Consider the following 72,089-nt stretch of genomic DNA (forward strand, 5'->3'; position numbering starts at 1 on the left):
GTCTGGGCAATTTAAATCTATGGATATGATTGTAGGGAGGCTGGTAGACGGAGGAAGAGTTGCATGATTGGTGATGTGATGGGTCACCATGACTGTGAAGTTAGGAGCAAATATAGAGGACATTGGGGGATACGGAGTTTAGATAGGGATTCCTGCACCTTGCGGTTGTTCTGGGTAAGAATGATGTCTGTTTTGGATTGTAGGAATTCTTAGGAGGGATGATTGGATGAAGGTGGGGCCTTGCTGCCCCCGCCAGTCATTTCCCTTCATCTGGGTATCGGAGGGCGTTCCAGGTTATTCGTTATTCGTCATATGCACCAGCTAGTGCTTTTTTCCTCGGACTCCCATCCCAAACTACAGCGAGAAACTGTGGGGGAGGCCGTTGTATTTTTGCACCCTGCACCTTGCAGTTGTTCTGGTGATATCATGAATCGGGAGGAAACCTTTAAAAAGTTGGTCCGGGTCCTTTTCCGGTTTCTGAAAACGAAGCACCATCTTGCTGAGACGGAAAGGGACCCCGGTCCAAGGTCACTTAACAGGGCCGCAACATGGCTGGAACAGCTGGTGAGACCGGCACAGGCAACTGAGGGTACGACCCAAATGCTGTGGGGCAATGCCAGGACCTGGCTGGGTACCAGCCGACAAATCCTGGCTAACCATTATGAAGAGACCTTGAGAGGCCTCCATAGGAAGCTGAGCACTCTGGACCTCTCAGAGGCGGAAAGAGCCTGGGAGGTGGCCAAACGGTGGCTAAGAAGAAACCTACCTCATGCGCGGGAGGGGGTGGTGCAGCGCGCCGAGGCAGAAATTCGGGCTCTGGTGGTGGCCAGGAGAGGTCCGGCTGAGGCCGGGGGCACCGGGATGGAGGTGACCACGGCGGGAGAGAGTGAGGCCGAAGCGGCACAAAGGGAGAAACTGAGAGAAGAATTGAGGATAGAATTGAGACGGGAACTCCGGGCCGAGATTGTAGACCAAGTGCGGTCTGAGGTTAGAGGCGAATTGCTGGGAGCACAGACTCCATTGCCCCAGCGTTTAAGGAAGCAGCAGACGCTTTCCAAGCGGAGTGATGGGGACAGTACTGAAACTCAGGGGACGGGGAACCCAGTGCAGGCCCAAAGGGAACCCAGCCCAAGGGGAAATTTACCCCAAATAGAGACTGGAACGGTTGTTCAGGAACCACAGACTGGGGATGCTGGGACGAAGAGAGACCCAAAGGCGGGCGGAGGAAGAATTGGACTGGGAAGCTCTGTTGAGCGACTCGTGGGAAGAGGGGGATGGAGAACCGGGGGACAAGAGGAAGGGAGATAATGAGTTGCCCGGCCCTAGTAAGGGGGGGCAAATAATAGAGCTGAGAGGTTGTCAAGCGACCTGGGCAAGGCCGAAGGTGTGGCGGTCCAGACAGGGGGGCCGAAGTAGAGCCTGCATATGACAATAGACCACCAGGGTAACAAGGCAAGGTACCTGAACCCCATGAGGCCTATTTTGATCCTGGGTGATTCAAATGTCGGCAGGATCGCAGAATTGGGGGACAACCAGGTACAATTGGTATCCTACCCGGGGGCTCAGTGGTCCAATATCTTGTGGATGCTACAGCACCACACGCCTACGTCTCCTGACACTCAGGTGGTCATCATATCGGTTGGGATAAATGACAGGGGGGCTAGGGCGTGCTTATCCCTCCGCAAGATGGTCATGGGGACCCTGTCCGCGGCGAAGCGCTTCCCCAACACCAGAGTGCGGGCACCGATGATCAATTTCTCGGCCGGGCTCCCGAAAGCCCAACGAGATATACTCAGGTCTCTCAACAATTACATTCAGGAGACTGGGGTTTCTCTCCCTCCTCTGCCAGGGTCAGAGTTCAGGGTCGAGCGGGACCTGACGCACTGGATGTCGGCCATGGCAAAGCATTGGCTTGATTTCTTAAACTATGGAGGAGCCCACCAACACCATGCGGACGGTACAGTAGTTAACCTCTCTAAAATAATTCAGCTAAGTAAGGGGGAACTCTGTTTGTAACAGAAGGGGGTGTCATTTAATCCTAGCACTAGACTAAGTGAATTTAATATGCCGGAACTACAGGTGCAGGCCTCCAGCTATCACAGGCGACTGAGGTTGGCGGCCTGCTTCGGGGTAGAGACGGAGGACCGGCAGCCGGAACTCCCATTTAAACCCCCGTCCGTCTGGGAGCCGCCGCCGGATCAGGTCCCCAGGATGGCTTGGGACATTATCAAGCAGGACAATTTGTTTTTATCTTCTCTACCGGGAAGGCACACGGTGCCTAACAGCAATCTGTCCAGGGGGGAGGAGGAGGCCCTGGACAGACTATGTAATGATTTTTCAATTGTAATTAAACCTGCTGACAAAGGAGCTGTTGTGGTTGTCATGGATAGAGCACAATATGTCAAGGAAGCGTTGAGACAGTTAGGGGACACGGAATATTATCAAAAGCTTGACGTACCGATTTATCTCAATTCGATCCCAGTGAATCGGGGTCTGTTAGACAACCTAGTGGCTCAGCACTACCTGGAGCCGGGGCAAAGAGATTATCTAGTGGGGGTGGAGGTCCCTAGACCCAGGCCTTTCTATCTTTTGCCGAAAATTCACAAACCTAGGGATAAATGGCTTTTGAGGATATGCCACCGGGTAGGCCTATTGTGGCGGATTGTGGGAGCGAGAGTTATCAGTTGGCGGAATACATAGATTACTATCTCAATCCGTTGTCCATTAGACACAGTAGCTATATAAAAGATACCTGGGATTTCGTGGCAAAAATTAAAGCCTTGGTAATCAAGCGGCCGGTATGGTTCTTTTCCATGGATGTCACGAGCGTTTACACCAATATAGAGACCGAGAAAGGGTTGAATGCAGTTAGAGCCTGCTTTCATAAATACCCAAGCATCGATAGACCAGAAGACACACTCATTGACCTATTGCGTCTGAGTCTAACCAAAAACGATTTTGAGTTCAATGGGGAATTTTACCTGCAGGTTAAGGGTACGGCAATGGACAAGAAGTTTGCGCCAGCGTATGCCGACATATACATGGCACAATGGGAAAATGAGGCCTTGGCAAAGTGCCCTCTTAAACCGCTCCAGTATTTTAGATACTTGGATGACATCTGGGGACTATGGGGACACTCGGAGCCGGAATTTCACGACTTCGTGGATAGACTGAACAGCCATCACAAGTCGATTAAGCTAACCTTTACCCTATCGGAACGCCAGATTGATTACCTAGATGTGACCGTGTTTAAAGGTCCGAATTTCCAGGACACCGGTAAACTTGACCTCAAGGTTTTCTTTAAAAGCATGGATACACATGCGCTCTTACACAAACACAGTTATCATCCCAAACACACTTTCCGGGGTATAGTTAAAAGCCAATTCATTAGATTCAATAGAATTTGTACCCGGCGGGAGGACGAGGTGGCGGCAAGGAAGGTTCTTTTTAAGGCCTTACGGCCAAGAGGGTATTCCAGATCCTTTTTGAGGAATATGAGGCGCCAGGTACAGGCAGAGAAGGAGGGTAGTCCACAACGGCCGGATCAACACAAACGAATCGTACCTTTTGTGGTTCATTAATCTACCTACCATGGAAGTGTCGCCCGAAAGATAAAACGCATATTCCATGACAAGGCAGATGAGACCTGGTTTGGGGAAGCCTTTATACCGCTGGTAGCCTATAGCAGGGGCAAAAATCTTAGAGATTTCCTAGTCATCAGCAAACTTCAGCCGGCAAGGATTAAGAATAGGACCAGGGAACAACTACCTGCTAGCCTTCAAACCGGGCAGCAGGGTGTCTTTTGCCGGATCCCACGGAATGTTCCTCTAAACAGAAGCAACTGTGTTTACTTAATTACCTGCAGAAAATGTGGGATGAGGTATGTGGGGGAGACTAGCACATCCATAAATACCAGGATGAATGCACATAGGTATACCGTCAGAACTGAGAAAAAGATCAAGGGTCATATCACATCCCACTTTGTTAGGCACGGAGTACAGAACATCAGAGTGACCGGGTTGGAGCATGGGGTTGATTGGAGTAAAGAGATAGGCTAAAGAAGGAGTGGGCCTGGATTAAGAAGTTACGGACTCCGTTCCCGAGAGGACTTAACGTGAGACTACAGAAAATGAAGATAGATAAACACAAAAAAAAAATGTTTACACCAAAGACAGCATCTCACTGGTCGAAGGGTAAGTTCACATTCTACCAATTATGTGTATATGTGTATGTTTCCCCAGAGGAGGTGAATCCGTGTGAGCGTATCAGAGGCGGTTTTTAGTCAGATACACTAAAAAGACTACACGGTGGCAAAACTTCCATTGGGGGCTGTGGTCTGTTGGGTCCAAGTGTATATGCTCAGAAAAGTGGCCCACTCGGGAAAGCCCCATACCGGTTAAGTGGAGTGGCAGTAAGAGAAAGGACCTACATATCCTCCATGAGAACACTGGGTCCTGACCACAGCTCCTCCGAACGGGAGCACCGGTTTCATGCCGGCTGATTTGTTTTGATTTAATTTGTTTAGATTTACCCAGTGTCAAGCTGGTCACTCACATATATATGCATCTCACTGGCTGGGTACTGCATCTCACGGATATGTCTCCTCCTGTATATTTATGTTTAGTTTTACCACTGGATAGTCTCTGTGAATATAGGCGTGGGGGGATATATTGGCATCTCACTGGTAGCTGATTGGGGATTATAAAACCCAGGTAGTTGTTTGGCTTACTTGAAAGGGGCAGAGGGTGAACGCCACACTCTCTCACATCAAGCTCGATCACCTAAGGTCAGGACACTAGATGGCCTCAGGAAATTCTGAGGATCTAACACCCAAAGACCAAGATAGTTGGGTGACCGGAACACGCAATACAAGTAAACCTGGTTCGAGGGAGCATAGAGTAACCGTTTTTTTTATATATATATCTCTCTCACATCGAACTCTTACCCTAAGGTCAGGACTTTAGATGGTCGGACACCTAATGTCAGGAAACCCGGATGGCCTTACACCTAATGTCATGAAACCCAGATGGCCTAACACCTAAGGTCCCAACACTCGGTTCACCAAAACACATTATGTAGGTAGACCCAGTTTGATGAGGCATAGGGAAACGATATTCCTTCATTCTATTTCACACATCAAGCTCTAACACCTAAAGACAGGACTTTAAATGGTGAGACACCTAATGTCATGAAACCCCAAGGCCCTAACACCTAGTGTTAGGAAAACCAGAAGTCACGACACCTTATGTACGAATTCAATAGAACAGCAACGGATATAACATGTCTTGCACTATATAGGACGATATAACGATTATTCAGAAAAAGTGGATCGTGCAGTCGTTTTAATCGTTCACGATCAAATATCGTCATATCGCACACCCCTACTGTGAAAGCATTTTTTATGTTTAAGAGTTAATAAGGCTACTGCAGAAAAAAATACTCTAAAGATTTATATGTAGGCTATTTTTAATGTGATGTGTTTATTAAATTATTACATACTAATTTAAAGAAACCTTATGCAATGTTTATGTCGGGGTTATTTAGGATGACTGCTAGGCTAGTATACACGTACATGAGGACGTGGATGATGAACTATTAGCTAGGCAGTCGAAAACTTTGCATTTCTCTGTCTGCACATAATGCACTTTTGAAAGATGTTTTGCCAGATTGCTTGTGTTTCCGCTCTTACAAGCAAAAGTCTTGTTGCACCGAGCATTGTCTGTCTGCATTCACTCGAGTAAAATGTAACCAGACTTTAGACCGTTTGATTCTCTCCGCCATCGTCACTCTATTAAGCGCAAGCTCTGTGTACTGTGCGAATAAAGAAAATGCAGGTAAATGTCTTTAATATTATCGCAAATTAGAAATGGTTGGTCAGTTAAAATATGCTAGGTAACGTTTATTTAGCAATAAGAAATAGGAAATGTTTTTCTGAATTTCACCAGTACCGACAGCAGAACCGTTAACGTCAGAGCTTATCGATACTTCGGTCTTTTATAATTTAGCTCCGAGACCGATAAAGTACCGGGTTTCGGTACCCATCCCTAACTTAGACATGTTCTGAAAAAATAGAAAATAAATAGTTACAACACATGTATGCATAATCCATAAATCACACCGTTATGCATGCACGAGCTGTTATAACAACGAGTGGATGCGTCACAAAATGCACCGTGCACAAAGCAGTCCATGATGCATAAACAAACTGTAATAACAACAACATGTATATTGGGTCACAGAATGCACCGTGCACAAAGCTCCCCGTGAGGCTGCAGCAGTAGGTGATGCATGAACGCACTGTAATAACAACAACATGTATATGCATCACAAACACAGAGCAGTCCGTGATGCATGCACGTATTGTAATCACAACAACGCACGTATGCGCACAGAAGGCATCATGCACAAAGCATCCCTTGAGGCTGCAGCAGTCCGTGATTCATGAACATGCCGTTACGACAACACGTGTATGATGTGCAGAAAGCACTTGGCATTCTTGCTGGAATCTGGATCCATTTTCTAGTGTGAATGAATACAACTTACTGGAATTTGGATACATTTTCTAGTGTGAATTAACACAACTTACTCCAAGGACATTATCTGCAGGAAGTGCTGCTCAGTATTCATCGGTTCATCAACACTAGACTTTGTTCTTGTGTTTACAGAGGAAAAACTACTGCAAAGATGACTTCTACCTGCCCACTGTGGCACCGAAACTAAGAGCAGCTCTCACAACACCTCCGCGTTACCCACAAGGTCCTCACAGTGAAGGAGAGGAAACTGATTCTTTCACTGGAATCGGGCCGTGTTTCATACAGGGAGGGAACCTGTGGGATCCCGTGATGTGGGAAAAACCTCATCTGGACAGTCACATTCTTGGTCACAAGGAGCTGTCCAAGGGGGCACATCGTGACACGATCAGGGACTTTAAGAGGCTTAAGGTCAGTGAACAGCTTGCCGCCCTCCACGCCACCTGCCCAGCGATCCCGATGGCCACCTTTTTGGATATAGATGAAATCCAGAACTTCTCTGACAACCGAGAGGTAGAGCAAAGTGACCAGGAGGAAGATCAGATGTGCTCAGAGGAAAAATGCCAGCGCGCCCGGGACAAGCTCCCGAAAAACAATAATGAGCTTGACAAACTGAATGACATCCTGGCCGCCACACTGAAGGAGGTGACAAGGAGATACAAGAGGTTTTAGAGGAGGACAGAGGGGAAATCCACTCTGGGGAACATGCTGTTCCTTAACGACACCTCGAAGATCAGGCAGTGGAGGGACAAACTGGGGGCATCAAGGATTACGGAGACGACCATCCACCACTACCTCAAAAACGTGGCTCAGTTTCTTGATTACGTGTCCAAGAGCCCCCCAGCCACCTGCTGCCTAAGGCCGTCCTGGTGGGCATTCGAAGAGAGGTGCGCACCCTAATCAAGAAGATGAGGAGAAAGGTGGTTACACACGCCGCAAAAAGGGTAGGAAGGTCATCCCGGCCATTTTGGGTGAGTTGATCTTTCACTTTTTTCAAGCTTTAGACTTCTTGCATTTCATCCTCTAATGACTCTGTCTGTTCTTTCTTTGCAGAGGAGTTAAAGACATAGCCCACGTCAAGAGACCAGTGGAGGTTTTACAGGCAACTTACCGCCTACCTCGCCACCATGCAGGGGCGTGTATCAAAACCTGATGGGGGAAGAGGGGGCCAGTACCCGTAAAACCGACCCGGCTGAGAACTTTCTAATCAACATGAGTATCTCATTTTCTCATTCTCACACACCTCACTTACTCAATTATTGCCTTCTCTTTTACAGATCGCAACCCACAAGATGAACCAGACCTTCGGGGCAGCCCAGCTGTCCCTTACATGAGGAATATGGGTGGATGGAGGCCTTCCTCAATATAAGAGAAACGCTGGTCGGAGGATCAAACTCTCCTTTTTTTGCACCTCCGAGCCCAACCCTGTAAAAATTTAAATGCACATTTTCAGGCGGCATGGGTGGAGATGGGGTTGCCGGGAACCCCTAACTTTACAGACGCCAGGACATCTATAGCGACATACGTCAGTATAAATTCATATAAACACTAGACCTTTCGGGATCAGATGGGTCTCTTCATAACTTATTTCTTTCTGTCTTCTTCCAGGCTAAGAATGCACAAACCCCCGATGACTTTGCCCTTGCCAAGTCTCATCTGCAATTTAACAAGAATTAATTAATCTTCAATCGATTAGAACATTGTATGGCACATCAAGATGATGAATTGATACTCACCCAGTAATAGCGCAGGGTTTATCATGTCTGCCAATAAGCGTTGGAAGTCAAAGAAGCTCTCGACTTCTACGTTTTCTAGCTTCCCAAAGCCGAGAGCCTCCTCCACCGCCGGTGCCTCTTCCACAAGCACAACACCTCATCAATGAGTGCACCAGTTTAGACCTGTTAGAAATAAAGTGTAAGTTTGAATAAATATAGCAGACTCATGTGACTTTTGTCTTTGTCTTATTGAATTTAAAGTTATTTAATCAGTGCTGTGAAATGCATTTTTCTAAGATGTATTTGTGAACCTGTGAGGAAGGTAATACATTGCAAGTCTAGAGGGTCTAATCCTGTGCTTATTCTAGAGCTCCACACATTCCTCAAAGTCTACCTACTGAATAGTTTGGAAGCAGAACTGCAGCAGGTACTGGTGTTCATTGCTGCCATTAAAGTGCTAAAACACTTTTACAGATCAATTAAATGTCATACCCCTTCTGCCACACATGGATTTCTGGTTGAAACAGATAACATACATTGGAACCCTCTGACGGCCAGATCCATTTTGACACACTGGGTGGAACATTTTATCTTATAGAGATCAAAAGGTGAAATTGTAGCTAATCCTACCAAGGGGGGCTGAAACATACATTTTATGTTTTTGTGATTGAAAAAATAAGAGGCAGAAGCAGGGCAAGATAGTGCCAATGATTCTGATGGTCCAAGTTACCACGGAGGTGAAGAGCAAGATATCCCTAAATGCTGGACATCGAACGTTCAGGGATAAAAAAAAACAATATCCGTAGCTAATATGCCAAAGCAGAAAACTTGGCTGCCTAACCTGCCAGAAAAATAAAGTAGTTAGGCCTAGTGCAGGTGGGAGCCAGATGCATATTGCTGATGAGTGGTCCAAAGTTAAAACTGGTCCAACTGGCCAGATGCGTGTCGTGTTCATTATACCGAAAAAGAAATACAGGAACTCTGCTCCATTTTCAAGCTTGATAATTGTGAGACAAAATTCAGAGAGGAATGAGGGAATATATTGATGTGGTCAAAGTCAAAACTGTAGATGAAATGAATCCACCAGCACCAGAAGAGCTAAAACCCTTCCTTCAAGCAGTGAACACACTGGTCATCTCCACAGCAGAGTATGAAGTGGGTTCAGTAAGATGAACATTTTAACCACAACTAGAAGCACCCTAGAGATACAAAGTATGTCAGACTTGCTTTTCATCAAGTCTATTGGACCTCCACTAAAAAAAGTTCAAACCAGATGTTTAGGTCAAGTCTGCTTCAAAAACATTGCTTGGCTAATGATCTGAAAGCAAGAGCCGTTTTTTCATATATAAAATATACATGAAAAAACATGATTATGAAAATCTTTGGAAGCTTCTGCGAGATACTGTAGGGGAGAATGGGGTATGCAGCATTGCAGCAATGAACTGATCAGTTATTTATTTTGCTTCCCCTTTTTAGTCTTTTGTTTGAGTTTAGGAAGTTTAAGGTGGTGTGATACATTTGTTTAATCCATTTGTTCTTGCACTTCAATTAAAATTGACTTGGGTTAATGTTCATTTACAATGCTATGTGAGGTTTTGTTTCAACAATTAATAGTTGAATTCCCAATAGATTAATAGGTATCATGAGTATGAAGTTGCACTTGCACCCAGTGAAAGATTTGTCCTCTGTATTTACCCTAATTATGTAGGAGCAGGTACTCATGCCAGCCTGGGGACCAACTCCCATTGTGCCTTGTGGGTCAAGATCAATGACAGGAGTATCTGATATGTAATATATCAATAGCATGCATGTTATTTTAGAGTAATATAATATAATAATTATCTTCGTGCTTATTTAAAAGGGTACACGGTTGGTCTCCCACCATATGCAGAACAAATGACCTGACCCTAAACGTTATATCCATTCCACCATCCCCCCTGATCTTTTTTTACAACTTGAGTACTGGTTACGGCTCAAAGCATATTGTCTTGATTTGTTGAGAGTTCTGCATTTTCACTCCAGACACTGAAAATATTCATGACTGGGTCTGTTTTAGTTGTTTATCCAGCACTTCTGATAATAGTTCCAATAGTTATACTTTTTATTACACTTCCAAAACATATGTCCTAATGATGCTGGGGATATACCACATGTTTCAAATGAAGGGTCCACTGAAGAAAACATACTAGAGAGCTTTAAATTGGATAAATGAAGTCTGTGCAGGACTTTAAATGGTATTAATCCATGTCTTAAAAACAGAATTGAGGAATTTTCTTGGGCTCACTCCATTGTCTATCAGGTATATTTATTTCAAGATCTTCTTGCCACGGCTCTCTTATGCTGTAGTGAGACATTGGACTCTAACTGTGATAGTTTATTACATATAATGGATATTCCTCTAATACATGGACTCTTTTAAAATAGTGAATCCATTTGTGAATTTGTTGGCTGGTTAGGGAAGGATGAGAAATTATTTTGAGTAAAGCTGTGAGCTTTAAGAAATGTGAACTAGTTAGAGAACATTTCTGCTGTAAGTGTTGGATGATGAGGCAGACCCATCCCACCTTCTGCTTTAGTTCTCTGCAAGTATATCTTCTGAATTCTCAAGTTTCTTTATTCCACATGAACAGAGTAATCATTTTATCCTAATTAAAAAAAAATATTTTGATATATATTGGGATAAACTGAAATAGGAAAATACACCTATGTGAGTGTACTGAGACAGGGGAACAACTTATAAATTCTGGTTGAATAATGTGCTCTCAGAAGAACCAGACATGTGCTATGAGGTGTCCTTATAAAGCTTCAATCTAATAGTGTTTGTATGAGACACAGCTGCTCTCCAATGTCCAGTTTAATGAGTAAATTGATGTGTCATCAGTTCTTCCTTCACCAATGAGAACACATAAGATCTGATGATGATGATGATGATGATGATGATGATGATGATGATGATGATGATGATGATGATGATGATGAGCAGCAGCTGTACACAATCAAAAGCTCTTGTACTTCAGCACTTAAATACACTGACTCAACACTTATATTCTTCTTCTAGTCATTATACAATCAGATATAATATAATCTTGATATTGTTGATATTTACTCAATTAATATTTTACATTGAACTTAAACTTTATTTCTCAATTGCATGGGTTTCACAGACTGCGTCACATATGTGACCATGGACAATAAAACTAGTTGTATGGGTCAATTTTTTGAAATTGAGATTTTGACAATCTGAAAGAAGAATAAATGTGATTTCTATGGATGTATGAGTTGTAAGCATAGAACAGTATCTGGCTGAGAAAGTTTTTAAAGTAGGAAATTTACAAAATATCTTCATGGAAGATGATCTTTACTTGATATCCAAATGATTTTTGCCATAAAAGAAAAATCTATAATTTTGACCCATACAATGTATTTTTTCCCCGTGCTACTTAAGACTTAAGTTTTGTGATCCAGGGTCATGAGTACGTCCTATGACTACAGACATCAGCTCTATGCTCTGTATTTTTAGGCACCACAAAGACTCTATAAATCATCTATGTCCCAGCTAACAGGGAACGTTCCCACAACTTTCACTAATGTTGTTTTGAAGGTATTTAAAGGTTAGGGGAAAACATTCTTAAAATAATGTTTATGTGACGTTTTTATAATGTCTTCAATGTATGAGTAACGTTCCTTTAATGTTAAGAAAAAACGTCTTAAGAACAAAATTCTAGAAACGTTCTATTTACTCAACGAATGCTCTTGTAAAGTTAAAGGAAAATGTTCTTAGAACAACGTTCTTGTAACATAGTTTTGATGTTTTTCTACACTTAATGAAGGTTTTCATAACATTAAGAGAAAATGTTCCAAGAACAATGTTTACCGAACGTTGTTTTCATGTTATTTGTAGGTGATAAATGTAGGTGATAGACATTGGTTAAAGAGTTGGACTTGTAACCCGAAAGTTGTGAGTCTTAGGACACCCAGAAAATGTAATTGGGGGAGTGAACAAACACCACTCTCTCCACTCTCGTTCCAACAACCAAAGGAGCCCTTGAGCAAGTGTGACTTCTGCATTTAACGTAAGCACCCACTGCAGTTTCTAGTCGGTGAGACTTAAATTAGACCTGCACTTCTATACACCACTGCGGTGTGCTTCAGTGTAAGGCATCTGCTAAATTTATAATTTTCTCAGTTTCCCATTTCTCCCTGCTTTAAGTCTTGCAAACCGGAAACTGACGAGGGTTCTTCCTGTTTAACACGGAAGTAACACTCTACTGCTCCGCAGGCATCACAGCAAAAATGGCTGCAAAAACTGTATATAAGCTCTCACTGCTGTGTGTGAGCACTTGGATGGGTGAAATGCAGAGCACAAATTCTGAGTATGGGAAACATGTACTCATCCAAACAACACTTCTAAGAAAGAAATAACTACATATTTATGGTAGAAAATGTTGCTAGAAAATTTAAATGTCTACGATTAGTATGCTTCGTTGAGACCTCTATAGGACCCCTGTGTAACTAAAAATTGACATTTGAGGCAACGTGTCCTATGCAGCAGCACCGTGTCCTGTAATCTTGTGCACCATGCTTTGTTTCACAGTGTAACATGAATCTGGCTGAATTTACAGTAATGCTGCTCTGACTACAAATGACTGAGACCGGTATAATTTCTCCTATAGTGACATTTTTACTTAATGGACTATTCAATGTTTGCTCTTTTATGCATCAGTGTGTGAAAAAACACCTGCACATAACCTGGGACAAAAATATAGCACAATTATAGTTTTTCATGGCTCTAAATTATAAATGGAGGACAATTTATAGATGGGCCTGGCACAAAGTCTGTGTTTGTTGAGCAGTCTGGCTAGTGGTATTTTGATTAAATTTATATTAACAATAATTTTTTTTTTATAAATAAATCTTAGAAAATATTATATTTACTTTATTAGAATAATTGATGGAATGTGATAAAATATTAGATTATTAATTGTGTAATTATATTTTAGTGTCTATTAAGTAAGTAATCAATCGATCCATTGTCCATCCATCATGGGAAATCAGAAATATTATGAAGCTGATATTTTAAAATGTAAGATAGCTTTTTAAGAGTATGGCGCGCAAAACAGATCGTGCATGCGCACAACGAACATTTGTTTACTCCACATGGTGCTTCACTAGGTGAGTACAGAGCATGTTTTCTTATTTAGTCTTATCTTTGTGTTTATTGCGATTATTACTAAATTAAGATGCGACTACATATCACATTACCTTATTTATTTTTTCACTTTATTTGTAATTTTCCACTTATTGTATACAACAGTTATGTAAATAACAATAGAAAAAAATGAGTAAACCGAAAACCCACCATAGAAAGACACGGACAGACGAGACCCAAAATCGACCTGACAAACTTGTAACAGACAACGGGAAATAAAATAAAAAACAAAACAAAACAAAAACACACACAAAAAAAGAAAAAAAAGAGGACAAGTGCACCTAACATTCCTTATCACAGGATTGACCATGGGTTAATGTAAACATTCAGAGTTCCAGTTCCGGCCCAGGTAAATTGTTCACATAAGTTATCAGAGGGTTCCAGGTTTTGTAGAATCTGTTGGTGGACCCGTTGAGAGTACATTTTTTCTTTTCCAGTTTGACATTCTGCATAATGTCCCTTATCCTGTGGTGCTGTGATTGAGGAGCAGCAGCCTTCCATTTAAATAAAATGAAACGTCTAGCTAGTAAGGAGGAAAAGGCAATGACCTTCTGTAAATGAACAGGGGGGGGTGAACCCTGTTGTATCCAAAAAACAACCAAAAACGTGGGATGTTATAGGCATAATCTTTGAGATTACTTCAAAAAAGGACGACCAGAAGGGGACAAGTTTCGGACAAGACCAAAACATATGATAGGAAGTAGCTGGCGTCTGTTTACATCTATCATTAGGAAATATTCGTGCTAATTTAGCTTTTGAGAAGTGCAACCTGTGTATTACTTTGAGCTGTATTAAAGAATGTCTGGAACATATGGAAGAAGAGTGGACTCTAGTAAGAGCCATATCCCAATCCTCATGAGACAGCTGGACCCCCAAGTCGCTTTCCCACTGTTCTCGAATATGTGAAATGGAGAGGTTGCAGCTATCCATTATATGAGAATAAATAAACGATATTCTACTTTTATTCAGCATATTGACCCTTAATAGGGAATCCAAACAGGAGGGAGAGGGGAGTGTAGGAAAGTTTTTACGAGTAAAATCTTGAAATTGCAAGTATCGAAAAAATTATTATTGGTCAGACCAAATTTTCTGAACAGTTGTTCAAAGCTAGCAAAAGTATCAGTAACATACAAATCCTCAATACTATGAACGCCCTTTTCATGCCAGATTTTGAAGCCATTGTCCATTAAGGATGGATGAAAAAGATGATTGTGTTATTGGTTAATGAGAGGACATACTCTGAATACCCAGACACCTTTGAACTGAGTTATGATTCGTAGTGATTGAGTTTCTATTATATTGCCCTTAATATTATTAACTAGTGATGGCAGGGGTGCACAGAGCCAAGAAGGGAGTGAGTGTGGGCTGCTAGTAGCCGTTTCAATCTGGAGCCATGCAGAGGTCTTGCCATTCCAATCTTTTAGCCACAAAGAGATGGCATTTAAGTTTGCGGCCCAATGGTATGTGCGTAAATTTGCAAGCGAAAGCCCACCTACATCCTTTGGCCTTTCCATAAATTCTTCTCTTATGCGAGTTGATTTGTAATTCCATATAAAGGAAGAAGTCATTTGATTAAATGCCTTAAAGTGATTGTGGTATATTTACGGACAGTGCCTGAAATAAATATAGACACTTTTGTACGACATTCATCTTTATAGAATTCGCTCAGAGAAAGGGGCAAAATTGACCATCTTTTAATATCTTGTTTGCACTGTTCCAACAAAGGGGTGATGTTACTTTTAAATAGACTGTAATAGGATTTATTTACCTCTGGGTGGACGCAGGCTTCCTCGTCGGGGTCTTGTTGTAGAGGGACGGCCTGGTGTTCATAGTGGCAGAGAAAAGACACAATGGAGACGGATATAATTCAAAATGAAACCGGTTTTATTTGTTTTTAATGGCACCAACTGCTCTCAAGGCCAAGAACCTTGAACTGCAAGCCAGGACGTTGGTCTGATCTGCCACGTAGTACTGGAGAGCCGTGTGCGTGTTGTGACACATCGCCCGAGCTAGACATTCCCTCCGCCTCCGGGGCAGGCGTGTGTGGGCCTGGATGATAAAGAGACAAGGTTAGGCATTAGTTGTGATGCAGTGTGTAAAGTGGTGTGTTCGATTGAATTCACACGTGGGTGACGATGTTGTTGCGTATCATCATGAAGTCTGGGTGTTTGTCCCATATGTCTCCATGCCGTCTTGAAGTGAGAGAGAAGCACCATGCACCTGTTGCCTTGTGCGGTGCAAAACCTAATCAGATACAACGGATCTGTGGCTGATAGTATCTGTGATCCAGGAGTGTTCGAGCGGGCTGAGAACGACCTTCGCCTTGCCAAAAAAAGCTGCGGTCTTGTTGTGCTCTACCGAAAAGACCCGGAATCTGTCCTGCGAGGTTCCTGCTTTGCTCACCTCCACTGCCGTCATGTTGATCACGACGTCTGCGGGTCCCAGGGGAGCCGGGGAGTCGAAACCTTGGTGGGTCGCGCAGGAAAATCTTTTTGATTCACCTCATTAAATGGCAAAAATTGTGGTTCGATCACAATCCACTAGGGGGATATCCCACAGCCCGCCCCAGGTTTACGCGAATCGGCCCCTTGCCCGCATAATAAATTGCCTGTGCACTTAAGGGGCGACCCGGTCCCCCAATGACCAAACACAATAGAGCGCCCCCCCGGCCCGCAAACCAACTATTTAGCCCTGTTACTCACTATTTTGTCAAATTCCACCAATGACGGGCAGGACCACCGCCCACCCCCCCCCCCGCCCGCAGACTGACTATTTTGCCCGCTAACTATTTTGCCATACTCCGCCAGGGAAAGGCAGGAGTCGCTTGGGGGTTTCGTCATGACAACGTGAAGCAGGTTTTACGCCGCTGGAGCTTTCGGTAACGATGTCAGCGAAACCACTATTCTGCCCATCTAGCCACTATGGTTGCTCTGTGGCCATGAAACCACTATTGTGCCTGTTTTCCATTTACACAGATGCTCTAAAGATTACAAGGAAAGTTTGCCCATGAAACCACTTTTGTGCCCATTCGGAATTTACACAGACGCTCTAAAGATTACAAGGAAAGCCTGGCCATGAAACCACTACTGTGCCCGATGGCAATTTACAGGGACGACATGAAAAGCGTGTCCATGAAACCACTATTCTGACATTTAGCCACTACGGTTGCTCTGTGGCCATAAAACCACTATTGTGCTCGATGGCAATTTGCACAGACGACATGAAAATCGTGGCCATGAAATCACTATTGTGCCCAATTAGCCACTACGGTTGCTCTGTGGCCATGAAACCACTATTGTGCCCGTTTGCAACTTACACAGACGACAAGGAAAGCGTGCCCATGAAACCACTATTGTGCCCAATGGCAATATACACAGACGACAAGGAAATCCTGCCCATGAAACCACTAATGTGCCCAATGGCAATATACACAGACAACAAGGAAAGCGTTGCCATGAAACCACTATTGTGGCCTTTGCAAGTTGCACAGATGGTCTACAGATGACAAGGAAAGCACTTTTCTGCCCGACGTCATTTTATGCCAAAGGTAGGTGATCATATTGAAAGTAGTAATAGGTTTCAAATATAGAAATGAGCAAAACTAACCGAAATATGGCATCTTACCCAATTAATTTTATATTTAAAAATGAGCAAAACTGACCAGAGGACCATTATTGTTATAAATAAATGGTTTGTAAACGCTTAGGTCTTACTAATATGTGTGCAATCTTAAAAAAGAGAAAATGCATTTAGAAACATCAAATTTTATTACTTAAGTTACATTAAACAAGAAATTCATACAACATATTAAAAAAGAAATTCATAAAACCTATTTACAATCTATATACAAAGAAAATAACTACAGATCCATCAGCATGCTTAACCCCAGATCCTTTATTTGATGAATTTCTATGTTGTCTGAAAGAAAAAGCAAGAGTTTGTTAAATTGCTGACTATTTTCCACAATAGAAGCATCGAATACACAATTGAACACCTACACATTTGACTATTGATGGCCTCCTCCTCTAGACTGATGGTGGGGGATGACTGTGAAAACTAAACCAATGCTTTGTTTAACCAGAGTTTGAATGCACATTTTAGACTAACTAAGATGTCAGTGACTGCTTAAGACTCACCAAGGTTCTCCAACATATTCAGTTCATCCTCACTGAATAAGAGGGGACTGAATAAGCTTCCCCCGTAGGCTGTAGAGGCAGGAGAGGGTGGGACGATGGGATGATGGGTGGGGGGGAAGGCTTAAATGAAGGGGTGGGTGGCATGGCAGGGATTGCACTTCCAGGGATGGCACTTCCAGGGATGGCACTTCCAGGAGGGCTGATGTGAGGGCTTATATATACATATTGTATGTACAAATATTATAAACATTTGTACATAACTTTCTGCTCCCGAAAGTCCTTCACAGCCATACCTGGCCATTTCTGCCTGGTCACACCCCTGATGATTTTCTAGAGGCTGGTCCATTTAATAAAAGCACAAATCCGTTATAAGTTGAATGCTAATCCAACAGAAAAATGTATGTTTTATGGACTGCTGTTAATACTTACTGTACGTGCAGACGAGAGAGGTCATTGGGCATGAAGATTAGGAGTGCAACCAAAGTCGAAACAAAAAACCTGTTTGCATTGTCTACATCCTGCCGGATGGAGTATGGGCGGATCCAGGTGTAGTATGCGTTCCAGCATCTGAAGAGACAAAAAAAATACATCTGTTAATATCTGTTGGTTCATTGCTGGTGTTACCATGTTATTTCATGGTAAGGCAATTTAGCCTGTTCAAAGTTTACTTACTGCTGCCTCCTCCACAGTGAGGACAAACACGGCGATCTGCATTGTCGCAGTCTTGTGTTTGCTTACTGCCACGCAGACCTTTCCCCCAGAATTCTTTCTGTCGTCCCACTCTGCTGTCTGAAAACAAAAACAAAACAAAAAACACACAGAGTGAATAACTGACATAAACGTCCTCATCGCAGACTACCTAATATAATCTGTTTAGGATGATCCCCCAACGAAAACTGAGGTCTTAACACTTACTGTTAATCCCTCCACCGCTCCTGGTCACTGGAAGTGACCGAGGATCAAGATTGCTTCACAGTAGTAGCGGAACATGGTCTTTTCCTCTGACGCCACGTGGTCACCTTCGAGCAGCCTCCCGTAAATGGACAGCATGTCTTTCTTGGCCTTCCGGAGGACTGCCTGGCACTCCTGAAGGCTCTTCTCACCCTCTTGGAACCGTACATACCTAGAATGACATAAAAGACAACAATGCGGTGGAGAATTACTATCAACATGTAGGAAGTCAATAAAGAAAAACAAATGGAAAGCAGATTAGCAACTGACCTTGTTTTACAGGTGACCTTGCTGTTAGACTTGGCCACTGGTTTTCTGATAGAAGAGTGGAAGTTGAGGTAGGCTTGGCACTTCCTGTAGAAGTCAGGATCTGCTGCAGCCAAGTTCAGATGGGTCTTCAAATACTGAACAAACCGGATCATGTTCTTGAGGTAGTTTAGAATGGTTGATGGGCCCATTTCAGCGCGCCGGAGTTGGGTGAGGTAATCCTTGGTCTCAGTGGACTTAAGCAGGAAGTCCAAGCGGACTTCATCCCCACTTGGCTGGATGAACCTCAGCATCCTGGATACATTGTCTACCTTTGATAAAAGAAACAGAGAAGTGTGAGATGATGCAGTGAGACGAAAAGCCACACACCAGCCAGCCACACACAGACACCCCTAAAGCTGTGTTTTTATCCGAGTTCCCTTCTTTTATGGAACGTAATAGCTGCTCTACATGTGCTGTGCTACTATATATTAAAACATTTCCAGTTACAAAGATTAATACGGAACATACTAAAAAGAAATGCAAATGGGATATATCTTACCTCTTGCTGGCAGTTTGGGACCTGCAGGGTGTTGATTAAATAGCCCTTAAAGTCTGTCAGCATGGCCTCTTCTGCAGGGGAACTTTTCGTAGAGCCCCATTTCCGTCATCTTGACCCTGACACTTGTGCTATACTGCGATTGATCTCTGAAAAAAAAATACAGACAGAAGAAAATGAGCTCAAAACAACCTTACATTTTGTTCACCTTTTATGCACTGATGTGTGTGAGGTTTAGAAAGTACTTTTGCCATGTTCGGTCGCTTGGATCGGTGGTGCTGCCTTCGGAGCTGCTGTCCTCCGCCACCAAGATGCCACCAGCCGATTCAGAGCTGCAACCGGCTGCTCCAGAAGGTTTACTGGCTGTAAGAACGGCAGCTGTGCTGATGGACGGCTCTTCAGACTCCAGGTCTGCCTGGTTAGAAGCATTAGCTACAAAAAAGTTTCTTTGGCGCAGCTCTTCCAGAAGAGCCAGCCTGGACGGTCTGTGGGGGTAACGTTTCACCATCTCCGTGTAGTCCCAGTTCCTGGCTTGCTGTGTCCACACCTTGGCAGACATCTTGGCCCTCTTCGCCTCCTTCAGACGTTCTTCGGTGTATTCTTTTTCATGCAAACCCTTCTCAGATGCGTCATCAGCATCTCCTTTGGCTTTTCACACAGCAAGCAGTGAACAATGCGACGGTCGGATTTCTGGCTGTGAGACAGAGCAGACAAACCAAATCTTACAAATCTTGTCCAGCAAGACTTATCATATAAAGCTACTGGTATATCAAATGATCTGAAATTGTACCTATTTTGAGACATTCTTCACAGAGGAAAAAGCTGGTTCAAGCAGAGAGTGCAGGAAGAAGTGTTGTCTTAAGCCTGTTCTTGAAGAACTGAGAAACTTGTGCCTCTGACCCTCATCTTTATTGACAACTGATCCCGCCTCTATTTCTCTGTGAAGGTGATAACTTGACCTGAATAGGCCCACTGAGCTATTAAGATTTTCTCAGCTGTAACTCTGAGCTATTAAGATTTTTTCAGTTGTGAATCTGGGCAATTAAGTTGTGAATCAGAGCTATTAAGATTTTCTCAGTTGTGAATCTGGGCTATTAACATTTTTCTCAGTTGTGAATCTGGGCTATTAAGATTTTCTCAGTTGTGAATCTGGGCTATTAACATTTTTCTCAGTTGTGAATCTGGGCTATTAAGATTTTCTCAGTTGTGAATCTGGGCTATTAACATTTTTCTCAGTTGTGAATCTGGGCTATTAAGATTTTCTCGGTTGTGAATCTGAGCTATTAAGATTTTCTCAGTTGTGACTTAGATGAAGATCAGAACACATTTTATGACCAATTTATGAAGAAATCCAAGTAAGCCCAAAGGGTTCACATACTTTTTCTTTCAACTGTATATATGTAATTTAGACAAACTAATGTGGTGGACGCGCAAGAGAAAGAGATAAGGAGCCGACTACACCACCTCTGATATGGCTGAGGACCCAAATTTAGTATACAAGCACCAAAAGCACACAGGTTCACTATTGGCTAAGACAGATATCAGACAGCAAGGATATGTATGACAAATAATTTATTACAAGTACATAATCTAAAATACAGATAACATTTAATAACTTGCATTAAACCAGACACATCCCTCCAATAACTCTGCAATCGTTTGTGCTCGCTCAAGTCACAGCACACCAAAACCACCTGTGTAAACTACTGTGAACACTACAAACCACTAATCACAGCAGGCAAACAGAGGATCTCGGCCACAACTAATTCCCCAATTCTGGAAAGGAAAAAAACCCCCAGAGAAAACCAAAACAGAAACATACAAAACATCGCAATAAAGACTGTCAATTACACATATCACTTGCTTCCCAGGAGGAATCTGTCATGATTCCACTTCTCCTTGTCAGGTATTTTTTGGTCTAGAGGTGGAATCATACAGGATACTTTGTTTCATGTGGGAGAGAGACGATTTCATCTCTCTCCGGTCTGCGTCATCGTTCATGCCCTACTGTTTCCTAGTTTGTGTTAATTAGTTTATCCCCTGCACCTGTTCCCTCTTGATTTTCTTCCCTTTAAAACATCCTTGTGTTCACTGTCCTGTGCTGGTTCATTGAACGTTTACGTCTTATCTCGTCTGTAGCTGTTTGACGTTGTTCATCTTTTCTCGAGTTCTAGTAAGTGTTAGATAAGTTTTGTATCAAGTGTTATTGTTCTAGTTAGCATTCCTGTTAAATTTTGCAAAAATGCCAAAAAAATACATACCCAAAGTAAAGTGCATACTGTTCTTGAATCATTTTGAGTATATGCATGGTTTTGGTATCTTTTGAAAGGTGAGACTCTGAAATTTGTTCCTTTACAGTCAGAATCACTGCAAATCTTACTGTTATTGAGTAATATAATTTTAAACAGACTGAAAGAGGGGAAAAGAATATTCCGCCTACTTTTTTTTTTTTTTAAACAGTTGCCTGCATATGACTATAGTTGGGAGCAATTAGCTGGAAAACACATTGGGATCACAGCATGAAGCCTTACCAAGCCTTACCAAGAAAATTTGATGACAATACCTTAGAAAATTTGTGTTCTTCACATGTTTATCCAAGTTTATATCTAGGCGGCCTTCTAGAAAGGCAACTTGGAGACTCCAAATGTCCCTTTGCCATTTACACATAAAATGCTGTTATTCTTGAATGCTTTAATGTACAGTCATAATTTTGGGCTTTAATGAAAGTTTACACTTAGAGCTACTATATTCCTTAGCAATTATTGACAATGAATTTGGATGACACATAGTAACTAAAACTATACTTTGTGCAAATAAAGACACTATAGACTAAGTGCTATAGTAATAAAATACTTTTTAATATTAGAACAAACACTCTAAATAACTGTATAAAACCCAAACTATTTACAAATGTTATTATTATATTACAGGTTATTGGCAACATGCCACTCGTTATAACAATCACAGCTTGGCAAAAAGCATAAAGACACATCACATGTTGAACATTTTACAGGAGTCTTTGCATGGCAGTGCCTGCACCTCAGACGGCCTGTGGAGTGGGCGTTGGAGCTGGTATGTCAGCAGCCGCTGCCAGCTCCTCAATGAGTGTCTCCCTGAAAGCCTTCTGGTGCATTGGTACCTCCCCTTTACCTTTTGTGATATGCTTGTATATCAGGAAGGGATTCACAATGGCAATGTCTAAGAAGTGATAAAAAAAGGTCTTATACCACTTCTTGGTTTTGTGGATCACTTTATAATAGCTGATTAGGGCATCAGAAAGGTCCACTCCACCCATGCACCTGTAAGGACAGATACAACAACATTGAGCCACATATTTTATTCATTTCAAATAGCTTAATATATTGTTGATCATAAAATACATACCGGTTGTACTCCTTCACTGTTGGTGGAACACAGACGTCCTTCAACACCCAGTGCCCATCTGCATCTCTGACTCTCCGCTGAACAGTGTCTCCTGCATGGGCTGTGTGGAGTGTTGAACACATGAACACGTCCCTTGTGTCTCGCCACTGGACAAAGAGGAGGGGGTCCTTTCTTATCCATCGGATGGTGCCACGGGGAGATTTAGAGTCCAGACTATTTGTTTTGGATTTTGGAAAGCCAATTCGATTTGTCCGTATGGTTCCGCATGCCCAGATCCTCTTCTGAAGGAGGTCACAGAAAAGGGAGGGACTTGTGTAGAAGCTGTCTACATACAGCTTGTATCCAGTGCCAAGCAACTGTGTGTCAACAAGCTCCATGACAGACTCATAACTGAGCCCCTTGCCAGTGTTTCCCTGCAGCTTTCCCTCATACACAAAAAAGTCCCATGTGTAGCCATTGCTGGAGTCTGCCAAAACAAAAAGTTTATACCCCCAGCGAACAGGCTTATTTCTCATGAATTGTTTTATCCCAATACGTGCTTTTGAGGCAACCATACGCTCATCTATAGATATTTCCTGGCCAGGGTGATAGTTTGCTTTGCAGGCGTCCCTTATTTGAACATACAGTGGCTTTATTTTGCACAGTCGATCAAATTCTGCCGTACCTCTTCTTTGCTCGTTGACAGCATCATCCACCAAGCTACTGAGGTGAAGGGAGTGGCAGATCCTAAGAAACTTCTTTCCTGTTAGAACCTTTTTTGGGAATGGCACGCTGTATAGATTACCTCCTCGACAGTAATCAGTTATCGCAGGCAGTTTTACAATACCCATATAAATGATCATGGCAATGAAAGCAAACATATCCTGTAATGTCACGTCAATCCACGGGTTGGAGGGCTTTGAGTAGTGAGTTTGGCCATAGTCATTGGTGTTTTGAATTATTGTCAGTAACATGGAGTTTGTAAAAAAAAGTGGAAAAAGCTGTAAAACTGTGTAGGTAGCTGTACATATAACCTTAGGTCCGGGTGAATTGGTGGGTCTGAAGGTGGGCTGTGGTGGTGTCACGTCTGGAGTGTCCACATCATTCCATCTCTCTTCAGATGTGCTGTTTGCCATTTCAGCGGCACTGCTTCTGCTGCCACTTCTCCCTCGTACAGTAGCTCTTGCTCTCCCTCTCCCTCTTCCTCTGCCTCTTGGTCTTCTGCTGGCAGAACCTCTCTGGGAAGTTTTGGGATGAGACTCCTCTCCTGATGAGGTGCTGTCATCATGTCCTTTTTGCTTTTTGGTGACTGGCATCCAGTCTTCATTTGTTTCGTTGTCAGATGATTGTCTGTGATATAAAATAAAAATAAATAATAAAGTTCTATATTCTACTATTTTACATGCATATAATGTTCACATCAAAACATAAACCTCAGTACCAACAGTAAAATATGTTTTATAATATAAGAAAACACTTACTTGTCGAGAGTGACATCTTCCCCATCCAAAAATATCTCCTCCCCTACTTAGTCAATGGAGGAAACATCGCTCTCTTGCTCTGAAATATCTTCATCGGAAAAATCACTCTCACGCCTGGTACATTGCTCAACAACTTCTTCAAGTGAGAAGTATGTTCTACTGCCTCTTTTCGCCATTTTTTAAAGATATGTAACTTTTTTTCGCTCACACTCTTTCCTAGCAGCTTTTGCGCACGGTCAAGGTTGCCTGTTAGAATTTACGCATAGCCGCACGTATTTGCGCACGGACCTCTCTACTTACAGGTTTAATTTTTCCCGTGAAGCTGCATATTCATCTTTTCAGAATTTTATTGGCTATCAGATAGGCCTGTCATTAGCAAACTCTGACGCGACAGGATCGATTGTCAATCAAATAGAGGACGGTCCCATCCTTCATCCTGAGCGGCCCTTGGCTATTACTGGCTGTTGTCACCTCTTAGATGCACCTATTCGCTCAAATAAGGTGTCAATCAAAAGGGCAGAGGTCAGTGGCCATTTCGAAATAAAGAAATCTGCAATGTTTACAAGTGAAGATACGCTACACCACAGAATGCGTCGGAGATTTGATAGCTCTGTCGGCTACATGGAAATGATACTACCATGTTCCTTTGATGTTTATTGAAATATTTATGTGTTGTGGACTAAACATTTCACTGAATTGGATTTACTGGACCCTTCAGAGTGTAACTATACCGTTTTTGTTGGAATGTTATGGATCAGTGGACTACCAGGAGGCTTTATGGGTGAGTTACTTCTGTTTTGTTGCTGCTTATTTGGTTGTTGGTTGTCTGACAAAGACTCTGATTGCATTGGCTGTGTTGATTGTATCTTAAAATGGTTAACATTGTTCGAATCACAAGAATCTCAGCTTTTTAAAGATATGTGATATGTTTAGTTTTTTTTTTCTAAGTTGTTGTATTTCCCGATGTAATCAACCAAAACACGCAGTGTGCCGCCAGCGGCACGGCAGAATGCTATCTGGTTAATTAGACTGTGTCCTTGTTAGTGTTTGTAGTTTACCCATTCTTGTTTTCCCCATTGCGGGTATTTCTTGGTCTAGAGGTGGAATCATACAGGATCCTCTGTTTCATGTGGGAGAGAGACGATTTCATCTCTCTCCGGTCTGCGTCATCGTTCATGCCCTCCTGTTTCCTAGTTTGTGCTAATTAGTTTATCCCTTCCCACTGTTCCCTCTTGATTTTCTTCCCTTTAAAACATCCTCGTGTTCATTGTCCTGTGATGGTTCAGTGTGCGTGTATGTATACAGCTTACCTCGTCTGTAGCTGTATGCTGTTCCATGTTAAAGTCACCCAGTCTTCCTTGTTACTAGAGTTGAGACGGATACTCGTCTTAAACGAGTATCCGGTACGGATAAAGCACTTTTGCCGAGTACGAGTATCATACGAGTAATACGAGTCAATATCTGTGCTCGGATTGAATAAATATCCTCATTGGGTAGCTGACTGTGTCTGCGTTGTGTGATAGTCTCAGGGCCCCTCCCCTACACACATACAGATTTATTGTGTTGCTGACTGTGTCCCGCTCTGCTCACTCACACACAGAACACTGAGAAGAGAACAGATCTCTCTTTCTGTCTCTCCCTCAGTCACTCAGGTTGCGGGTCTTTTCCGTTAACGTTTAGGGTTTCTTCAGCTTCAGGTTTTTTTAATTCGATTTGTAGTACTTACTTATTAACCAGTAGAGTTTGGTAAACGTGGGGTTTGTTCAGACGTGGTGCTTGGTAGAATGCGACTCGCGTTGCGTCTCTGACTGTCTGAGTTTTTTTTTCTTTTTTAAACCGTCAGCAGGCTCTTACCTAAAGTTATGTTGAGATGAAAACTCTTGTTCATTACATTTTACTTCATAATTGCAACCACATGTGTTATATTCATTGTTGCCAAACTTGTTCTGTATATAGTTGGTTTGTTATCGTGATCAAAACCATTGATCTGAAGCTCAAGGCTGATGCTGTTATGTAAATAGTTTTATAATCAGCAATATATATAAAAATTTTTGATCAACCCATATCAATTGCATGCTTAAATAACATACCGGTTAAACCCCGCCCATCTCAACACAACCCGAAACTATTCTGGGTTAAATCCCTTCCACTTCCGGGTTAGGCCCTGCCCAGTCCGAGTACAGATACGGATACAGATAATTCATATGGTTAACAGATACAGATACAGATAATGCTGTACACGCTCATCCCTACTTGTTACCTTGTTCCTGTTTTCTCGCATTCTAGTAAGTGTTAGTTTAGTTTTGTATCTAATTTTATTGTTCTTGTTATTTTTTATAGTTTACCCAGTCTTGTTTTCCCCATCGTGGGTTTTGTATTGCCTTTTTGTCTCGTTTTTGTTATAAATAAATACCCGTTTTTACCCCTACGTCTGTCTCTGCCTGCATTTTGGTTCTCCTCCATTGTCTCCTTGACAGTCCCTGACAGAATCAGATCTTTTTTAGACCAAGATGGCGGCGCGTGAACATCGCGAGGCTCAGCGATCATTAGTGAACAAAATGGATGAGATTCGACTCTGCAGTTCAAAAGTCTTTTGTTGTTGATAATGCGATGTCATAATCTTCACGGAAACATTGCTACACAGCGGCATACCGGACAACGCTATTGAGTTAGCGGGCTACAACACACACCGCGCGGATAGAACGGCAGAGGAATCCAGTAAGACAAGAGGATGTGGACTGTGCATTTATGTCAATAAAGCTTGGTGCACGAACTCTGTTATTGTCGGAAGACACTGCTCGGCTAAACATGAGTTTCTCATGGTTAAATGTAGACCGTTTTACCTGCCACGGGAATTCACTTCCACCATTATAACGGCAGCTTATATTCCACCGGATGCTGATGCCAAGCTTGCCATGAAAGAACTTCATGCAGCCATCAGTAAACAACAGACTGCTCACCCGGAGGCTGCATTTATTGTTGCGGGAGATTTTAATCACTCAAACTTAAAGACAGTGCTCCCTAAGTTTCACCAGCATGTTTCCTGCCACACAAGAGGAAACAAAACTTTGGAACATTTCTATACAAACATGGCTGAAGCTTACGCCGCAACACCCCTCCCCCACCTGGGTCAATCTGATCACCTTTCTTTGTTCCTCACCCCCAAGTATTCAGCTCTCATTAATCGTGTGAAGCCATCAGTGAAGACCATCAAGGTGTAGCATGCGGGGGCAGACGTCACACTCCAGGAAAGGTTTCTACACACAGACTGGAGTTTGTTTGCTTCTCAGGCCACTAGTGGCTCTCACACGGACATAGACAGCTACACCTCCTCTGTATTGGACTACATCAATAACACCATTGATGGTGTCACAACTCAGAAGCAGATCACCATATACCCCAATCAGAAACCATGGATGAACAAGGAAGTGCGCCTCCTGTTGAAAGCACGCAACACTGCCTTCAGATCAGGTGATGAACATGCCTACAGTACTTCCAGGGCAAATCTGAAGAGGGGCATCAGAAAGGCCAAGCACTGCTACAAGTTGAAGCTAGAGGAGCATTTTACCAATTCTGACCCTCGACGCATATGGCAGGGCATCCAGGCCATTAGTGACTACAAACCCAACCACTCCATCCCCATAGCCGCAGATGCTGCCTTTCTGAACGAGCTTAATGACTTTTATGCACGCTTTGAGAGAGACAATAAGGAACCCGCCACCAGGCTCACACCTTCTACTAACCACCCAATCATCAAACTAAATTCCACAGATGTTTTCACTGCACTAAGCCGGATAAACGCGCGCAAAGCTGCCGGCTCAGATGGCATCCCTGGTCGCGTACTCAGGGCATGTGCGGAGCAGCTCGCTGGGGTCTTCACGGAAATCTTCAACCTGTCCCTCGCCCAAGCAGTGGTTCCTGCATGTTTTAAATCGACCTCCATTGTGCCCATTCCAAAACATTCCAGCCCGACATGCCTGAATGACTACCGCCCTGTAGCACTCACACCCATTGTCATGAAGTGCTGGTCCTGTCACATCTAAAAGACTCTCTACCATCCACACTGGACCCATACCAATTTGCCTATCGTAGCAGTAGGAGCACAGATGATGCGGTGTCTATGTGGCTGCACTCCGTGCTCACACATCTGGACAATAAGGACACTTATGCACGCATGCTGTTTGTAGACTTCAGCTCTGCATTCAATACCGTCATCCCTTCCAAGCTTATCATCAAACTTGGAAACCTAGGCATAAACAACTCAACCTGCAACTGGATTATGGATTTCTTGATGAACAGGCCTCAGCTTGTTAGGTTAGGCAACATCTGCTCCACCAGCATCACCCTCAACACTGGTGTACCACAGGGCTGCGTACTGAGCCCCTTTCTCAACTCCCTTTTCACACTCGACTGCAGGCCTGTGAATGGAACTAACTCCTTCATCAAGTTTGCAGACGATACAACAGTGATTGGTCTCATCAGCAACAACGATGAGACTGCTTACAGGGAGGAGGTACGGCACCTGGCCACATGGTGCTCAAACAACAACCTGCTCCTCTACACCTCCAAGACAAAGGAGATCATCGTGGACTTCCGGAAGGCGAAAGGAGGCACACACGACCCCATCCACATTAACGGGACGGCTGTTGAATGTGTTTCCACTTTTAAGTTCCTGGGGACCCATATTTCGGAGGACCTGTCCTGGACCACCTACACCTCATGCCTGGTCAAGAAGGCTCACCAGCGTCTCTTCTTTCTGAGGACACTGAAGAAGAACCAACTGTCTTCAACTATCCTGGTGAACTTCTATCGCTGTACGATAGAGAGCATCCTGACCAACTGTGTCACAGTCTGGTACGGGAACTGTTCTGTTGCTGAGCGCAAGGCACTGCAGCGGGTGGTGAAACAGCCCAGCGCATCACAGGGACTACACTCTCTTTCATTGAGGACATCCAAAAGAAACGCTGTCTGCGTCGAGCTCGCAGCATTCTCAAGGACTCCTCTGCATTAACTGCACTGTAACTTCAATAACTGCACTATCTCATCTAATGCACTGTAAATGTATAACTGCATCTACTCATGTATTGCACCTTTAATAACCGTATCAACTCATCTACTGCACTGTAACTTTAATAGCTAATGTCTGTAACTAATGCACACTCAAGTCACTTGCACTATTGTATAGTCTATATTGTTATCTGTTCCTAACCACCTTTACATTAATGTTCACAGTATATAGCCTTCTGTTTATATTGTTCATAGGACATACCGACTGTCATTTTGTCATAGTACATGCCCATTGTATAGTATCTTCCTAATATTGTATACACCTTCGCGATATCACCATAACAGGACGACTAAAAAATACATGACGACACTACCTATAACAAAACCTATTCGCTCATAGCACCCAAACAGTCTACTGCTCTCCTTAATAGTCATAGGATGTCTTGCTAAAATGAATAACACACGAAAAAAATAAACATATTTGACCATCTAGCCCACACATCTTTGAATCCTCTTACATATTGTCTTACCATGGCCTCAGTTTCTGCAACTGTGCGCTTGTACTATTCAGGAGGCTCTTTGTTTGAAAACGGCATAGAGGACACACATGCACATAGAATCTGCTGCAATCTGAACCTATAAACACACATTTAAATATGTCAAGGATACAGTTACATTCAACAATCAAAAGAACACTTTAACTAATTAAAAAACAAAATCAATCTTTTCATAATGAAGAAACAACGTACAAGTGCCTCAAACGTAATATCACTCTCAGACTACAAAGGTATCCAAAACATAATCTCATACTTCTCTTACTGCAGGGGCCCGTTTCAGAAAGCAGGGTAAGTGCAAACTCTGAGTAAGTCAATCCCAGAAAATGGAATACTCAGGGTTTTTGGTTTCAGAATGGTAGGTATGTCAAACCCGCGACTGCGGGGTAAGTCAAGCCCATTTCAGAAATCAAGGTATCTTATACTCCGACTGAGTAACCAGAGTAACATACTCAGTGAACCTAACCTGGTCGGAAGCAGGTTTTATTCCGCAAACCCAGGGTTTGTTACAATCTCCGCCCCCTTTTAGAAGCGCGAGCGGTGTTGAAATTGCATACGCCAATTGTTTATTGATTCGTGTTCCTAATCACGCTCAAATTAGTCACACAGACCTTAAAATGGCATGTCCGTTTATTCAGGAACGCGTAGATGAGGAAGCTGAATTAATTCGCAGAGAGTTACATTTATGTCGGGAGAGAATTGTGAGGCCCCGTTTGGACATTTATCTGAACTTTTAAGGCCAGTTTAAGTAGTATATTTAACATTTCCCATCAGGCATCCTGCTAGCAAGAGCATTTTATTTCTTTAAAATTTCCTGAATGAATGATATTATTGTATTTGAAATTCAGTAATATAAATCCCATTTTCACAGTTTCAACAAAATAAATATAAAAGTGATTGACATATCAACTCGCGCATTAACACGTGAAGCAATTTTCTCCAACGCAAAAGCTCTTTCTTTTGCTTCTGCGGCTGTGTTGCTCTTTTTTCTAAATACAGTTGAAAGAAAAAGTATGTGAACCCTTTGGGCTTACTTAATTTTTCTTCATAAATTGGTCATAAAATGTGTTCTGATCTTCATCTAAGTCAGAACAATAGAGAAACACAGTCTGCTTCAACTAATACCACACACACATTATACGTTTTCATGTTTTTATTGAACACATGTAAACATTCATAGTGCAGGGTGGAAAAAGTATGTGAACCTTTGGGTTTAATAACTGGTTGACCCTCCTTTGGCAGCAATAACCTCAACCAAACGTTTCCTATAGTTGTAGATCAGAGCTGCACAACGGTCAGGAGAAATTTTGGACCATTCCTCTTTACAAAAGTGTTTCAGATCAGCAATATTCTTGGGATGTCTGGTGTGAATCGCTCTCTTGAGGCCATGCCACAGCAGAGGATAAGCGGGTGGGAGAGAGTGATCGTAGGTTTTGTTGGAATTTGACCAGTGGGGAGGCATGTGTAGTGTCTGGAGAAGTTAAGTCGAGATCAAGAGTGATGAGGAAATGATCCGACGTGTGCAGTGGGGTTACCTGGGAGTGATGGGTAAAATCCAAAGCGACTTACATTGCTTCATCCTATACATTTAACATAGGTATTTGCAATCCCCTGGGATCGAACCCAAAACCTTGTGTTGATAACGCAATGGTCTTACCACTGAGCCACAGGAAAGCACATCATTTATCTATGGAAGCCCTGTCAAATAAGTTATCTTTTTTTTTTTTTTTTAATGTCTATCACATTTAAAAATTATGTACATTCGTGATGTATATAAAGTTTTAACATTTTTATTCAAATAATTATTAAAACTTTTAAAGACATACGTTTTTTTTTGTCACAAGCCCTGTCAAACAAGTTACATGTGGCATGTACAGTAATGGGACCCTCATAGGTAAATAATAGACATTGCCTATTAAGAGCCATTAATTAACCTTGGCAAGGAGCTATAATAATGTAGTCCATTTGAGACACAATCCTTCACACTGATATGCAATAAGGCTCAGAGTTGTGTTCCAGAAGCATAACAATGGTGTGTCCATCCTTTACCCATGGGAGCCATGCTAAAAGTGTTATGAGTGTTTTATCGTAACTTATCCAATGGGGCCCTCATAGGTAAATAATGGGAAAAGTGTACATTCATAACATAGAAATGATGTGTACATGAGACACCTACGGGGGCACCGTCAAATAAGTTACGACTGGGACTTCCTGTTACTCATCAAAACACCGGAAGTGACAGTCATAACTTATTTGACAGTGACTTCGTAGGCTTCCATTGGACAATACTTTAAATATCTTATTTTAAGACTTTAAACGACTTTCGTATGACAAACCCACAGATATGTATTCTAGAAGAACCCCGTAAAGATATATTACACAATTCAGGGTGATAAAAAGCTTATTTTGCATACAAGTGGACTTTTGACAGAATTATGTTTCTGCCCAGGTTTTTATTCCTATTTATCCTTTATTTTTGTGCAAAAGCTTTGGGGCTTCGAATGCTAGTCCTTCACATCATTAAGCAACACATATTCAAAGCCCTTACCCCTAGCAGTAGGGCAAGTGTTCGAAAAAAAATCACAAAAAATATTCAAAAAAAATTAATATCTCACAGGGACCCTAAACGGGCAATATAGCACATAACGTGGCCGTACGCACTCCGTACACTAGGAAACGAATGAGGGGCCGTGACTAGACAGAATTTGAATTGGGGTCGTTCGAACCTCCAGGGTCAGTTCTGGGGTCATCGTACGATAGCCACCTATGAGCACACCAGAATAGGTTGCGCGTGTCAGAGGCTCCCGTACGGCCCACGCAGGCCTCAGGAGCCAGAAACCTAACAGAAAGTGGCCCTCGTGGCCCTCGAGGACATACCAAGGGGGCTAGGTCGAGACGTGAGGTTAAATATTTTTCCTTATTTTTCGTAAATCTCGATAGCTCGCTTGGACCTCTGAGTGCCCGCGCACCGCCTGGCGCGGTCGGCGTGCATATCCAACGACTTTTTGTCAGATTCCCCACCAGGGCGCGTTTCAGCACTTTAGCTGTGTAGCGCAATCAATAGGCAGCAAGGGAGCAAGGGCCGTCAAACTACCAACTCTAGGTACGCAATGGACGAGAGGAAGACTGCAGTAGAGTTAGGTGGTTAGGGCGATGCAAAAGGCACCTTTTGGACACAGTAATGAAGATTAGGCAGTTAGGGGGCTGCTTATGCGTTTCGCGTCAAAATGGTACATTTCGCAGTACTTCACCACCTCTTGTGGTGTCCGCACGATGCCTTTGCCGGAAAATGGACCCTATACTACGATAAGGGAAAAAGTGCCACTCGCCATCGCAAAGTGCGTAGATTGGGCGTCAAAATGAGCCACACGATCCCTTCGCACCCATAGTCGTCCAATGGCAATCAATATGAATGGGGTTTTGTCCACCGTTTACCTAACTTCCCTTACATTGCCTTTCCGTCTGGAAATCACAATCACTGCTCAGCTCGTTGGTCTAGGGGTATGATTCTCGCTTAACGCTACTACACTCAAGGTGGCACTATGTCAATCTGGATCGTGAAAAGATCATTCCCATGGCCGGTTAGCTCAGTTGGCTAGAGCGTGGTGCTAATAACGCCAAGGTCGCGGGTTCGATACCCGTACTAGCCAAAGATTTACTCTAGCATTCTGTCCACCTTCAAGGCTACAGCACCAGGGTGCTTTCGCGAACTCCGATGCACAGGTCTAAAATCTGCAAGTATGGCCGAAATAGCTCAGTTGGGAGTGCGTTAGACTGAAGATCTAAAGGTCGTTGGTTCGATCCCGGGTTTTGGCCTGTCCAAGTGTGGATCTGTCCAATAATTTGCTATTGTTACCGCGAAGCTCTTGCCTTCACAAGACCGAGCGGCCTATTCTAGACGATGTGGCAGGTAAAGAACAGGATTCATGGTGTAATGGTTAGCATTCTGGACTCTGAATCCAGCGATCCGAGTTCAAATCTCGGTGAGACCTCTCAGCAGAACTTCACAGTTTTTTCGAGGGGTCCCTGCCAGGGATTGTTACCGCCCCACTCTTTGAGCCTGTGTCCATAAACTTTTGCGCTGTCAGGCAAGGACGAGGGAATTTAAAGTTCAGTAGACTATATACGCTTAATAATTGGTTAATGTCATGGTGTATTGAACAGAAGCTGCTCTTCGTAAATAATTTTGATCTGTTCTGGGAGCGACCAAGGCTCTTCCGCCCCGACGGGCTGCACCCCAGCAGCATTGGAGCGGAAATTCTGTCTGACAACATCTCAAAGACGCTACGCACCATTTGACTAGTAAGTACAAACTTTAACCATGGTCTCTGTTCCTCTCACCCAACTGTTAAGAATGTTACAGTTAAGAATGTTACTGCTTTCAAATGCATAGAGACTGTGTCTGTCCCCCGAATAATACAACCAAATAATAATTTATTTAAAAGTATGAGAAAAAAATCTTATCATGATTAAACCAAAAGACAATATATTTAATGTACACTGCGCACTGCAGAAATCAGTTGTAGATCTTGTTATCGACAGGGTAGAACAATCACCTCAACTACTAAAGATAGTTTTGTAAAGAACTTACCAGATCTGACTCCTCTGATAACCTTTCCAACTAATATAGAATCGCTCGATGACATGACCAGCAACATGGGCACCATTTTCTCTAATTCATTAGAAGTGGTCGCACCTATGAAGTCAAAAAGGATTAATGGAAAGATCATAGTACCATGGAAACATAACAGCACTCGCGCTGTAGCATCCTGGTGAGAATAGTAAAGAATGTATGCTCCTGCACTGATGTTGTATGGGTTCCTTTATTGGCTTGTTTGTCCCTTTTTTCAACTTCACAACACCGTAAGAGCTATAACAAATGAATAAACAATATTGAAACATGTAAATAATTCACATTCATATAAACAAAACTAAACATTTACATACAGCAAAAAAATACGAAATGATAATAACATTTATCCTAACAACATACATTTTCTCATAAATAAGCAAATGCAAATCAAATGAGACAAGATACGCCAAATTATGCGAGTATACATTTACATAGATACCTTGTTCTCCTTTCCAACCGGGTGCTAAAGAACATAAACAAAAAACACTAAACTAAAATCAAAAATAAACCAACAAACAGCGACTAAATGCCTAACTTTCGCTGGAAAATGACCTTAATCTTTAGATGTAATTATGCGAATCCTGTTTACTCCCGGAATCCAAAGTCCTCTTGACCTGATGTTGTTTATGGTAAGACCTTTACCCTGATGTCCAGTTTTATTGTGACAATCGGCAATCAGGAGTTTTGTCAGGTGATGTTCCTTTGAAATTATGATTGGATGTTTAATGGAAACTGGAATAGAAGTGTTCCAGAGTCTTCCTCCCACCTTGAGTAATCCGTCGGTATCCACAAAGGCCTCCAGATGATATAGCTTGTTGCTACAAGGTAGTTTTTTGCCCTTGCTCAGCATGGCTATTTCATCTGGATACATCTGATGCTGTAAGTCTGTGATGATGATGCGCATTGCATCCTCCCGCTCTGCTACCGTACTGTGGTCGCTTGACTTGTCCTTCCTTACTCTACGGAGTAGACGTGCAACTGCTTGGACTGCCTTGGACCAAGAAGACAAACCCTTGAGACGATCAGACAAACAGGGCCACCTTAATGCTTCAGTATGCAGGGACTTTGCTTTCTGGACCTCTGGGTCTCCAATTGCCAGTTGTGTATCAACTTCTGAAGAGAGAGGTAAATGTCTTTCCCATATAATGCTAGGTCCAGCAAACCAGTTGGAGGTGACGAGACTGTCGACACTAAGGCCTCGTGAAGCATGATCCGCTGGATTTTTGTCCGAGGAAATATCGCCATTGTTTGGGAGTCGTACTGCGTTGAATTCTCTGGACTCTGTTTGCGACAAATGTGTGGAAGCGGCGGGCCTCATTGCTAATGTACCCCAATACCACCTTGGAGTCCGTCCAGAAATATGTCTCTGCATCTGCAAGATCCATCTCTTCCTTCAACATAGCATCCATTGCAACTGACACTACTGCCGCAGTCAACTCTAGCCGAGGGATTGTTGTGATCTTGAGTGAGGCCACTCTGGATCTTACCACGAACAACGAACCTCACCGCTTTCGTTTTTGATTCTGAGGTAAGAACACTGGCCATACCCACTAGAGCTAGCATCAGAGAAGTGATGAATCTCTCTCTTTGTGATTTTCCCAAACCCAGGTGGAACAGCATACCGAGGTATGTTTATCTTCTCCAAGTTAGACAGGTCAACCTTCCATCGCTCCCAACTTGGCAGCAAAACACATGGGAAAGGATCGTCCCAGTTCATGCCGTTTCTGCATGCTTCCTGAAGAACAGCCTTTCCTATGAGCACGAATGGTGCAAGAAAACCTAAAGGATCAAACAATGAGGCCACTGTTGACAGTATACCTCTACGTGTTGCCGGTTGATTCTTAGGGTTAACACGAAATCTGAAGCTATCCTCTCCAAGTTCCCAGTAAATGCCCAAGACTCTCTCCAAATGCTGATCCGTGAGGGAGAGATTTATTGCGGGGACATCTACTGCACGCTCACAGGGTGGTATGCTCTCTAATACTGCCTTGTTGTTAGATACAAACTTATGCAACCTCAAACCTCCCAGTCTACAAATCTGACGAGCTTCTTGAGCCAGCTGGATGCCCTTCTCTGCGTTTTCAACACTAGCAATTCCGTCGTCCATGTAGAAATCTCTCATGATGAATTTTGCACCGAGGGAGTGTGAACGTTCACCTTTACGTGCGAGATGCTTCAATGAATTGTTAGCGCACCATGGAGACGATGATGCTCCGAAGAGATGCACTTTCATACGGAATGTTTGTGGCTGAGAGTCGCAATCTCCATTGCTCCACCAGAGAAATCTTAAATAATTTCGGTCTGCCTCGTCAACGTGGAACTGATGGAACATGCGCTCAATGTCACAGATCAAGGCTACTGGATGTTGTCTGAATCGCAACAGGACGCCGGTAAGACTATTCATCAGATCAGGGCCTGTGAGCAGGTTGTCGTTTAGGCGGATTCCCTTGTATTGGGCAGAACAGTCGAAGACTACACGAAACTTTCCTTGCTTCTTTGGGTGAAACACTCCGTGATGTGGAATGTACCATTTTTCTCCTTCCTTCCCTTCGTCAAGCACTCTTTCTGCATCGCCTTTCTCAACGATCTCTTCCATGAACTTCACATAGTGTTGTTTGTATTCCTTGTCTCTTTCTAATTTCCTTTGAGATGTTGAAGTCTCGCGGCTGCAAGAGTCTTATTGTCTGGAAGGTAAGGTCTCTGCTTGAAAGGAAGTGGCATTTCTAAGTGCCGGTCCTGGTTCATTTTGATGTTGTCTTCTAACCTTTTCAAGAACAGGATATCCTCCTGAGACACCACCCTTGCGTTCTCGTTGGTATCCTTGAAGTCCGATTCCAATACCCGAATAAGATGTGTAGGTGTTACAGAGGGAACTTCCTTGACAGACACTCTGTGACATAGGTTGCCACCGCTTAAAGCTTCCTGATGTTCTAGGGAAGGACCCTTAATGCTCCATCCAAGGTCTGTGCGAATAGCATAAGGTTCGTTGTCTGCTCCAAGAATCACTTCTCTAGGTGCCAAGGCTCTGGAACAGTTGTATCCGATCAAAAGACCAACCTCACAGTCCTGAAGTGGAGGAATTTTATCTGTCAGAGTAGAGAGATGTTTCCATCGTTTGGCGGTATCCATCGTAGGGATGTGCGTACGGTCCACGGGGATGCATAACTTCGTATATTCAGGGGGAAGCTCTAGGACTACTGTAGAATTAAAACCTCTGACTGGGAGACCTGTAACTCTCTCACTTGACATACGGAGATCCCTTCCCACCATGGTAGTGAGACGAAGAGTCACTGGGCATTTCTCTGCATTTAGGCCTTGACTCACGGCGTGTTCAACAAAGACGGTGTCGCTTTGAGTGTCTAATAGGGCATAGACGAGCTTCTCCGAACCTGGTTCACCTTGTGACGACAACCACACAGGAACAATCATGGAGGTATTGGTAGATGTACTTCCTGACTCTACACTCAAGGATGTTGTTGCGACCTTCTCGAGTGCGTGCTCAGAGTTTTGAACAGTGGCTGACTTGACTCTTTTAACAAAGCTGTCTTCATGCAAACAGGTAGGATGTCTTCCCTTGCATGTATTGCAGATATGTCTGCGACGACAGTCTCTAGCACTGTGACCAAGCCTTAGGCATCTATAGCACAGCTTCAAGTCCTTGATGAACCACCTCCGTTCTTCCAGGGGCTTTGAAGTGAATTTAAAACATTCGTAGATATGATGTTCACCGTCTTGACGACTTGAATAGTGGGCCTTGGATCGTCGTGCTGCGTAATAGTCTTTGTATGAAAGACATTGGCCTTGTTCTTAGTTGGCTTGAAATTATGTTTAACCGTATTTGCTTCCGCTTGAAGAGCAAAGAAGGACGTGATTGGGTTGCAGGCTATCTCATTCTCAGCCGACATGAAGCTGGCGAAATCATGGAAGGTTGGAAATTCTTTAGACTCACTCAGTGTTTGAGTAGCTTGACGATTCCATCAGGCAGCTGCCCAATCAGGGAGTTTGATTACAAGCTTTCTATTCTCTTCACAGTCGTTAAGGATTTCTAGTCCCTTCACATGAGGCATAGCATCCTTACATGCATTCAGAAAGTCTGCGAAACTTCTGAGTCCGTCGGCATCCTTAGGCTGAATCCTGGGCCAGCTGGCAAGTTTTTCTCTGAATGCTCGCTGTAGGAGAAAGGGCTGTCCGTAACGATCTTGAAGTCTTTTCCATGCATCCTTGTAGGCTTCTTCATCGTTTCTATAAAAGATGCCTTCGAGAACCTTCAGAGCGGGACCAGTGACATACTTCTTCAGGTAGTATAGCTTATCTGCTGAGAACACGTGCCTTTTATCAATGAGCGACTGAAAGGACGCTTTCCACTCAATGAAATGTATAGGGTCACCATTGAGGACCGTAGGTTCTGGCGTAGGGAGTCTATTCAATGTCATACTGTCTTGAATGGCCTGTGCAAGATGAGACACGTCAGCTTTAGGTGAAGGCGAATTTTTTGTTGTTGTTGAGGTTTTGCTCAACGTGGTGGTCATCGGCGGATTTTTAATGCTTGCTTCTTGATTATAAACTTCCCATCTCGCTCTTGCTGCTCTTATCTCCTTTTCTGCATGCAGTCTTTCCAACTCCTCTTTCTGGGCATCGAGATCTCGCTTTTGCTTCTCTTCCAGAAGTTGTATCTTTGCCTTCAATTTTTTCTCTTGCTGAAGCGCTTCATATTCTGCTTCCTTAGCCGCTAGTTCAGCTGCTGCCTCTGTTCGTTTGGCCAGTACCAGAGATCTTGCCGAAGATTGACTTATAGGCATACTAGATGTGGAGCTGGAGTTTGAGACTGTTGATCCATAGATAGAGCGGGCAAAGTCTCGATCAAGCAGCTCACGGAGACGCTGTCGTACCCTTGCATCATCGAAAAGCCCATCGATATCGAGATTCTCTCAAGGGCGATCTTCGCAATGTCCTTGGTTACAGCATCACATGCATCTATCCATCGTCTAGTCTCGCTGCTTGGGGTGTTATGGGCTCGAACGTTCTCATTAGTGGTGGGCATAGATTATTTTTTTTAATCTAGATTAATCTAGATTAATTCCAAGATTAATCTAGATTAATCTAGATTAAAATGGCTCATTTGAATTCTGCCGAAGGCATTCAGAATATGTGTGCTACCCAAATAATGACTAAAAGTAAGTCTTTGAGAACGGGTTTCTCAAGCCAGGTGGCGCATTAGACCAGGGGCTCATCTCCTGTTTCCAAAATGCATCTCAAACTGCTTGAGAAAGCTGTTCTACTATGATAATTGGTGATGAAAATTAAATTATGTTCAATAAGATGAACTTGTGTTTACTTCCGCATTAGCTAAGGGATGATTTCCGTTTAGGTGGTACTTGAGACTGGAAGAGCTCCTACAGTACATTCACATTTAGTCATTTAGCAGACGCTTTTATCCAAAGCGACTTACAAAGAGTGAGGGAGCAACAAGCGATATGTCATACAGGAGCCATAATACATTAGATCTCAATACAAAGTTACTGGTTTCAACTAAAACTAGACCACTACATGTTGAGAGAAAGTGTTTTTTTAAACCAATTCCGCATTGCACAAGGTCCAAACAACCTTAGTCTTGTCGATGTTTCTATTGGGAAGCTTCTTAAAAATTTATATTCCCTGAAGCAAACCCGGCGGCTTCATAGCTGCATCCATGTTAGCACGTCACGTTTGATGCGGTAATTTCACAGTAACGTGATGTTGTGTTCAGACCAAACACGAATGGTGTCAAGCGCGAGTGATTTATATGTTAATGCAAAGAGCCAATAGACCTACTTGCTGCGTGAATCGCGCGAATGAAGCCCTGGTTATGAGATGATGAGGTGGCTTCCGCGAATGACGCGAATCACGCGAGTTGAAAAATCTCGTTCTCGCCCTGTACAGTGCAGTTAAGCTGATATACATCCGCGCTAAAATATCAAGGTGAAAGTCATCATAGCTTGCGTAGTATAGACCCAGCTCCCAACCCAACTTTGAGAATAGATTAACGGCGACATTTTTTTTATCGCGCGATAAGAGTCTCACTGCGTTAACGCCCCACCACTAGTTCTCATACATGTTCATCACATTGTCTCTTTTCTTCTCCAAGGTGTCTGAGTGTTGCAAGTTCGCTTTCAGGGATATCTGATTTTAGTTGCTCTCTTGCCTTGCGAGCCTCAACTTTCCATCGATCATACTGATGTAAAAGTCTTTTTTCTACCTTTTAAGCCTCCTCTCCTTGATAGACGAGCATTTTCTCTGTTGTAATCCGTGTGCGAACAGAGCGACGTAGCTCCTCTTCGTTTGTTCCTTCGCCAGGGCCTTCAATCTGGTCCATGTCTATTTCCCTTTGTAGAGACATGCTGCCAGATGCTTCCATTTCTCTTACAGGAGAGCCAAGACCTTCCATCAATTCTGTGAGATCGGCGTTGTCTTCAGTGCATTAAATAGATAAGTCAAGCTCTTACTGTAGCAGCCCGGTGAGAATAGTAAAGAATGTATGCTCCTGCAATGATGTTGTATGGGTTCCTTTATTGGTTTGTTTGTCCCTTTTTTCAACTTCACAACACCGTAAGAGCTATAACAAATGAATAAACAATATTAAAACATGTAAAGAATTCACATTCATATAAACAAAACTAAACATTTACATACAGCAAAAAAATACGAAATTATAATAACATTTATCCTAACAACATACATTTTCTCATAAATTAAGCAAATGCAAATTAAATGATCACGGAGACAAGATACGCCAAATTATGCGAGTATACGTTTACATAGAAACCTTGTTCTCCTTTCCAACCGGGTGCTAAAGAACAGAAACAAAAAATACTAAACTAAAATCAAAAATAAACCAACAAACAGCGACTAAATGCCTAACTTTCGCTGGAAAATGACCTTAATCTTTAGATGTAATTATGCGAATCTGTGAGCGCGTGGTTCCGTGTCTCTGCACTCTTCCGTGTCTCTGAACAACTTCAATACGAGAGCGGACAGTCGTATTTCCGGCAACACGCCATTTTTCAGAATAAAGGTCTATGCTTAATAACCTAGCAGGGCAAAATAACATTTCAAATTAAATAGACATAACTATTATTAAGAAAAAATATGGTTTACAAATAGTGTCAAAATAAACGTTTGATTGATTAAATTACAAACGTATGAAATAACTGAGGGTTATTTACACGCGCCCTAAAAAGAGAAATGCGTAAACTGGAGCGAAAATGGAAACAAACCCAATTAGAGGTCTTTAAAATTGCATGGAAAGAGAGTGCAAGCTGTTACAAAAAGGCACTAAAAGCAGCAAAAGCCGAGCACCTCCGTAACCTCATCGAAAATAACAAAAACAATCCAAGGTTTTTATTTAGTACAATTGCTAAACTAACAAACAAACAGACTCCACCTGACCTGGGTATTCCACCGCACCTTGGTAGCAATGATTTCATGAAGTTTTTTTACTGATTTCAAATCTCCCGTACTTGTCTAAAATACTAGAAAATGTAGTGTCAACTCAACTGTGTACCTTCCTACAAAATAATGACATGCACGAAAAGTTTCAGTCTGGCTTTAGACCGCATCACAGCACTGAAACTTCGCTCGTTAGAATTACAAATGACCTCCTTATTGCATCAGATAAAGGTAACATCTCACTCTTAGTCCTCCTTGACCTTAGTGCTGCTTTCGATACTGTAGAGTGTAGACCATAAAATACTACTAGATCGTTTACACAATTATATTGTGGCAGACCGGAACTTTGCCCCGCCCATGCCCATGTAAGGTTATTGTAATTAAGGAAATTAGATAAAGCTGTAGCGGAAGGAAAAAGTTTTGATATAATTATGGCGTTTAAAGTACGAGGATGAGACCTGTTACGAGGAGAAGTGGAGCGCATTTCCATTGGAACCAGGTGACGCTATTAGAAATCAGAACCTGAAGAGTGGTCTAGAGGGTGAAATGGCATAGCGGATGTGTGGGAAGTACGAGGAAAAAAAAGGACAATCGAGGAAATATGAAAAACGAGATTAAATCCGTGGGAGAGGTCTCGTGAAGGGCTACAGATCAGCACGTCAGTGAGCACTGTTTGGGTCGGAGTGGTGTCTTCAAATGGAGGTGACGCCGACTGCAGTGGTGGAGAAAGTGCTGTATTATCCTTACCTTGAAGTTCGGGAGGTTCCCCACAGTCTGCTACCTTGAGATGCACCTTGCCGCAAAGACTCCCCGCCATTCGTGGTTGTTTGTAAGCATCCTCCGTGACTTTATTGGGGACAATTATTTGCTATGTTTTGAATTGTTTGCATATATAAGTATTTATCTATTGAAATCGTGCATATTGTTTAAACCTTTATATATATATATATTGTTTATTCGTTTGTTTTGCGTCAGAAATATTAAAATTTCTCTTGATTTATGCATCTATAATGGCTTACGAATGGTGAATTTGTCGGACTGAAACGTCATATTTTTTTCCTTTTTTTTTATTCATATTGGTTGACAGGCCAAATACTGTCTGGCGCTCGAACAAAGTTAAATAGTTGACATGCACTGGGCGTACCACCGTCACAATATCGGTATTCAGGGACAGGCACTGCAATGGTTCAGATCTTACTTAACAGACAGATATCAATACGTCCATTTAAATGGGAAATCGTCAAATCTTAGGACCCTTGCTTTTCTCCATATACATGCAGCCCCTCGGCAACATTATTAGAAAACATGGAATTAGCTTCCACTGTTATGCAGATGATACTCAGCTATATATCTCATCAAGACCAGATGATTCCTTTAAGCTATCCAAACTAGCAGAGTGCATCGAGGACATAAAACATTGGATGACTAGTAATTTGCTCCTTTTAAACTCTAGCTAAACAGAAATATTACTTATAGCACCAAAATCAAGTAAACAGAATATCTCCAATTACAGCCTGCAAAGCTTGAAAGCTGCACTGTTACTCCAACAAATACAGTTAAAGATCTAGGCGTTATATTAGAGGGCAACCTGTCATTCAAAAATCACATCTCAAATATCACAAAAACAGCCTTCTTCCACCTTAGAAATGCACTCCTATACTCATTAAGCTACATTGGCTTCCCGTAGTCGCGCGCATCAAATTCAAGACTCTGCTCCTGGCCTACAAGACTACTACTGGTTCGGCACCACCTTATCTAAAATCGTTAATGCAGACATATGTAACTGCCAGATCCCTACGCTCTGCAAACGAACAACGTCTTGTGGTGCCATCCCATAAAGGTAGAAAATCTCTCTCGCGCACCTTCTCCGGATCTGTTCCACCTATGTGGAATGATCTGCCCACTGCTACAAGATCTGCAGATTCTGTAGCCATCTTTAAGAAACGCCTGAAAACACATCTCTTCCGCCAACATCTGACTGATCTGTTCTGACTCTTTTCTTCTCTACTCTTAAAAAAAAAAAAAAAATGTATGAATGGTTCCGTATACTGTGTTAGGCTATATGAGACTAGTCTTCTTTTTGATTGCACTTATGCTTTTGTTGTACTTATGCTGTCCTAATTGCTTCAATTATCTACCCCACTTGTAAGTCGCTTTGGATAAAAGCGTCTGCTAAATGACAAAATGTAAATGTAAATGTAATGTTGCCAAATTACAAAATAGTTCATTTGTAGCAGACGCAGAAAAGCTTATTCATGCATTTGTGACCTCACGGCTTGACTATTGTAATGCTCTACTTAGCGGTTGTCCTGTATCATCGATAAACAAACTACAGTTAGTTCAGAATGCAGCTGTCAGAGTTCTTACTAGGTCAAGAAAATACGATCACATAACCCCAGTTTTATCATCGCTTCACTGGCTGCCATTAAGTATCGTATTGATTTTAAAATTCTTTGAATTATTTACAAAGCCCTGAACGGTTTAGCACCTACTTACTTAACTGAGCTTTTATCACGTTACAACCCATCCCGCTCACACAGGACTTTTGATGACACCTAGGATAACTTAATCCACTAAAGGGGGACGAGCTTTCTCATACGTAGCACCTAAACTCTGGAATAGCCTTCCTGATACTATTCGAGGGTCAGACACACTCTCCCAATTTAAATCCAGATTAAATACACATCTTTACAGCCAAGCTTTCACTTAATGCATAGTTAATGAACACTAGCTACGCTAATTATTCTCTTTCCGCCTCTGCCTCGGGATGCCCATCCCGATGTAGTAAGAAGTTCCACCATGTCCAGACAACCGACAGATGCCCATCCCCAATTTGAGATTACGCCAGCTACAGCTGCAGACTGACTGACCATCCCAGCTCCATCTAAGGCAGTTCCACCACCAGCCAAGAGAAATATGACCATCGGACCATCCCAGCAAAGACCACTACATCCACAACCAAGCGCAAAGCGGACTATTTGTCTTATTAATGCTGAAGTTACAATATTTGGTATTAAATGCTAAACCTAAACCACATGTCAGCAGTCTGAGTGCAGCTAAGACACGTCAGAGGGGATCTGGCACTCCCGGTTGAGCCTGGTTTCTCCCGAGGTTTTTCTTTCTCCATTAATCAATCATTGGAGTTTGGGTTCCTCGCCACAGCAGGGCAGTGTTGGCCTGCTCACCGGGAGACTGCATTCATTCATTCATTTATCTATTTATTTAGATAATATTTATTAGAATGATCTTACTCGTTGTATAAATACCATGCACTGTGCTGTGTTTTAACTTTTCTGTTTTTCCTGTTTGCCAGTGTAAAGCTGCTTTGAAACAATACACATTGTGAAAAGCGCTATATAAATAAACTTGAATTGAATTGAAGATGTGATGGTGGCTTTCTCTCTTGGTTACATTTTCTGCAAATAATGACATCTGTCTTCCTCACATATTTTCTTGTAACAATTCTCCTCCCTTTTCTGTTTTCTCTTTCTGTATTGTTGAGTGAAGTAAGGAGCAGCTTGACTGGATGTCTGAGTCTGAACTGATGGTGTCATAGTTGAAGATAATGGGAGGATAAAGAACATCCCCTGTGAGGTACCAGGCACTGCAGAATACAGCGCGCTTGTATCTATCAAAGTAGGACACTGCACAGATGGTAAAATGAAGACAGGTTGTGCTGGTTCAATGACAGGAAGTCCCTGATGTGATGGGGGACCTCCCCTTGAGTTTTGCCTCCCCAGCAGTGTTTGGTGGCAGGATGAAAAGGTGCGGCTCAGCAAAATTGCCTGAATAGAGTGTTGGTCCTTTCTGCAGAGCTGCAGGAAGATTCTCAGGTCCTGCCATTGTTGTGTCTGGGGCTTAGAGACCCTGCTTCAAAATCTCCTTTTCCTGTGACTTGCAACGCCTGCTTAACCTGGCAAAAAATAAAACAACCAATATTAACAAACATTTAAGCAATAATAAAAAAGAGCATTGGCACATAGCAATTGATCATACCTAATCTTGTGTATTACTGCTTTTGTAAAATGGCTACTAGATTGTGATTAACATTGTTTTATGGATTAAATCTTCTTGTTGACTTGTTTCTAGACCAGTCAAAGCACCTCATTGTTACATTGTTACAAGTCAACCGCGTCAATTACTTGAACCCTCTGTGTAGCCCTCAGCTGGTTTAAGTTTTGGTTTAGCAGTAACAATGATAATTTACAAATCCATTGTGTGACTGTTGCAGCGTTCAGCAGAGCTGGATGGTGGTCTCGCTCATCACCTTAGCATTGGTGAGGATGCACTCTCGGATGTGCTTGTAAGCAGGTGCTACCATTGTGAAGCAGGACACCCTTACTCCGTCACGGCGCACTGCGTTTGAGTACAGAGCACAGAGCCTTGTGAAGATGGCCTCTACCACTCGGTTGCAGTCAGGCCACTTTGCAGGACAATGAGCCCCAATGAAACACCTATAAATTATAGCAGGATACATATTATTAATTTAAGATTGTTTTCAATGTGTGACCCTTACTCTGTTAAAGGTTCTGTGTGTAAATTTCAGAGGCCACTATTGGCGATGTAGGAAATTGCAACCTACATCTCTGCCACCCCCCTCCTCCTCACGTTAGAGAAGCTACGGTTGCCGTCACAGGACAAAAGGATTCCGTAAATGATAGCGGCCATGATCGGTGGTGTTGATAATTGTAATCTACGTCTCACAGGCGAACAACAGACTGAAGTTATGGACACAGGACAGAGATGTTGTCGTCTGAGACAGCAGACAGTAACCTTTGGAGTCAAGTGACGAGGTGAACTCGGCAAAATCTGCCCATGCTGTCACGAAGTCCTGCCTAAGGTGAACTCATCCATGATGGTCATCTTTTCTTAATCATTTGTTTTCCCCTTTGTTAGTGTTCAGTCGAAATGCCAAAACCGCTTTTGGCGATGGCTCAGTGGCTTAGCTGGTCAAAGCGCCTGTCTTGTAAACAGGATATCCTGGGTTCAAAAACCAGCTGTGCCTGGAAACTTTGTGTGAATCCTTTGTGATCTTGAGACTAGGGAAACCTAGCCATTGCCTCTCGACATGTACTATTACACAATTTAAACTGCACAGTTTTGAAATAGGACAGGGCTTCAACCTGTCGACTGCCTTCTGCATCAACTTGACACTTTGTCATCATGTTTTGGCCCCTTTCGTTGGTTTAGTTACACGTGCTGCGATCGGTAAGGGTATTGGCGCCGTGGCTTAGCTGGTCAGAGTGCCTTTCGAATCCCAACGGTGCCTTGTGTGTGGGCTCTTTGTTTACTACTCCCTTGTATTTGTAGACTGATTTTTTTCTTGGTCCAGGGAATAGTTTTGGCATGCACCCCATCGCTGGTGAACAGGGACAGGAATTGTGCTCAAGGCTCTGTGGCGCAATGGATAGCGCATTGGACTTTTAGATTAAGAAGGCATTCAAAGGTTGTGGGTTCGAGTCCCACCAAGTCGTGGTTGGTTTAGGTTTACAGGAAACTCTTCAAAGTCATCTTGACTAGAGTAGGAACTGTTGTTACATGAAGAGGGTACACACATTTAATTAGCCTTAAACAATCCCTCTGCATGTTTTCCTCCATTTTACTGTGAGTTTTTGCCCCTTTGTTACTTTTCAGTCACATGACCTGAAGACATGGGCGTAGGCGCCGTGGCTTAGCTTGCCAAAGCACCTGACTCGTAAAAAGGAGATCCTGGGTTCAAATCCCAGCGGTGCCTAGTGGCTTGGCACTTCTTGTTGCACATCTCTTCATACTTGAAAAAAGGGTTTTGTTCTTTTACATGTTCAAGAAAAACCCAAGCAGTCAACATGCTCATCACATCCGGCTTACCTGAACAGTGTTGAAATACTGAAGTGATGATGGATGTCAAGCAGTTCTCACAAAACATTGACTTGTGTGGCAAGTTTCAGTTAAAAAACATTTTGTCAAGTTCACAAACTGTTATTGTTGTATCAAAAAAACGAAGACCTTGACAGTTTTGAAATAAACTGATCAATTCATGCCTGACTCTGCCCCAGTGCGGCCCTCGGTTCCCATACCCCTCCATGTCAAAGGTGAACTCTTCCATGATTATCATCTCTTCTTAATTTTTTTTCCCCTTTTGTTACTTGTCAGTCACAATCATCCCAAAAGCGCTTTTGACCTCTCGCACCCGAAGCGAGAATGATACCCCTAAACCAACAAGCCGAGGGGTGTGCAGCAATTGTAATTTGCAGTCGGGTGGAAAGGTATTTCCCCCACCTGTGTGCCCCGTTTCATTGAGTCAAAGCAACGCACGTCTTTTGCATATATTGCTGGGGAATTAGCCCAAATGGTAGAGCGCTCGCTTGGCATATGAAAGGTAGGGGTAGCCGACGCCCGCATTTTGAGTCGACATATGTGCTTTGAGCAACGATTTCATCGAGTACATGCGTCAGGAATTCCGTGAGACCTCTGCAAAAGCTGCCAATACCCTCCCTGCAGATGTAGTCACAAAGTCCTGCCAGGGCAACTTTGCCGGAGGGCTGCTGGCTAGCCGTGATCGTATACTGGTTAGTACTCTATGTTGTGGCTGCAGCACCCCCGGTTCGAATACGGGTCAAGTTAGGGGACCACGTCTTATTGAAGTCCTGCCTTTCCCTTTTTGACATCGTCCTCTTTGCAGCACGACCGAAACACAGAGTGCCTGGAATGTGTTGTAGTCATGGCCGCGTGGTTAAGGCGATTGACTTGAAATCCATTGGGGTCTCCCCGCGTAGGTTCAAACCCTGCCGACTACGACTGCTTTAGGGAGACAGAGAGAAGACAATCAAGCCTTTAGGGACTCCCAAAATTTCTTCGTGAGCGACTCTACTACAGATGGCACATGTTCCTGATATAATACAAATTGACCGGAAAGGTCAGTGAAGGTGCAGACCATCTGAGCCAAATTGACCGGTACAGATGTGCTCAGTGGTTTGTTGATAAAACTAGGCATATAACAATGTAGTGTACATTAAATGTAAAACACTTTATAGCCTTTTATATGTTTTTACAAATTTTTTCTTGGCAGGGACCTTTAAGGAACTGCAATCTACAGATGGCATCGTCTCCAGAGATAGGACTGAATACACCTGCATCAGAAAGGTGACCTGAACCCTAAGCCTACAGAACCCTGTAAGCTATTGACTGTCTGCGTGAAGTTGCAGCGAGCCCGGATAGCTCAGTCGGTAGAGCATCAGTCTTTTAATCTGAGGGTCCAGGGTTAAAGTCCCTGTTCGGGCGATGAGTTTCCCCTTTGTTATTCACCTTTACCTTGTGAGCTCGTATGGCCCCGCCCTCTGTTGATAAAATAAAATAAACAGTTTGCTCGTGCATTGGAGTCGACATATGAATTTTGAGCAGGGATTTCATCGAGCACATGCGTCAGGAATTCCGTGAGACCTCAGCAAAAGCTGCCAATCTTCTCCCTGCAGATGTAGTCACAAAGTCATGCCAGCGCAATTTTGCCGGAGGGCTGTTGGCTTGCTGTGATCCCATAGCCACAGATGCCGCCTTCCTGAGCGAGCATAATGACTTTTATGTACGCTTCGAGAGAGACAATAAGGAAGCCGCCACCAGGCTCACACCTTCTACTGACCACCCAGTCATCACACTAAACTCCACAGATGTTTACACTGCACTAAGCCGGATAAACGCACGCAAGGCTGCTGGCCCAGATGGCATCCCTGTTCGCGTACTCAGGGCATGTAAGGAGCGGCTCGCTGGGGTCTTCGCGGATATCTTCAAACTGTCCCTCGCCCAAGCAGTGGTTCCAGCATGTTTTAAATCCACCTCCATTGTGCCCATTCCGAAACATTTCAGCCCGACATGCCTGAACGACTACCGCCCTGTAGCACTCACACCCATTGTTATGATGTGCTTTGAGCGGTTGGTCCTGTCACACCTAAAACACTCAATCCACACTGGACCCATACCAATTTGCCTACCATAGCAATAGGAGCACAGATGATGCAGTGTCCATGGCGCTGCACTCCCTGCTCACACATCTTAACAATAAGGACACTTATGCACGTGTAATGGGGACGACGAATGCAGTATTCTATGTATGTTACTCTACAGAGGTTAAGTTCAGCCTAGGTTCGGCTCTGGGAGGATTTAAGAGTAAAAGGGGGGACCAAATCAATTTAAAGTAATTATCAGCCGTCAATTTTATTTGCAATAATTCACATTCAATATTTAAACAATATTCTCACAGTTGACTCTTTGTCTGGTTTCCACTCAACACTATGAACCAACAACAAAATGATTCATATCAAACCCGAAGTTGAATGTGAATACCAAAAATGAAATAAAATGAAACAAAAAAAATTTGTCCTGGATCCTTTGTAAAGTGCTCAAATGTCTATATGAATAAAACTCAAAAGTCCATGTGTTAAGCTCCAATGGTCATGTGTGTGTAAAGAGCTTCAATGTCTTTGTGTGTAAAGGCCTTTTGTGTTGCCACCCGGGTAGTATGTATGTGCTTAGCTCTCTTGTCTGCATCCGTGATGGACCACAATGATTTTTTGAGTGGCAGATCAGGGTCTGGCTCGCCGTTCAAATGGTAGATCACTCAATTTGAATCAGCCCCTCAAAAAAAACAATCTGCATAAAACAATGCAGTCACAATAAACATTTTTTCAATATAAATAATTTTTACACCGATATTTTCTATTGACTGCACAAAATGTCCGTTATTACCAGTGTTAATTCAACACGTGACAATATAAGTGCAAATAAACAGCTTAAACGCATATAAGTATTCAATATGCGATATATATCTGTCTCATTTGAATATTTCGTTAGTTGTACAACATTTATTTTTTCCATTGGCTGCATTTTATAAGAAAATAAAAGTTGTAGAACTTGTAGAAAATAAAATAATTTAACTAAACAGTTAACTAGCGTTATACACGGATAGATTTGACTCCGTATCAATTTTACCTTATAAACATACAAAAATACATTCTAAAACATAATATATAAATCTGATTGGCTTTAGGACACATTTAAAGAAAAAGGAATATCAATTAATCAAAGTTAAAGTAATGCATAAGCATAACTCATCAGAGTTTGTGTAAAAGAAAAACCAGTAACCAAAAGCATTGACAGGTTGTTTTCCTCAGCAACAGGATAGATAATCTACCTCGACGATTACTATTGCTCTTTATAAAAGAATATGCACATTGAACCGAAGAAACAAATGAAAATTAGATCTAGTCTTTTACAGCTACACGCTAACCTCGTGCGTACATATTCAGCAGGCTTCTTCATCTGATGTTTAACATACATTGACTCTCAACATCACTTAACAATGGACACCATTATAGTTTCCATTAAAACCAATACAAATCCCTTTAAAACCATTGAAACCATCACTTTTTCTTTAAATGTTTCTTTCGTTCTTTTAGCAGGGTTACATCGGAACTATATACTGCAACGTTTATTTTATTAGGTATACTTAAGCTAAGTTCGATTTCAAGTTTAATTTTCTATAATTTGCACAAAGAGCTTGTGAATAGTAAACATAAATTTTGCACTTTTAAACAGATGGAGAGCTGTACTATATAAAAAATAAAGGTACAGCTAACGAATTTAGACTGAAAGTCCTTTGTGGTTCTGAGGCTGCTGACCAGGTGTTCCAAGAATTCCTCTGTGGTTCATTTGGATCTCACTGTGTCCAAATTAAAACCAGGAATGCCATGTACAAGATATAATACTGGCCTGGAATGACTTTAGACATAGATGGTTGGGTAGGTACTTATTTCTGACATTTCTGACATTTGCCTGTTGTTTTTTGAATTTTGGTTGATGTTTTATTTTCTCTGCTGTATTTTCTGTCTTACAGATTTCGATCGTCTGGTACCTTGTTTGTCTCCTTGTTTTCTCTAATTACCACCACCTGTTCCTGATCGCTTCTTTCCCTATTTGAGCTTGGCTGTGCCAGCTCTCATTGTGGCGATGTAATCTTTTGTGACGTTGTTTGTTCTAGCTGTGCTTTGGATTTTACCTTTTCATATTTTTCCATAGGAACGTGGTAACCCGTGAGCCGTTTTGGAATAATTTTTCCCCATTCGGTTTACCTTTCCCGGATTTTTGTGGATTCTGGTTTTCTCTGCCAGCAGTATTTTGTTTATCTTGGCCAGGAGTTCCCTGCCTATCCTATGTTCGTTTAGTAAGCCTGACTAATAAACTGTGTCTGTAACTTACCTGCATCTGAGTCCCTTTGTGCACCGTGACAGTACATCGCCACCAAAGGATGGATTCAGCAGGAGAAGTCGACATTCACCAAGCCGTCGCTAGCCAGGGAGTGCTATTAGGACGTCGGCAGCAGGAGGTAGCTGAGATTCATCTTGGCGTCTCTACTCTCTCACAACAACTCACTGCATTTGCCCAGCACCTGGACCAGACCCTTGCTGTTTCAGCGGCAGCTTCTGCTAGTACAGCACCAGTCGAGACGGACGCAGTCTCTTCCCGCCGGCCGGAGCCTCGCCTCAATCCTCCAGTTCCCTACGCCGGGGAGCCCACTTCCTGTGGATCGTTCCTTTCTCAATGCTCTCTGACATTTTCTCTTATGCCCTCCTGCTTTTCCACCGAGCAGTCGAAAGTGGCTTTTGTGGTCATGCAGCTTAAGAGTGTCGCCAGGGAATGGGGTCCGGCGCTCTGGGATAGTAATCATGCCTGCTGTGCTTCTTTTGAGTTGTTCTCCCAGGAGCTACGGAAGGTGTTTGACCGGTCCGCACTTCACTGCGAGGCAGCTCGGTCGTTGTCCCTCCTACAACAAGACTGTTTCTGAGTACTCGATCGAGTTTTGCACTTTGACTTCGTCTTGCGGTTGGAACGACAAGGCTCTCTGGGATTGTTTTCTGCATGGATTAGCGGATCGGGTGCTGGACGAGATCTATTCGCTGGAGCTTCCCCCGACGCTTGACGGGCTGATACAGCTGGCCCTCCAGGTTCATTTTCGTCTGGGACTCCGTTCTCAGCGACACGTGAGGAGTTCGTTTGACGGGGATTCTTCTGGGCCTTCCCGTGATGCAGTCCAACCGTCATCTGTTGCTCCGCACCTAGAAGAGCCCATGCAAATCAGCCGCGCCCGGCTCTCCATCTCTGAACGGCTCTTCATTCTCCCTCCGCTCCTATCCTGTTGGGTCACGCCTGGCTTTCTAAACATAACCCATATATTGACTGGAAAAGAAATGTTATTCAGGGGTGGAGTGTGTTTTTTGTGCCTCTAATTGTTTAAATACTGCTCTCTCTCCCTTGATTTCTTCCCCTCTGTTTCAGGAGGAACCTGTAGACCTTTCGGGGGTACCTAGGGTCTATCATGATCTGAGAGCGGTTTTTAGTAAGTCTCAAGCGACATCTCTACCTCCGCACCGGCCGTACGACTGTGCGATTGACCTTTTACCTGGCACTTCTCCACCTAAGGGTCGCCTTTACCCTCTTTCTGGTCCTGAGAGGGAGGCCATGGAAAGGTATGTGGCCGATTCTCTGTTATCTGGCATTATCCGTCCCTCTCCGGCTGGGGCGGGGTTTTTCTTGGTGGAGAAGGATGGTTCCCTTCGCCCCTGCATTGATTACCGGGGGTTGAACGACATCACGGTCAAGAATAGCCATCCCTTGCCATTGATGTCGTCCGCTTTCGGTCTCTTGCAGGGTGCTACCATCTTTACGAAGTGAGACTTGCGCAATGCTTATCGCCTGGTCAGGATAAGGGATGGGGGTGAGTGGAAGACTGCCTTTAACACTCCTACAGGCCATTTTGAGTATCGTGTGATGCCTTTTGCCCTGTCGAATGCTCCGGTGGTTTTCGTCATTGACTCGTCAATGATGTGCTGAGGGACATGGTCGACCGTTTCGTTTTTGTCTATCTTGATGACATTTTGATCTTCTCACAGAACGAGCAGGACCATGTTCAGCACGTTCGACGGGTCTTAAGCCGGTTACTTGAGAATCACCTGTTCGCTAAGGTGGAAAAGTGTGAGTTTCACGCACGGTCGGTTCCGATTCTGGGTTTTATCCTGTCGCCTGATGGTATTCGGATGGACCCCGCTAAGGTAAAGGCAGTTGCTGATTGGCCTACCCCAGTAAATTGCAAGGCTATCCAGCGTTTCCTGGGGTTTGCCAATTTTTACCGACGGTTCATCCGAGGTTTTGGCCAGGTCGCTCTTCCCTTGTCAGAGCACACCTCCACTTTGAGGCGGTTCGTTTGGTCGGAGCGGGCGCAGACGGCTTTTGGTAAACTTAAGAGCATTTTTACTTCTGCTCCTGTTCTGGTCAATCCTGATCCGTCTCGTCAGTTTATAGTGGAGGTCGATGCTTCCGAGGCTGGGGTAGGAGCGATCTTGTCCCAACGTTCCTCCCCGGACGACAGGATACATCGGTAATAAGGAGTTGTAAGCCGTGAAGCTTGCATTGGAGGAGTGGCGCCACTGGTTGGTGGGGGCTAAGGTTCCTTTCTTGGTATGGAGCGATCATAAAAATCTTGAATATCCATTCCGTGAAGTGATTGAACTCTCGGCAGGCTCGCTGGGCTCTCTTTTTTGGGCGTTTTAAGTTTGTCATCGCCTATCGGCCGGGGAGTAAGAATGGTAAGCCGGATGCCCTTTCGCGTCAGTTCGAGGTCGGGACTACTTCCACCCCCTCGGTGTCCGTTGTTCCTCCCTCTCGTGTGGTAGGGGCGGTCACTTGGAGGGTGGAATCGTTGGTTCGCGAGGCCTTGGATGGCGTTACTCCTCCGGCCGAGGTTCCGGTGAACCTGCTGTTCGTTCCAACTTCCCCCAGTGGGGACATTCCTCCAAGCTAGCTTGTCACCCAGGGGTTTCTCGCACTTTGGCTCTCATTAAGCAGCTGTTTTGGTGGCCTTCCATGGCGCAGGACGCTCACAAGTTCGTCTCAGCATGCCCAGTCTGTGCGACTAACAAGTCTTCCAACCGTCCTCCGGCGGGACTTCTTGTTCGTTACCCACCCCTTCGAGACCCTGGTCCCACATCGCCATGGACTTCGTCACAGGACTTCCTCCGTCCTGTGGCAATTCGTGGTCCTCACTGTGGTGGACAGGTTCTCGAAGGCGGCTCATTTTATTCCCCTCCCTAAGCTTCCGTCTGCTATGGAGACCGCTGAGATTGTCCTTGACAACGTTTTCCATGTCCATGGCCTCCCCTTGGACGTGGTCTCTGACAGAGGTCCCCAGTTTGTTTCCAAGTTTTGGGCTGAGTTTTGTCGGCTTCTGGGGGCCACTGCCAGTTTGTCTTCCGGTTACCATCCACAGTCTAATGGTCAGGCCTAGCGGGCTAATCACGATCTCGAGAGGGTTTTGCGTTGCTTCATCTGAGCCATTGTCTTGGAGTTCTGGGTTGTCTATGGTTGAATATGCTCACAACTCACTTCCGGTGTCGTCTACGGGTTTGTCTCCCTTCCAGTGCTGCCTAGGTTACCAGCCCCCGTTGTTTCCTTCCCAAGAGGCGGATCCTCTGTTCCCTCTGCTCAGGGCTTCGTTAGCCGGTGTATTCGCACTTGGAGGGTTGCTAGACAGGCTCTCATTCTGGCAAGTAGACGCTATCAGACGTCAGCTAATCGGCATCGCTCCAAGGCTCCCCCTTACGTGTGTGGTCAAAGGGTTTGGTTGTCTACGTCTGACCTTCCCCTTCATGTCCCTGCACGAAAGCTGGGCCCTAAGTTTATCGGTCCCTTCCCGATCACTACGATCATTAATCCTGTGACCGTTCGCCTCAAACTACCCCCCTTTCTTAAACGTGTTCACCCTACGTTTCATGTGGCCAAGATGAAACCCGTCATTCGTTCCACCCTTCAACCCTCGAGAGGGGTCGCCGACCTACACGGTACGTCGACTTCTCGATGTGAGACGGCAGGGTAGAGGTCACCAATACCTGGTAGACTGGGAGGGCTTAGGTCCGGAGGAGAGATGCTGGATCCCCGCTCGTGATATTTTGGACCACTCTCTTATTGATCAGTTCCCCCTCTCTCGTGGGTAGCTCTTGGATGCCGTGAGGCATCTTTGAGGGGGGGATTCTTTCCGTAGGAGCGTGGTAACCCTTGAGCCGTTTTGGATTTCTTTTTCCCCATTCCGTTCTTTTGGTTCCCGTTTACGTTTCCTGGATTTTTGTGGATTCTGGTTTTCTCTGCCAGCAGTATTTTGTTCATCTTGGCCAGGAGTTCCCTGCCTATCCTTTGTTCATTTAGTAAGCCTGACTAATAAACTGTTTGTAACTTACCTGCATCTGAGTCCCTTTGTGCACCGTGACAACATTATGGTAAACATTGTTCATTATACATTGCACATATGCTAATTAACAGAATAAACCGGAATAAAATAAATAATTTAAAGTTTTTTTACTTTTCCCCTCAAATGTAGTTTACCAATGTGTGAATTCAGATCAGATGGTATTTATTTGGTGGACTATAGACACCAATACGTTTGGATGTCAAAAAACTGCATTCCATTCACTTAAATAGAAGGTGGGACAAAATACTAGTTACACTTAAAATAGGGAAAATTTTCACTAACTACGACTTTTGCTTCAGTAAACTTCTATTACTGCTTATAAGATAGTTATTAGGTTAAGATATTGAGTAGAATTAAGGGACGTTAAATAAGGTATTCAAGAAAAGTGCTTTATACAAACTAATATGACACCAATATGCACGTTAATAAGTGGTTATTGATGAATTTGTTTACTCTAATATAAAGTGTAATCAAAATACTATTAAATGATGAAGACAAAGTATGTCTTCATGGGCAACATTTTTGTGTGAACTTTTGTGGACTTTGACTTACAAAACTGTAATAACAGGATAATGTGTGTTATACTGAAGGTTTCCAGTTGTCTAGTATGCCAGTCAAAAGGATGCAACATAAAGATGACTGTGGAATACAACGCGATACTGGTAAAGATTTAAAGATTTTGCTTCAGTTTTTAAACATTTTATGATTCAGTTCAATGTAGTTTGTCTGTACATTTCCAATTATTAAACATTTTGGCCAATATTTCTTTTTGTTTAAATAAATTGTATACTTTCTATTATACAACTTTAGGTCAACAGCCCTCTTGAGCTAGTAGGCATCGACCTTATAGGGAAGCTGAACATCCGTGGACATCAGTACATATGTGTAATGATAGACTATTTCACAAAGTGGCCCCAGGCATACCCTCTTAAATCAAAGTCAACCAGTGAGGTGAAGTGCACAGTCAAGTTCTTCCATCAGTACGAGGCCCCAAAAAGAATTTTAACCGATCAAGGAAAAGAATTTGTAAATGCTGTATGTACACATTTCTTTTTTTTATATAAATTTTTAGTTTTTTTCATGGTATATGATGCACAAAAGCGTATAATATAATATAATCCGTAATTGTTGTCATGTCAGCTAAACAGGGATGTGTGTGAAATTTTGGGAATTAAAAGGAGTTTGTGTGCCCCTTACTATCCCCAAACCAATGGATTATTGGAGAAAATGAATGCAACAATACAGAGGTCATTGTTATTGGGTGTCAAACAACATGAGAGGTGCAGCCTATAATCCTATTGCTTCTGTTTTTTTATCATTCCTATTTAAACTATAACATTATGGGCTGCAAGAACAATAAAAAACAAGATATCTATATGTGTATTATGGTAAAACAGTAGTAATAATATACATATAGATATCTTGTTTTTTATTGTTCTTGCAGCCCATAATGTTATAGTTTAAATAAGAATATGTCTATATGTGTATATATATATATATATATATATATATATATATATATATATATATATATATATATATATATATATATATATACACATATAGACATATTCTTATTTAAACTATATGTATATGTATATGTATGTATGTATGTATGTATATGTATATATGTATGTATGTGTATAGCCAAACTTGGCTGTGGGACAATTTCATATAGTGTCAAAGTGATTTAGAAAATGTTGAATATTTACTTTAGTATTTTTTAATTAGTAAATTCATGAAGGGCAGAGGTTGTGCAGTGGGAAAATGTGAAACGCTTCCTCACCCTGTGCAAAAATATTCTGTATCATGTGGAATATTTTCTCTGAAGGTATGATTTATATTAAATATAGATCGAATTATATATATGAACGAGGGATATATAGATATACAGAAACACACACACACACAGACAGACATACAGATTTATAGATAAACAAACCGTTACATTTTAATGTGCTTGTGTGTATGCTTAATTAACATGTTTATATTTTTTAAGGTTCTCTGTAATGAGAATACTCTGTAATACTTCAAGTAAAGAAGACCTAGATGAGTACAGGAAGGAGATATCACAAACAGATTTTGGTGGACTACAGATTTTTGTAATTTATAATAAAATTGACACATTTGCCCTCACTTATTATTAATAATGTTTTTTGGTAACAGTATAACATTCCACGTCACTTTTTAAATATTTAACATATTTTTAGCTTGAGTGTTACATTAAACTGTTTTTATAAATAATATATATAATTTATAAATAATATATTATAAATTCTATACATAATGGCAACCAAAAATATTACACTAAAATAAAAAACTGCTGACTAGCTCTTTAACCCTACTCCTCGGGACCCACTGCTCTACAAATTTTATTTCCAACATGTGGCCTGCAATTCTTTTCACATAATCCTGAAGCACATGAGCTTGTACATGTGTATTTGATTGATGTTGTAAGTAAATTCTACAGAACAGTGTGTCCCTATAAGATCAGGACAGAAGATATTACCTTCTTTGAGTTACTGGTTATACATTAAGAATAAAAGACTACAATTATTTTACATTTCTTGACTACTGTTGAATGCTCTTCCATACAGGTTGATATTGGTCAAGGTGTAGCAATACACAGTGAAAAATCGAAAAAAGAAGATTCAGGCTAATTAAATGGACAGCTTGTTTGTAAAAGAACTGGTAGTGTGCATTTGCGGAACAAGCACACTGGCCAACCGTAGCCTGGAAGGAAACAGTTGCTTTGTGGATGTAATCTTGTTTTTGTAATTGTTAATAACAACTCTGTTTTGGATTATTCTTCAATGCCTTCTGTGAAGTTAATTCTGTGACAGCTATGCCGCAAGCAAAATAATTGGTTATTATAGATGTTTCTATTCGACAACTTTATTATTTTATGTAACCTTAATATTTTTAGCTGTGCAATTGATTGATCTGCGTATGTCCTTTCTCCCAAATTGCATTCAAACGTGGCTGGAAGGCAAAATTTTGGAGGAAGCAGATCTGAAATCAAAAAAGTGAATTTGTATATATAATCTGCTAATCAGTTGTATAACAGATTCAGTTCAGGTTATTACTGCCAATTATTAAGTCATTTATCTCATTTATACATGATGATATTGATGATATTCACATAAATAAACTGAATTATCCTCCTGAATGTCTGTGTTTGTTTTACATTTTTAAAGCAGAACTGACCTATGACATGTATTATAAATGGAAGCTTTTGTTAAAAACAGGTGTTAATTATTCATCAATATCTCAATTCTGATTCTTGTTTTTAACACTGAAAAAAATGCAGCTACCTGCACAAGATGGATTTGGGTGATCTAATTAGCAACCAGCTATAGCTACCGAGGGATATTACTGTTGTTATTACATATTTTATTTCGTATTTCTTATGGTCTGAAGATAAATTTTTGTTTCATACATTCATTTATCATATGGTCTGCACTGTGAAAACAGTGAAAAGCTGTGTGCGATATTGGTGTGCTTGCAACAGGAGGTGTGAGTGTGTGGGGGAGAGGGGGCAGCTCGGCTGTGGTTGTGTAGAAGGGTGGGGGAGGTATGTGGAATGTTGTTTTTCAGGAATGTTTTGCAGGAAGCAAAAGGACACAGCAGAAGTTGATTGGTGGAAAGAGGACAAAGCAGAAGTTGATGATTTGTGGAAGAGAGATCGTCGTGAGATACCAATATATATTGTGTGACTATGTAACTTTGGGGGTTGTTGTTGGTTTTTTGAGAGGACAGAGGAGTGTTCTCTAACAACCCAGCATGCTGTATTTTTTGTGATCTGGTTAATAAACCTAATTTTATTGCAAATCGTCTCCCTTCAATTTTTGAATATGCAGGACGCCTAAAAGTCCAACAATTTGGTGACCCCGATGTTTGGAGAAAAAAGACGATGAAAAGTCATGGGTAAATGAGACGGAATTAGATTCAACACATTGGGCGCCCTAACAAATAAAAGGAAAGCAGAGACCTGTTTATTCGAATTCTGCTATTGAAAAAACAAAATTAAATGTGTTGGATTTGATGAACGTCTCATGAAAAACGCATGATTGAGGTTTATTGATCAGATAAATTTGGGTTGGAGTCCCTTGGTTTTGAATAACCATAAATTTGGGTTGGAGTCCCTTGGTTTTGAATAACCATAAATTTGGGTTGGAGTCCCTTGGTTCTGAGAAACCATAAATTTGTATAATTGTAAAAGAGTATTTCCTGTGATTTCTTTGGTAGATTTTTATTTTTCTATGTATTAAATTGTGTGTGTATAAAATAGAGAAAGAATGGCAGAATATGAAAGGGAATGTGAAAAATATGGAGGTATGCTGGTTTTAGACCAGTGGCAAAGTGTAGTGGATATGTCACTAGCTCAGGCGGAGCCTAAGTATCATAAAAAGGAGAAGAAAATATGGGAGAATAAATGTCAGATATGTATAGAGAATGGATGAGATACGCCCGACAAAATGTCAGTGCCACTGGCACCAAAAATTAGGGATATAGAAAGAAGAGCTCATGTAAGACTAAAGAGGCATGTAGAGGAGAAAGGCAAAGTAAAGTGGATTAATAGGGGTAAAGTTTCAAACCAAGAAGAAGAGTATAGAACACTTCTCAGGTTGTGGATGCGAATTGCACTTACTGCAACGGCCCTCAGTCCCGCTAAAACCAAGAGTTCAGGGGACCGTGCGAAGAGAGTGAAGGCAGATAAAGAAATGACAAAGAAGTCAGGAAGTGCACAGAGTGACACCTCTGATCAGGCAGCATATTCCCCACCCCCAAAAATATATCCGGACTTGCAATTATTGACAAAACCCCCACCGTATGAGGCAAACCTGCAGCAAGTTATGGTAAAAGTGAACCAAGGAAACGTAGATGTAGAATTGCCTGACACAATGGCTGTAATAAATGAATTGAGACAGACATTACACCAACTCGCAAGATTAGTCAGTAAAACACCACAGCAGTTAGCCCCCGAGGGAGAAGAACAGGGAGAACACATGCCACATGGGGAGGGGGAGCAGGAGTGTGGAGAGCTAAAACATCACCACACACCCCCTGTTTTTTATTCCATAGCCGACAGAGTTTACCTAGTGATGAAGGCGATGAGACAACACATATGGATGTGACTATAAAAGGAACAATGTCTGCTACCCCTATTGCAAAAAGAACCAGAGCAGCGGAAAGAGAGGGGTTAGGTAGACTTGCTGGAAGTATGTAAATTCCAGTCGAATCCAGGATCTGGGACATTTCACACCCAGGCCATGTAGGCTCAGTTAGACATAATGACGATGAGGAAAGCAGGGATGATTTTGGCGCCAGCCACCAATTGCGCGCCGGAATACAAATGCCATTAGTGCAGGGAGGACAGGGACAGGCCAAATACCAGCCCTGGAGTCATAGCGACATGACTGCGGTGTTAGCAAAACTGCCTCCAATCACCTCAGGAGGAGGAAGATGGCTGACTAAATTAATGGCCTTATGCCATGGAACTACATTGGCATTGGGAGATTTGAGATGTCTTTTGGGCCAGATTTTTACAGCATCACAAATGCTTGACTTTGAGACAAATGCAAAAATAGAGGGTGCCTCTAATGATATGATGTTCACAGCAGTCAGTACTAATATTGGTTGGGCACTGAGAAGGCAGATTCCCACACCACCAACAACATACCAAAATATTAAGTTTCGCATTAAACCAAGAGAGACAGGATCAGGTTACTATTTCAGGTGTGCGGCAGAGTGGGAACAGATGGTTGAGGAGAACAGTTTGAGTAACCCTATAACACGTGACATTTTTTGGACAGCAGTGATGTCAGGGGCCCCCAATGGTGTAAAACAGGCTATGGAAAATAACCCAGACATACAAGTAGCTAGCAATGAGGTTTGGGAAAGACAATTAGTACATCAAATAGACAGGGCAGTCGATAAAACAAATAAGGAAGAAGAAGAGTTAGAAAAAACTAAAACCAGCTGTTAAAACTGCAACTAGATTTAGCTAGAGCCAACGGGCAAAAGAAGCATAAACAAATGACCCAAAAACCAGCCCCATTGATTTCCCCCGACTTTGGTAACGTACAAAATGTATAAGAAGCTCCACTCCAGTGGTACAGACCCCCTAGAGGACAATGGGGAGGGTATAGAGGAAGTGGGGGGAAAGGAAACATGAGTAGAGGGCGTGGGAGGGGTACTTGTCCTGCGTGTGGTGCTACTGATCATTGGATAAGAGACTGCCCCACACAGCTAGGGGAAGTCCAAGCTACAGGGCCACCTGCAGGGGGATGGGATCCTCGCAGAGATGGACCTGGTGGTCGTGGCAGGGGGCCACAAACCCCACAATACCTGGGGCAACAACTCTCTTCGCCACCCAACCTACAGGCGCCCATGCACCCAACATGGGGGCCGGGGGTGACGCGGGGGAATGTTGAAGGGGCCCACAGAGAACCACCATGAGGGGAATGGCTAGGCACCTCATGGATATAGTGGTTAACAACAGACCACTAAAAGCTCTGGTGGATACTGGAGCAACATACTCCACTGTAACAAGAGGCACTATAACACAAAAGGATCTGAGTGATAAAACAGTGGGAGTAATGGGGTTCTCTGGTGAGTTGGAGAAATGGCCAATGACAAAGAAATTAACAGTGCATGTTGCAAATCATAGCTTACCGCACTCATTCTTGTACTCCTCTAATGCTCCTCTTCCCTTATTAGGTAAAGATCTACTTATCAAGCTAGGAGCCAGCATTTTATGTTCACCAGAGGGGGTAATTGCAAGTTTTCCAGATGGCACACAAGTTAATTGTTCGCTGGCTGCAGAAATGGGTTACACACAAAATGTCCCACTAAAAGAGGCTGCTGACATTTACTGGGTAGAATTAGATATTTCCCCATCCCCAACGAGTGTAGTGTCATTGTATAACAACCCACGGCCATGGATAACAGACATAGATATTTTCTTACCGCCCATTGACCCCCTAAATTGCACACTGTCCTATGACAGAAATAACAACGTCATGTACCATGAGCTGTTTAATAGCATAAATCTCTAGGAGCCATGGAAGAGAGCAAACAGATGGCCCAAGAGCTGAGCAGCTGATTGCAGTACAACCATCTGACTTATGGTCCCAGGGACAAACAGATGTTGGTCTATGTAGTATCAAACCTATAACATTCTCTAGTCATCTAGTGACTCAGTCTGGGTACCACAATATCGTAACAAACCTGAGGCAGATGAGGGTATTGCATCAACTGTCCAGGGACTCCTAGAGAGGGGGGTAATCACCCCTTATAAGTCTCCATGGAATACTCCTATTTTCCCAGTACAAAACCAGGCACCAACAACTATAGACTTGTTCATGACCTCAGACGAATAAGCAGTATGGTAGTGACGCCCACGTTAACGGTTCCTAATCCATATATTACCCTCTCAAATTTGACCCCAGCTCACCAGTGGTTCACCTGCATTGACCTGGCAAATGCATTTTTCTGTATACCACTGTCTGAGGACTGTAAGTCATGTGTGGCCTTCACCTACAGAGGTCGCCAGTACTCCTACAACAGACTCCCCCAAGGGTTTAGTTTGTCAACAGGAATATTTAACCAAGTGCTGAAGGAACAATTGCAAAATTGTGTTCTTCCCCAAAACTGCTTGTTAATAATGTATGTTGATGATTTACTGTTTGCAGCAACAACAAACGAAGAATGTTTGCAGGCTACCAAACTAGTATTGAGCCAGCTACATATTTCTGGTTTCAGCTAAGAAAAACTGCAAGTCAGCAGACTATCAGTTACATTTATGGCTAAGACTAATCGTAAATACAGTAAGATTGTTATTCATGTCGGCACAAATGATGTTAGACTCCGTCAATCGGAGATCACTAAAGATAATATTAAAGAGGTGTGTGACCTTGCAAAAACGATGTCAGACACTGAAATATTCTCTGGCCCCCTCACTGCTTACCGTGGTGATGAGATTTATAGCAGATTATCATCACTAAATGGCTGGTTGTCTGAGTGGTGCCTGCAGAATAATATAGATTTTATAAATAACTGGAAGAGTTTTGAGGGCAGACCTGACCTGTTGAAACGAGATGGTCTCCATCCCTCCTGGGATGGGGTTTCCCTCCTCTCTAGAAATTTGGCACACAGTCTTAATAATGCTAAAGTCTGACTACCTAGGGCCCAGGTCAGGAAGGAGACAGAATGGCTTAACCAACTGTCTGCTTGCAGTCTCGCGTCACCGAATACACAAAATATACAACATGTAAAAATCCCTTCTTACAAACAACATAAAATAGAGACTGTGTCTGTCCCCCGGATTAGCAAACATAAGATATTGCGTAAACCTCTTGAAAGTAATTTAATAAACGTTAAACAAATGAAACATGAACAAAATACAGATAATCAACTGTTACGACTCGGATTGCTTAATATTAGATCTCTCTCAAATAAAGCACTTTTTGTAAACGATTTGATAACCGATCATAAAATAGACATGCTTTGTTTGACAAAAACATGGCTAAAGCCAGATGATTATATTACTCTAAATGAATCTGTTCCCCAAGATTATAACTATAAACACGAGCCTCGTATAAAAGGTAGAGGGGGAGATGTCGCTGCACTTTACAATAATTCTCTTATCACCTCTCAGAAGTCTAATTTTAAATACAATTCTTTTGAAGTCATGGTAATTCACGTATCGACACCTAATACTAAGGACAAAACAGTTTTAAAATTTATTCTAGCTATTGTATATGGCACCACACAGATTTTATTAAAGATTTTGGTGGGTTCTTATCAGAACTAGTACTGGACGCAGATAGAGTCCTTGTCGTCGGTGACTTTAATATCCATGTAGACAATGATACAGATGCCTTGGGACTGGCTTTCAAAGACACTCTTAACTCCATGGGCGTGACTCAACATGTGTCAGGACCCACTCACCTTCGTAATCATACTTTAGATTTAATACTTTCTTATGGTATAAATGTGGACGTTGTTAAAATCGTTCAGCAGAGTGAAGACATTTCGGATCATTATCTGATAATATGTTTGCTTCAATGGCCTACGGCTGCAAATCAAACTCCTTGTTACAAATATGGTAGAACGATTACTTCAACTACCAAAGATGCGTTTCTCGATAATCTGCCTGAATTGTCTAAAATATCTAGCATGAGTAATAACGTTGACGATTTTGACACTACTATTGAAAATTTTAACTCTACTTTCTCGGAAATATTAGACACAGTTGCTCCTCTGCGTTTAAAGAAAATTAAAAATAGCAGCCAAACACCGTGGTATAATGAACACACTCAGACTCTAAAAAAAGCGTCCCGGAAAATGGAGCGCAACTTTAAGAAAACTAATTTAGAGGTATTTCGTATAGCATGGAAGGATAGTACTTGAAATTACAGGAATGCCATAAAAACGTCTAGATCCGCCTACTTTTCAACACTAATAGAGGAAAACCATCACAACCCTAGGTTTTTATTTAACACCGTGGCTAAATTAACATAAAAATAAGTCGTCATCGACGTCAGATTCTGATTATCAGCATAACAGTGATGAATTTATGAACCACTTCACGAGTAAAATCAAAGATATAAGAGAAAAAATTATAACAATGCAACCTGTAGGGCAATTCCCTGAACAAACTAACTACAGCACCCCTAAGGAGAAATTGCAATTATTTTCTACAGTAGATCACGATGAACTGTCTAAAATCATTAGATCATCCAAATCAACAACATGCATGCTAGACCCTATACCGACAAAACTACTGAAAGAAATGCTCCCAGAAATTATAGATCCTCTTCTCAGTATTATTAACTCATCTCTGACATTAGGACATGTGCCTAAAGCATTGAAGGTGGCTGTTATAAGGCCTCTTTTAAAAAAAAAAAAACTCGGCCCTAAAGAACTAGGGAATTACAGGCCTATATCGAATTTACCTTTTATATCTAAAGTTCAGGAAAAAGTAGTTTCAACTCAATTATGCTCCTTCCTCCAAAGGAATGAGATTAATGATGAATTCCAGTCTAGATTTCGAGCATGTCAAAGTACAGAAACTGCTTTGATCAGAGTTACAAATGATCTGCTTTTAGCGTCTGACCGTGGCTGTATTTCGTTATTGGTGCTGCTAGACCTCAGTGCTGCATTTGACACCATTGACCACAGCATACTTCTACATAGACTCGAAAATTACGTCGGCATTAACGGAATAGCATTGAAATGGTTTAAGTCTTATTTATCCGACCGTTTTCAATTTGTAGCAATAAACAATGAGGCGTCCCGCAAATCACAAGTCCAGTACGGTGTACCACAGGGCTCAGTCTTTGGGCCTCTGCTCTTCGCATTATACATGCTACCTCTAGGAGATATAATAAAGCGACACGGAATTAGCTTTCACTGTTATGCTGATGATACTCAACTTTATATTTCCTCGAAGCCTCACGAAACCCAGCAGTTTAATCGAATAAAGGATTGCATAGTTGACTTAAAAATGTGGATGAGTAACAATTTTTTACTACTAAACTCGGACAAAACAGAAGTGTTACTTACTGGACCGAAAACTGCTATGCGTAACAACCAAGAATACTGCTTAACAATAGACGGAAGCTCCATAAAATCCTCGTCATCAGCTAAGAATCTTGGCGTTGTATTTGATAGTACTCTGTCATTTGAAAGCCATGTCGCCAACACATGTAAAATTGCATTTTTCCATTTTAAGAATATATCTAAATTACGTCATATGCTGTCACTGTCAGATGCAGAGAAATTAATTCAAGACTAGATTACTGTACTGTTGTAGGTGGTTTCCCTGCGGGCCTATTACAAAAACTGCAACTGGTTCAAAACGCTGCAGCTCGAGTTCTTACACGTACAAAAAAGTATGAGCATATAACCCCGGTTCTGTCAACCTTGCACTGGTTACCTATAAAGCATCGCATTAACTTTAAGATCTTGTTTATTACCTATAAAGCCCTACATGGTCTAGCGCCGCAGTATTTGAATGAACTTCTATTGTATTACAGACCTCTGCGTACATTACGCTCTCAGGCGTCCTGTCAGTTGGTAATACCTAGAATTTCAAAATCAAGTGCAGGTGGTAGATCCTTTTCTTATCTAGCGCCTAAACTTTGGAATATTCTTCCCTGCACGGTCCGGGAGGCAGACACACTCTGTCAGTTTAAATCTAGACTAAAGACTCATCTTTTTAATCTTGCATACACTACACTTCCATAATATTAATCCTCAGAGGATTTAGGCTGCATTATTTAGATCAACCGGAACCAGGAACACATGATGTACTTGCTGCATCAAAGAGTGCAGAACAGTACTCTACTCTCAGCCAGTCTTGTCTCTTTGTTCCAAGGTTACCGCAAGATGCAGTTCATGCCCAGACCTGATGGCAGAGCTGAGAATGGGAAGCGGTGACCTGACAAGAGCTAAGAGGATAGAGCTGGACAAAGGACGCGACAACTTTGTTCTTCCTACAACATTTCAAATACTATTAGATTATTAATGATAATCTTAAATCCTTAATTTTTATATTTTTATTAAGCCTTGTTGTGCAAGCACTGTTGAGCTTGTGCAGAGGCAGCAGCTTTTGCCAGAGGGGAACTGGAATCCCCTGGTTGGGCCTGGGTTCCCCTGATTTTTTTTTTTTCTCGAGGTAAGTTTTGGGTTCCTCACCACCGTTTGCATATTATTTTGCCTATATTTGCCTATATTATTTTGACTATATCTGCCTGGCCGGGGGGGCTGCTTTAGAATTCATACTTGTATTCAATGTGTCTCATGTACAGCTGCTTTGTAACAATGAAAATATTAAAAAGCGCTATATAAATAAAGTTGAGTTGAGTTATGGGAAGACTGATCACGGCCCAGGGCTCTACACTCTCCCACCGTCAACGTGACAGCATTTTAACACATCACAAACCAACCAATGTGAAGGACATGCTTTCCTTTCTCGGACTCACAGGTTTCAGCAGAAATTACATCCCTATGTATGTTTCCTTAACCTCGCCCCTCAGACAGATTGTGAAAGAGCAGGGTATGAAAAATGTAAAAGCTGAATTGACATGGACCCCTGAAGCAGAACAGGCTTTTATCACCTTGAAAGCACAATTGGCACATGCAGCTCATTTGAATTGTGCTGACTACTCTCTAAGTTTCTTCCTAGATGTCTCTGAAACAGGGAGCAGTGCACATGGGGTTCCTGCCTGCTATTCCAAAAGCAGGCAGGAACGAGGAGGATTTTAATGTATGTCAGCGTCCTCCTGGACAGCATTGAACAACGACAGCCTAGTTGTGCCAGGTTTGGCAAAAATAATTGAAAAAACATCACACATTGTCATGGGCCAACAACTGACAGTTCTCACCACACACTCAATTATGTCATTCGTCAACTCGGCAGCTTTTACCTTTTCGCCCCTGAGACAGCGTAGACTAGCCAAATCATTAACAGCACCGCATATCACTTACACCCATGAAAGCATTAACATGGCTGATCTCTTAACAGATGGCTTACCACATGACTGATCGGCCATCACAGAGTTAGCTTCCCGACTCACAGCTGCATTTTCTGTAGTAGAACAAACAGAGAAGGGATTCGTTACTAGGGTATCAGACAAACTTCAGGGTAAGCAGTCAGCACAGCGAGCAGAGATGATAGCAGTTACTGAAGCATTAAAATTTGCAGGGACAGCCAGAGTGAACATTTTCAGTGATTATGCTTATGTCATTACGGCTGTACATGTTGAACTACCAGTGTGGTTTTGTTAACACCTCAGGTCGACCTATTACACATGCATGTGAAGCCAGAGACATCTTAGAGGCTCTAATGATACCCGCGGAAGTGGCAATTATCAAATGCCAAGGCCACTCGAAGGAAAATTCACTAATGTCCAAGGGCAATGATGCTGCAGATGCCGCAGCAAAATTGGCTGCAGGATATAACAAAATGCAGATGGTGGTACAGACCTCCCAGAAGGTGTAGTATGTGTTGATTGGTCACAAGCGTTCATCATGTGTCGCAAATGGAACGCCTACCAAAATTGGTGGATTACGGTTTACAGGTTTTATATTATATACAGTGTATAGATAGAGATAGCAGGGATTTCACCTTACCAGTTTGAGCCTGAGTCTGACGAAGAAACATCCAAAGACGATAGTAGATAATAGATAGAACACTTAAATTAGTCGAGTTCATAGCTAGATAAGAAAACTGTAATACCCCAGAAATAACGGTACATGTTAACGTTATAAGCATTAGCTAAACAGACATAAGGTACACAAATATTTCTTGAAGTAAAGACAAAAATAAATAGTCACACTAACAGGTTGTGATTCGGTGGAGCTAACAGGTCCAAATAAAGTTGGCATTTCCCTCTTTCAATGATATTCATTTGATATCCTGCAGTATACATGCCAAGATTATTGAAACAATCTTTGGTGATATGACGCGCACACAGTTAAACCCTGGGTTATACTCCTTTGGTGTCGTTTGAAACATTTATTGTAACCATTTTTTCCTTAAAAGTTCTTCCTTTGGTTGTTTAAATAAGACGCACTTAGTTTCACAACGTAGAACAAAGGTTCTAGAAATGATGCATACGAATAAAGAACAAGCGACAGTGTTTGGGAGCGGAGAGTGAAGTTTTCAAGGCAGTACAAGCAAAACAAAGGCAGTAAGAGACTCGGGCTAGGTCACGTCTCGTTTGCGTGATTCAGAGTCAGCTTGCTTTTTACAACCAAATAACTTTGTTATTTATTCACCTTTGGACTTTAAACGTGCCAGACTGATTACCTTCAAACACGGCAACATAACAGACTGCATGAAATTTAATTTTCATGATCTAATATTACCTTCTCTTAACATTTTAAAGAGCAGGACTTTTCTGTGATTAATCGTAATTAATCACATTAAGCATAAATTCAACAATGAATTTTAAAGTAGCCTATTGTGCACTTTTATTTTTAAAGTACTGCTTTATAAACATAAGTGCAACAAGACCTATGTCACAGTTGTTCTCGGTTTTGGTTTGTTTTTGCCTTCTGTGTCTGATGTCTTTATTAGTTTATTAGTCCCTCACCTGATTGCGTTTCCCTACGCATTTAAGCCCTGTGTGTTCCTCAGTTCCTTGTCTGGTATTGTTTAGGTTATGTGGTCGTTGTGCATGTCATTAAATGTTACCGATTGGATTCAACTCTCATCTTGAGAATTTCTCTATTCTACCCACGCTACACGTAACAGAATACCAGACTTTAAAGAAAAAAGATGGATTATCTGCGGCTTAACATCTGTCCAGAGGACAATCTGAAGTTGCACCTCAGCCAGGATGGCCGTCCTCTGGAGAGGTATGTGGAGGACTTTCTCGTTCTGAGTCGCGAGGTGAGCTGGGATGATCGCTAGCTTATTGGGTGTTTTTTGATGAGGCGGGATGATGACTCCCTTCGATGTCTGTGTCCTGAGTTCAAAGATCGCTGCCCAGCTGACAGACTCCGCCACCAACCATCTGCAAGAGCAGGTTAGAGGGACCTGCTCTCGGAGCCGGTCCCGTCCGGATTTCCAGACGCCAACGAGCCGGTCCCATCCGGCCTACAGAGACTTTCAGAGCCGGTCCCGTCCAGCCGTCCAGACACCTTCGACGGCCTCCTTGTAGGCACCTGGACTCAGCCCAAATATTTTTGGGGGGGGCAAACGGGTTCAATGGCCAGTCCGGTCGTCGAGGTCCCCGAGCGTCCGGCGCCTTCCAGACCTCACGAGCGTCCGGCGCCTTCCAGACCTCACGAGCGTCCGGCGCCTTCCAGACCTCCCGAGCGTCCGGCGCCTTCCAGACCTCCCGAGCGTCCGGCGCCTTCCAGACCTCCCGAGCGTCCGCCGCCTTCCAGACCTCCCGAGCGTCCGCCGCCTTCCAGACCTCCCGAGCGTCCGGTGCCTTCCAGACCTCCCGAGCGTCCGGCGCCTTCCAGACCTCCCGAGCGTCAGAAAGCTGACAGGAGCATTTGTGTCAATTAGTTTTTTTCAAAAAACAGTGCATTTGAATTTGAGCCACATAGTGTGAAATTCCTGTCTGTCCCTGGTCTTGTTTTCCCCAAGGACCTTTTCCCACGATCCCTCAACATTGACTGTTTACACCTGTTTATCATTAGTTCATCCCCATCCCCTGTTTTTTGTTCTATTTAAGTTCTTCTCTTGGTTCCGTTATTTGTCTGGTATTAATGTGACGTACTGTATTTTTGTCATACCTTGTTCCATGAAAGCTTTTTTCATTTGATTACCTTGTTTTGTTGAAGTTTTGCCTATTGGATTACCTTGTATTGTGGATAACCTTTTGTTCCAGACTGCACCTTTTTTATATTAAACCTTTTGCACCTTTTATTTTCGTTTGGATTCGTCCATCATCCATGACCTGTTACACAGAGTTTATCCTTCCATTCCAGCTCATAAGTGCAAGCCAATCAGGATTCCTTTCCTTCCTTTCCCTGTTTGATGGGATTGCAACAGGATATCTGGTTTTGAAAGATCTAGGCTTTACGGTGGAGTGATACATTGCTTCTGAGATCTGCGAAAATGTAATATGTCAAAGATGTGCGGACCATCACAAGGGAACATCTGCCGTAGTGGGAGCCATATGACCTCTTGATTGGAAGAAGCCCCTTTAATGAGCTCAAAAATGGAAGGGGAGCCGAGTGCACAACCCTCAGAAGAGCCGGCCAGGGTAAGCGTCAGCCATTCGGCCTCCACCACCCAGCCAGAGCCTCAAGATGAACATCCGTATTACCCGGAGCATGTCGCCGCCCTTGAATAATATAAAGTGATACTATTAGAGGATCGCAGACATCTAGCCGGCCTATACACAATTACAAGATCCACTGACTCACTCAGTAATAGTCTCTCTCTTTCTTCTGCAGATGATCTCATCAACGAGTGCATGTTTAAGTAAACAAAAGATGTTAATTCACCAATCGCATCAAAGTGTGCGACAACGTTAACAT

The 72,089-nt window shown here is 42.6% G+C and overlaps 6 non-coding genes across 6 annotated transcripts; all 6 read left to right on the top strand.

The window, feature by feature from the left end:
* Positions 1 to 33,327: 33,327 nt before the first annotated feature.
* Positions 33,328 to 33,401, top strand: trnai-aau (transfer RNA isoleucine (anticodon AAU)). The gene has a single exon. It is a non-coding gene; the product is annotated as a tRNA-Ile (tRNA).
* Positions 33,402 to 33,494: 93 nt separating this feature from the next.
* Positions 33,495 to 33,567, top strand: trnaf-gaa (transfer RNA phenylalanine (anticodon GAA)). Its single transcript has one exon. It is a non-coding gene; the product is annotated as a tRNA-Phe (tRNA).
* A 104-nt stretch (positions 33,568 to 33,671) lies between these two features.
* Positions 33,672 to 33,743, top strand: trnaq-cug (transfer RNA glutamine (anticodon CUG)). Its single transcript has one exon. It is a non-coding gene; the product is annotated as a tRNA-Gln (tRNA).
* A 12,997-nt stretch (positions 33,744 to 46,740) lies between these two features.
* On the top strand, positions 46,741 to 46,814 carry trnat-ugu (transfer RNA threonine (anticodon UGU)). The gene has a single exon. It is a non-coding gene; the product is annotated as a tRNA-Thr (tRNA).
* Positions 46,815 to 48,503: 1,689 nt separating this feature from the next.
* On the top strand, positions 48,504 to 48,585 carry trnas-uga (transfer RNA serine (anticodon UGA)). Its single transcript has one exon. It is a non-coding gene; the product is annotated as a tRNA-Ser (tRNA).
* Positions 48,586 to 48,996: 411 nt separating this feature from the next.
* On the top strand, positions 48,997 to 49,069 carry trnak-uuu (transfer RNA lysine (anticodon UUU)). Its single transcript has one exon. It is a non-coding gene; the product is annotated as a tRNA-Lys (tRNA).
* The last annotated feature ends 23,020 nt before the right edge of the window (positions 49,070 to 72,089 follow it).

The sequence above is a fragment of the Triplophysa dalaica genome, unplaced genomic scaffold (genome assembly GCF_015846415.1).
Source record: "Triplophysa dalaica isolate WHDGS20190420 unplaced genomic scaffold, ASM1584641v1 Contig5, whole genome shotgun sequence".
NCBI lineage: Eukaryota > Metazoa > Chordata > Actinopteri > Cypriniformes > Nemacheilidae > Triplophysa > Triplophysa dalaica.